This window comes from Enhydra lutris, unplaced genomic scaffold (assembly GCF_002288905.1).
Source record: "Enhydra lutris kenyoni isolate GAN:26980312 unplaced genomic scaffold, ASM228890v2 scaffoldscaffold63, whole genome shotgun sequence".
Lineage (NCBI taxonomy): Eukaryota > Metazoa > Chordata > Mammalia > Carnivora > Mustelidae > Enhydra > Enhydra lutris.
Genome location: NW_019154147.1, coordinates 7,888,205 through 7,960,293, shown reverse-complemented (window position 1 = coordinate 7,960,293; position 72,089 = coordinate 7,888,205). Strand labels below are relative to the sequence as shown.

Below are 72,089 nucleotides of genomic sequence, written 5' to 3'. Positions count from 1 at the left end.
CTCATCCCGTGTTGAACATCAGTTTATTCATACTGGAGAGAAGCCCTACGAATGCAGCGAATGTGGGAAAGCCTTTAGTCACAACTCTTCCCTAATTGTCCATCAGTTTATTCACACTGGAGAGAAACCCTATGAATGTAGCGAGTGTGGCAAGGTCTTTAGTCAGAGCTCACACCTCTATCAACATCAGAGAACTCACACTGGAGAGAAACCATACACCTGTAAGGACTGCGGGAAAGCCTTCAGTGATCGATCAGCCCTTATTCGACACCAGAGAACTCATACTGGAGAAAAACCCTACAAGTGCAGAGAATGCGGTAAAGCTTTCAGCCAGAGCTCGACGCTCATAAAACACACAAAAACCCACACTGGAGAGAAACCGTATGCCTGTAAAGACTGTGGGAAAGCCTTCAGCCAGAGTTCATCCCTAACGCAACATCAGAAGATTCACACTGGAGAAAAACCGTTTGATTGTCACGAGTGTGGGAAAGCCTTCAGCAGGAGTGCCCATCTTACTCAGCACCAGAGGATTCACACCGGAGAGAAACCCTGTGGGTGTAATGAATGTGGCAGAGCTTTCAGGTGTAGTTCAGCCCTCATTAGGCATCAGAAACTTCACAGTGGAGAATCACTCTTAATGTCTGGTCATTCAGACCCATCACTTTGTTAAATACCAAAGAATCCTACCTTCATGAGTTACTATAATTGTGATCCCCCCCTTTTTTTCTGAGGCCTAAGAATCCTTGCCTCCCATTTTCTCCTGCAAAGAATTAGCTTCCAGCATACCACAAATCCATGTGAAAAAGTACTGATCTGGAAGCTGGAATATCCCGAGAGCAACCATCAGTCTTTCTGCATGTGTATTTTCATCATGCCTGAAGATGACTGATGTCACCATGAAGTGATTTTTTTTCCTAACCCCAGGATTGGGCTATTCCAACGTGCAAAGGAATTCCAGTTCTTTAAACTTGAGCTCATTGCCCCTCTTTGTACTGCTTGGAATACCGCCCATGTCCAAGTTAAATAGACTCATGGTCGATCGTATATTTGAAAACCGCCTTTCTAGTAATCTTTGCCTTAATGTAAATCATTCCTCCTCCTAGCAGTACTGTCCTCACTAAAAGGGCTACTTTGAACTCTCCCTTCTCACTGACTTCCCTGTCCTTCTCTTCTGTTTAAAGTGTTAGCTGCAGCTGGAAGTTCAACAGGGCTTGAGTTTCAGAGCTGAAAAGCACAACTGAAGATAGAGGGGAAAAGGGATTTTTGTTCTGAAAACTGTAAGACAAAGTACTCTGAAGAAATGGTGAGATCTGGAAATAATTTTTGAAATATATGAAATTCTTAGTAACTTTTAGAAATTGGAGGCAAGAAAAAAAAGAGTCCTCCAAGGAAGGTTCTTGTTATTAGAATCAGAGCTCTTCAAATAATGATAGTTAATGTGTTAGGTATAGCAAGGTCCTTTCAAAAAAACTTTTTTTTCCTGGAGCCAGTTAGTTTGGGTTGCGGAGAAACATTTGACCTTCCTTCCTTCAGAGTCCTCATCTATGATAACCTGATTTAGAATGAATTTATATGGTTAAAACTAATTTATGTGTTAAAGCTGCTTGTGATTGACTTACTTGTGTTGAGTGGAGGGAAGATTAACATACATGTTTCATCTCAAATTCCTCCAAGAAGGATAGTTTTCCTCCAAGCTTGGATAGTTTTCAGTATTGTGATGAGTTCATTGTCTGGTGACCCCAGGCTTGATTTGAGGATTGCAGGAAGAGAACTTTGTTGATTAAAGTAGGGCTTTCTGCCTTTTCTGAGGAGACATTAATCCTTTTTTGTTTGTTTATTATTATTATTATTATTATTATTATTATTATTATTATTATTTTAATCAAGAGGTAGTTGTCACATCACTCTTTTCAGTTTGCGAGTCAGTCTTCTTTAGGACCCAACTTAAAGTGTCACCTTTTCTTGACCACCACAATTGCAAATAAATTCCTCCTCTGGAAAACTTCACAACTCATGAGATCTCTCATATAGGCCTATAAAACATTTTTAGTTCCATCTTAATATCTGGTTTTATTTCCAGCTTTAACAGTTTTCCCCATGAGGAAAGTAATTATCTTGTTAGATCTTTTATTGTTGACTTTAAACAAAATAATACTTACACACAGTTTGAAAAATTCATATAAGATGAGTTCAGTGAAAAGTCATCCCTGTAGTACCTTTGATATGCATCATATATTAGATGATTTCTGGATATGTTTTGCCAAAGTCATGCATACAAAATACAGTGGCTTGAGATAAACATCTTGGGGAAAATCATATCATTCTTACATTTTACTTAATAAGAATTCAACCATATGCACCAAGACACCCACCTCCAAAAAAGCCCAACAGATAAATTAGTGAAATTAGAAATACTGTAAAATTATATTTTACATAGAGATATAGCATTCTGTTGTTTACTTGTACATTTATACGTATGAACACATAGTAGTCTGTGTTATCAGAGTTACACACAAAGCTATGTTACTGCATTTTATGAGCAACACAGAGATTTATAAGGACAATATTGATAATACTCTATTTCCACCTTATAGGCTCACCACTGAAAGTGATTTTGTTTCTCCAAAGAATTGAGAGGCACAGCCAATACATTTACATTTATGTATTACTTTATTCCTCTCCATGAATGTTTCTACTCAATTGGCCAGAGTTGATTATATCAGAAGATATGCCGATTCATCCTAGTAGGAAGGTTGCTATGATACAGCATCATGGAGAACTGGGAAATATTCTATTTCATCTAGGTTAAAAAAAAAAAATCCATTTCCCCAAATAAACCCAGCCTTAGGTATCCATAGCATTGCCTCAGTTTGTAAGGCAGACCTCATTTAAATCTCTTCTTTAGTAAATGTAAGAAAGGAAAGCTACCTGGCTTTTCCCTTTATCCTAGAACTGCAACTCAAGAGGCAGGCATTGATATTCCATTCCTTTCCTTTTATAAGCATAAAGTAAGGCAGAATTCAGTGTATAATTTGTTTTTTCTTTGTATTTTAGTTCTTCCCAGACCCTTTCCAGAGGATTTCCATGACAGTAATAGCTAATATTGTAGTAAGGGTTTATTCCATGCTAGACACTGTTCAGGCACCTTTGTATGCGTCAACTCATTCATTTCTTCCAACAATGCCCTTAAATATCCCTATTTTGTAGAGGAGGCCACTAGGACTCAGAAAGGCAAAGTCCCTGGCTGACCTGGAAACAGTATGGGGCTGAGATTTAAACTCGGGGAGTCCGGCTCAAGAGTCCTTGTTCTTAACCTTTTTACTCTACTGCCTCTCTGCACATGTGTATATGTACGTGTGGCCGAGATAAGGATTGAGGAAGGCTACTGAGCGGGCCAGTCACCAGGGCGCAATGGAATCACTTGTTAGGGATGATAGAAGCATCAGGGACTGATGGGATTAGGGATGTCCGAACTTGGCTTTTCTCCCCATTGTACAATCTGGGAGCCTTCAGGAGGACAATATGCCAAGAGTAGATGCTTCTGTATTGACTTTTCTCCCCATTGTACAATCTGGGAGCCTTCAGGAGGACAATATGCCAAGAGTAGACGCTTCTGTATTGACTTCTGTATTGACTTATAGAGCTCGGAGTTAGAGCACTCTTCACATTAAGACACCATCCAAAAGGAGCCTTGTTGGATGGGACAGTATCGTTGGAATTTTTCCTGTGTAGGCTCCAAAGGAAAGAGTTCTGGATTAAGGGATGCCTCCTCTAATATAATCCAGGTTACAGTGCCTACTTGGGCAACTGCTATAAATGCAATAAGGTATTAAATAGCATATAGGAAAGAGTGATTTTCCTTGGACAGAACAGCCCAACTTTACTTACCAGTCCCTTTTGAGAGAGGCCAGTGTTTTTGACAACTTCTATGTGGTCCTTGAGATTCTTAACTGTGACAAGGCCCCGGGACTCTTAAGTGCAGAGAGGCTGATAGTCCCTCCTGAAGAAGGCTTTCTGAATCCTGCCCTCTCCCCCTCCTTTGCACTGGATGACTGACATAGTAATAAGCGCACATGAGAAGGGATTCAGAGGTTTCTCTGTGGAGGAAAATCAAGAGGTCAGAGTTTGAGGAAATTAGGAGAAGAAAGAGAAAATCCATGAGATTCGTTTCCTTTTATTTCTTGCCGTTTTAAGAGTATGGCATAGGATGGGGCACCTGGGTGGCTCAGTAAGTTAAGCCTCTGCCTTCCGCCAGGGTTATGATCTCAGGATCATGGGATCGAGCCCCACATTGGGCTCTCTGCTCAGCAAGAAGCCCGCTTCCCCCTCTCTCTCTGCCTGCTTCTCTGCCTGCCTCTCTGCCTACTTGTGATCTCTCTGTCAAATAAATATTTAAAAAAAAAAAAAAGAGTATGGCATAGGATTCCTGCGACACTTCAACATTATTCCTAGTCCAGTGATGTCATTGTTCCGTTTACCATGAGAGGAAAGGTCTCCAGCAGAGGAGAAGGCTTGTAAATCAAAGATGAGTTGGCGGGGGGCGGGTGGGGTGGTCCTTCCCTGCCAAGCTGGTCCGAGGAGAGGGCAGTCGCAGACCCTGTCCTTTGAGGGCTTGGTTCCCTCCCTCCTGGAGCGCGCCCTTGCCTTGCCCCTGGCGAAAAGCTCTTCGGTATGTTGGCTACAAGGTTGTCCATCTTCTCTGCCATTTTGGGAGGATATTTCTTCTTTGTATCCTCAGTTGCCGGTGGTTATTTCTCACTTTCATTTTAACTTTAAAAACAATTTTTTAAAACTTTTATTTCTAAAGGCCGATTATTTATTTTTGAGATCTCCCACCCAAGGTGGGGCTCAACCCCACAAGGACATCAAGAGCCCCTCGCTCTTCCGACAGGGCCAGCCCGGCGCCCTTATCCTTCACGTTTTAGAACGTGTCCTCTGGCTTCCTCTTTCAGGGAAGCTCACATTCACGTAGCTCACCGGCCTCTTGTTCCTGCTTCTGGAACCGGCCTTTCTCCTGTTCTTGCTCATCGATCAGGTGGGGCCGTGAAGAGCTTTCCCTCTTACGACAGCTCTACCTGCTTAAGATGATAAGGACAGAAATTAGCCCCCTTCCTCCTGCCTTTTTCGTCTCTTGGCGCAGATGCTCTTGGAGGTTGGGTTCACCGTTTGTGGGACCGGGAGAGACGCTCAGGAGTTGTCATGGAGACCAGACGCGGACGAGTCGCGTGGAGGCGGGGCGAGGAAACGCCGCAGCTGCTGATTGGCCAGGAAGCCACGCCGTTGCTCAGAGACCGAGAGATTTCGGTGTGCGCAGGCGCATTGCTTTCCGGGCCGAGAGGTGTGGCGTCGTTTGTCTTGGGGTGTAAGTTGGGCTCCCCGCGCGCTTCTGGTCGGTTGATCCCAGGGCGGAGCCACCTGTCTTCGTATACCGCCGGGCGGGACTGATTTCCCGCGCCGCCCGCGTCCTGGCTCCGCCGCCACGTCCCGAACCCTCCAGCGAGGCAGGCCGGGGGCGCTGCGGCTTCGCTAGGGGTCCATCCACCAGCTCACCGCGGTCGCTCCTGGAGAGGCTGCGCGGCCCGGCAGGTGCCGGCCTGGTGGCTCGCACCGCGGCGCAGCGACTCGGGCGCCAAGGACGGGCGGTGGCCTCGGGCCGTCCGCTGCTGTGGGGCGGCCGAGGCCCGCTGTGTCCACTGTGGGAGCCCGGAGAGCCACTGACCGTGGGTGCAGCGAGGAACCCGTTCCTCCTGGGGGGTGGGGGAGCAGGGAGCGCGGGGGCATGTTCCAGAGGGCGCAGGACCCCATCTGGAGCCTTTGGAGCCTGCACGGGAAGAAACTGCAGGCGAGATTGTCCGTAGCCAAGGCAGGCTCCCATTCGGATGGTGTCTTAAATCAATGTGAGGGAATTTCCAGCAAGGTGGGCTGGGTGCCATCCCGGTCTCCTCCTGTCTCCTTTTCCTGTTTCAGGACTCCTGTGTTGGTATGAAGAAGCCCTAATCTGGCCCAATTCCCCGCATGTGGATGCTCTTGTCCAACTTTTCTGTGGTGCTGAGTGCTAAGATTTTATTTCGTCCCTCTTCACCTCGGCATTGGACTTCTCAAAGAGTAGAGATGGGAACCCTATTTGTCCCCTCCCTCACTTGGGGGAGAAATATTCAGGCCGATTTTTAATGACAGTAAAAATATTATATAACAGGGTAAGAAACTGTTTCCAGGTATTTTTCGTGTGTAAAATATAAGTCAAATATTTTAGTCCTTAATATGAATTAATGTCTCTAAATTTTTATTTCAAACCTTCCCTCACAATCAAATTCCTCCTTGAAATACCTAACATGACTTATAAAACCGTTATGAATTTTCTAGTAGAAACACTGAAATAGACTTAAAGAATCAGGTTCCTTTTTTTTTTTTAAGATTTTATTTATATGACAGAGATCACACGTAGGCAGAGGGGCAGGCAGAGAGAGGGAGAGGAGGAAGCAGGTTCTCTGCTGAGCAGAGAGCCCAATACGGGGCTCCATCACAGAACCCTGGGATCATGACCGCAGCTGAAGGCAGAGGCTTTAACCCACTGAGGTACTCAGATGCCCCTAAAGAATCAGTTTCGAAAGGAAAAATGCTCACCAGGGAACTGCAAGACTAATCTATTAAATGTCTGACTTTACAAAACAATTTGCATTTGAGGAAGTAACCTTGCAAAGCTTTACAGAACAGTTTGTATTTGAGTAACAGTTAATTATTGTTTTAACAAAATGGCTCTTGGGGTCTTGGGTGGCTCAGTTGGTTAAGCAACAGACTTCCAGTTGGTTTCAGCTCAGGTCTTGATATGGATGGTGGGATCCAGCCCCATATATAGGAGTTTGTGCTCAGCGAGGGAGTCTGCGTGAGGAGTCTTTCCCTCTACCCCTCCCCACCTGTGCACATGCTCTTTCTCTCTCTCTAAAATAAATAACTCTTAAAAAAAAAAAAAAGGCCCTCATAATTTTTCTGTTTTTTTTTCCTGTGTGTGTGTGGTGAGGATCAGTCAATACAAGGACCCATGAATAACTTAGGGGTTTGGGTTTAAACACACAGTCTTAGCATAGGCTTCCCCCAATGCTGACTCAGACAAGAGTTTAGGAGGCAAGTAGTTAATCTGGAGGTGATCCTAAGAAGCATGGTGAGGGAATGGAGAAGTGAAACAGGAAGGAAAGCCAATAAAGGGCAGTTAATGAACAGGTGACCACTGAGGCTCACTGCCTCTGTGGACCGGACCCCCTGAGAGACTGCGTAGACGATGTCTCAGACTTGCCCAGGAAGGGTCCAGGAACCTGGGTGTTTATTCACTGACTTCCATTCCTCATTGGTTGAGGTTTGCTTTTGGAGTCTTAATTGGCACTTCTGTACATCTTTGCCATATAATTTTTTTTTTAAGATTTTATTTATTTATTTATTTATTTATTTATTTATTTAGAGAGCATGTTAAAGGTGGGAGGGCAGAGGCAAAGGGAGAGAATCCCAAGCAGATTCCCCGCTGAGTGTGGAGCCCGAGGTGGGCTCGATCTCACAACCCTGAGATCATGACCTGAGCTGAAATCAAGAGTCTGATACTTAACTGACTGAGCCACCCAGGTGCCCCCTGACTGGTTGTATCTTTAAGATGAAGTGCCAGAAGTGGAATTTCTTGGTCAAATTATACCCATATTTTAAAGGTTGTTTTTTTTTTAAAGATTTTATTTATTTATTTGACAGAGCAAGAGGGAGAGCAGGAACACAAGCAAGGGGAGTGGGAGAGGGAAATCAGACTTCTTGCCCTGATGTGGGGCTTGATCCCAGGACCCTGGGATCACAACCCAAGTTGAAGGCAGGCACTTAATGACTGAGCCATCCAGGTACCCCCAAATTATACCCATATTTTAAACAAATATTGTCAAGTTGCTCACCCAAAAGTCACCTACATACCTTCCCCCAGAGCTTGTGTTGCTCCCTTGGCCATGTGAACAGAAAACAGAAGAGCTGCTTGTGACCGGAGAATCGCAGTGGGTAGGCCGGGCAACTGTGAGGGTCGGGCTAGGCTGAGGGGAAGAGTTTTTCATCTCTTACTATTCACAGAGGACAGAAATGGCAAGCTAAGATAATATCAAAGATGATTTCCTTGTACCTTATTTAGATACTGAGGGACAAACTTCCTGATATTTTTTAGGAAAATAGTAAAGCAACCATTTAAAAAGGGGATTTTAAGCTAGGGAATCTCAAAATTTTTTATTTTTAATTGGAGGGTAGTTGACATATGAGTGTCAGGTATACAACATAGTGATGGGATGATTATACATGTTATGGAATGGTCACCATGATAAGGGTGGTTACCATTTATCATCATGTATTATAATACTATTGGCCATATTCCCAAAGCTGTACTTTTCACTTCTGTGACTTATTTATTTTATAACCAGAAGTAATTTTCTTTCCTATTTTGCCTATCCCTCTATCCCCCTACCTACCCTTTGGCAACTACCAGCTTGTTCTCAGTATCTCTGAGTCTTTTTATGTTTTTTTGTTTGTTTGTTTGTTTGTTTGTTTGTTTGTTTAAGACTCCACATATAAGCTGGGTAAACTTGATTTTACACGTTCTTCATTGGAGAGTACACCTTCTCTCATAGAGAGGCACGTGTGGAACTTGGGACACCCAGGGGTATGCTGGGAAATTCTCAACAACTAGCTTTTGGGAGGAAGATTGGGGGGAGTCCCGATTTGTAGTATTAGCCATTTTCTGCGGTGCAAGTAGTGCCATCATGGCTGATTTCAAGCTACCAACAGCACTGAGTCAGAAAAACATGCACAATGTTTACTAAGCATTTCAAATATTCTGAAATTTTCCCAAGTGTCTCCATAATCCATAGTCTCAAAGATCTTCTGTTTTCTAACTCCCAACTGATCCCAACTGAATTGTATATGTTTGCCATATAACTATCTTTTTTTTTTAAGATTTTATTTATCCTCTTAGCAGGACCACTTTTAAAGGATTCCAAGTGACATTAGCACCAGCATACATGTGAGTAGTGCCCCCCCCCACCTCCGGAGTTACGTAGAGCACAGGCTCAAAAGAGTAGAGAGATTTCTGCAGAATGTCTCTTCTCTGGAATGTCCATGTTTGAATAAGACTGTGAAAGCCTGAAACTAATATAACACTATGTTAACCATACTAGAATTTAAAATAAAATGACATTAGTCTTTTATTTAGTCCAAGTCAGTTAAGCCTCTGACTCTTGGTTTTGGCTCAGGTCATGATCTCAGGGTCATGAGGCTGAGTCCTACATCAGGCTCTGTGCTTAGTGCAAAGCCTGCTTACAATTCTCTCTCTCCCTCTCCTTCTACCTCCCACTCCTGCCAGCTCTCTCTTTCTTAAGAACCTAAAACCAAAAACCAAACCAAACCAAAGGCTTATGCTAGAAAGAAGCCATATAATGCAGTAAGTATGGAATGGCCTTCAGTAATCACGGAAACCTAATTTGATATAAAATAATCCATACTTGAAAGAAACCCTCCGAATATTTCAAAAGTGGAAGACCCTTGACCGTGACACACATCTTACTCCTCCAACACTCACACCAGAGAGAAGAATATGGATGCAACTACTGTGTCAAAGCCCCTGGTCTTAGCTCCCCCCTTACTCTTTATCGGACAATTCACACTAACAAGAAATCTTACAAATGCTGTGAATTTGAGGGGCCCTGTCATCACTGAGCTTTTATGCTAGCTCTGTGGATTCATCCTAGAGAGATCATATAAATACAACAAAACCTTCTGTTTTTGGTTAACCTTAATCAGCACCAGATAACTTACATATTACGCATACAATAAATATGAATATATTAATATAATGAAAATGAGAATACAATTCATATAGTATTGATATCAGATAATGCCCACTGGCAAAAACAACATAGCCCCAGAAATACAATAAATGTATCGGGAGGGCGCCTGGGTGGCTCAGTGGGTTAAAGCCTCTGCCTTCGGCTCAGGTCATGATCCCAGGGTCCTGGGATCGAACCCCGCATCGGGCTCTCTGCTCAGCGGGGAGCCTGCTTCCTCCTCTCTCTCTCTGCCTGCCTCACTACCTACTTGTGATCTCTGCCTGTCAAATAAATAAATAAAATCTTTAAAAAAAAATGTTTCGGGAAACTGTGGTTTAGAATTCTATGCTTATTCAGCAATTACAATTCTTTTTTTTTTTTTAAAGATTTTATTTATTTATTTGAGAGAGAGACAGCAAAAGCGAGGAGAAGGTTGAGGGAGAAGCAGACTCCCCATGGAGCTGGGAGCCCGATGTGGGACTCGATCCCGGGACCCCGGGATCATGACCCGAGCCGAAGGCAGTCGTCCAACCAACTGAGCCACCCAGGCGTCCCAGCAATTACAATTCTTATAGGACCCCCAGATCCTGCAATTAAAATAGATAAATAGATAAATAAAAAGACTCCAGTAACACTTGCTCAATTTTATACAGGATAATCCTTACTGGAGAAAATACTTATATTGCAATTGGCACAGCAAAGCCTATGGTGGATCATTTCCAGTCGTCTCTAATCATAGACTTTAGAACTGAAAGGGACCTTCAAATACCTAGTATTAACCTTCTGTTTCATAAATAAGTGATTGAGATCTGTTGAGATTAACTGTGATGCCCAAGGCCATGTTTGAGGTTTTTGTTTCTGTGGGTTTTGGGGGGGCAGGGGTAATCAATAGCAGAGGTTAATTTCCACAGACGTCCCCCCAGCCCACTTTCCACCCCCCAACCCCCACCCCCTCCACCCCCACCTGCCAAATACTTCTTGGTAACCTGTAGACTCTAAGGCAGTAATACTGTGAGTGCAATGGACATAGGGATGCTCCCAAACAGGGTAAATCAGTCAGCTGAGTGAGGGACAGGAGGCGACCGGCTTAGTGTTTTGTGGCACGTACTGACTGGGGCGCTGGGCTGAGGCCACACCGTAGGGGGCTGTGAATTCCTGCTCTAGGTCCGGGAGCAGGATGTGGGGCACCCGTGCTGGAATTTACTTGAGGCAGTTGGGGATTCACTGGATAAGAATGGCTTTTCTTTTTCTTTATTTTAAAAAAGATCTTATTTATTTATTTATTTGGCAGAGAGAGCACAGGCAGTGAGAAGGGGCAGAGGGAGAGGGAGAAGCAGACTCCCCACTCAGTAGGGAGCCCAAGGTCATGGACCCTGAGATCATAACCTGAGGCAAAGGCAGATGCCACCGGGGAGCCCAAGAATGGCTTTTCTTGCTACTGAATTTAAGCCTTAGAGTATTGAAAAGCTATGAAAAGAATTCTGTGTGGGCACAACCATGGATCAGAGATCGCTAGTTCAGCTGACATTAGAAACAGATCTCGTAAAGATACCTTATCTACTGTAATATTTTTAAAAAGATTTTATTTATTTATATGACAGAGAGAGAGAGATCACAAGTAGGCAGAGAGGCAGGCAGAGGGGGAGGAAGCAGGCTCCCTGCTCAGCAGAAATCCCGATGCAGGACATGATCCCAGGACCCTGAGACCATGACCTGAGCTGAAGGCAGAGGCTTAACCCACTGAGCCACCCAGGAGCCCCTACTGTAATATTTTTGTGAGTGAATGAATGAGCACATCTTGTATGTTTACTGTACATTCACAAGACTTCCATTCTCTTAGATCAGGGGTTCTCAACCAGAGTCAGTTGTGCCCCGTCCCCTTTGTGGGGGGAGAATTGCCAGCCTAGAAACCTCTTAAGTTGTCACAACTTAGGGAGAGGGTGTTACTGGCATCTAGAAGATAGAGGCAAGGGGTGCTACTAAGCACCCTACAACACACAGGACAGCCTCCCACCCACATTTATCTGGCCCCAAATGGCAAGAGCGCGGACATGGAGAAACCCTCAGATGCGCAATTTATCATGACTCTGTGCGACCACCAGATGGCAGTCATGACGCCTGCTGCCGAGCCGGTAACCGAGTTCACCAGGGGCAGAGTTGATTGGAGCAGTCTTTCTCCTTTCAACACAGACAGACACAAACTGTTTTTACATTACAAAAGTGAAAATAATTTCACAATAGGGTCAAATAATATACAAGTATATACGCTGGGGTCCCCGGGTGGCTCAGTCGGTAAGCGTCTGCCTTCTGCTCAGGTCACGATCTCAGGGTCCTGGGATCCAGCCTGGCATGGGGCTCCCTGCTCAGCTGGGAGTCTGCTTCTCCCTCTCCCGCTGCCTGTGTTCTCTCCCCTTCTCACTCTGTCAAATAAATAAATAAATAAATAAATAAATAAATAAATAAATAAATAAAAGTATATAAACTAAAAAAACTAAGTATATAAACTAAATATGAACTATAAATATAAACTATTATAAACTAAAAAGAGTTCTTCTGTTCCCCCTTCAATTCCTATCCTTTAGAACTGTTTGATGTGGACCTGGCCAGATTCCTGTGTACTTGTGTATGTACACACACATATAACTAGTCTCGTACTGTTGGTTTTGTTTCGCAACTCCTTTTAATTCTCAACGTTATACTGTGAACGTAAATAATTTAGAGCTACCTCATTTTGTTTTTTGAGATACCGCATTTTGTAAGTGGATACATAGTGTTCTGATATTACATGGACTAGAATTTATTCATATATATTCTTATGGATAGGCATTTGTGTTCATTCCAATTTTTTGCTGATGCAAGCAATTCTGTGGTCTTGCTGTTATTTCTGTAGGACAGGTTCCTGGAAATGTGAGAGCTGGGTCAGAGTGTAGGTACATTTAGAATCTTTTTTTTTTTAAGATTTTATTTATTTATTTGACAGACAGAGATTACAAGTAGGCAGAGAGGCAGGCAGAGAGAGAGGAGGAAGCAGGCTCCCCACTGAGCAGAGAGCCTGATACGGGACTCGATCCCAGGACGCTGAGATCATGACCTGAGCCGAAAGCAGAGGCTTTAACGCACTGAGCCACCCAGGCGCGCGGTACATTTAGAATCTTGACAAATTAGCAGTACTCATCTGTACTCTCATAGTGTAAGGGAATACCTATTTCCCCATACTCTTTCCTACATTGGATACGATCAATATTTTATCTTAATTTATATTTTATTATACTGCCATTCTTAGTGATTCATCATTTCGTATACTTATCTGTATTTTCATCTTAATCAGTCCATGAATTGCCCATTGAATCGCCCATTCATTTCCTTTTCTCATTATTATATTGAGCTGTTTTCTTTTTATGAGTTTGAAGTAGCTTTTTATTTTATTTTATTTTATTTATTTGACACACACAGAGAGAAATCACAAGTAGGCAGAGAGGCGGGCAGAGAGAGAGGAGGAAGCAGGCTCCCCACTGAGCAGAGAGCCTGATACGGGACTCGATCCCAGGACGCTGAGATCACGAACTGAGCCAAAGGCAGAGGCTTAACCCACTGAGCCACCCAGGCGCCCCTACTTTTCATGTTTGAGACAATTTCAAACTCACAAAGGCAGTGGAGAAAATAGGACAGAATTCTGGATACCTTTCATCAGACTTCTCTGAACATTAACACTTTCTATAACTACAGTACATTGACCAAAACCAGGAAATGAACATCAGTTCTTTGCTATTAACCAATCTGTAGAATTATCCGAGTGTTTCACCCAGCGTGCCAACCGGTGTCCTTTTTCTGGCCCCTAGTCCGATCCAGGATCACAGATGTTTCCCTGCCTCCTTAGTCTCCCCCAACCTGCATCCAAACGCTTAGTCTGTCTTTCATGAGCTTGGCGCTTTGGAAGCTCCTGGCTAGTTACCAGATGACTCCCTTTTAAGTCTGGCTTGGCCAGAACTGGGTAACCTGTTGTCCTGTCATTCTGTGGTACTGACCTGGTCTGTTAGCATGTTTTAGAACACTGTGTTTCCAAGGGCGCCTGGGTGGCTCAGAAGGTTAGGTGTCCGCCTTTGGCTGAAATCACGATCCCCAGGGGTCCTGGGATCCAGTCCCATACCAGGCTCCCTGCTCTTTGGGGAGCCTGCTTCTTCCTCTGCCTCTCCCTCTGTCTCTCATGAATAGATAAATAAAATCTTTAAAAAAAAATAAAATAAAACACCGTGTTTCCAATCAGGACATAACCAGTCCATATGCTTTCATCTCCCAGGAGAGGCAGGACTGCATATTTTTATGACTTTTGGCAAATTAATCTTTTTGGGACATGCCGTTGAATCCTGCTACTGCTTGTTTTCTGGGGGTGAGTGCTGGTTGGCTAAGTGCGGGACCTCCTTCTCCATGGAGCCCCAGGTTCCAAGGACCGTTTCCTGTTTTTGCCACGGCTCCTACTTTTTCTCAGGACCTTTCCACTTCCACATGGTTTCCTTTATGTTTCTTTCCTGCTTCCTGAAAGAAGCACATCTGTATTGTTATACACAGATCTAATGATACAAGAAACCAAACACGCTTTATTCCTGACATTAAGATAAAGATGAAATATATCATATTATAACCTATGTTCTTTGGCATTACGGAGGTCTTTGTTCACACCCGATATTAACTTTGTCTTTTTGGGGATTGTTACAAACTTTTTTTTTTTTTTAAGATTTTGTTTATTTATTTGACAGAGAGAGAGAGAGATCACAAGTAGGCAGAGAGAGAGGAAGGGAAGCAGGCTCCCCGCCTAGCAGAGAGCCCGATATGGGGCTCGATCCCAGGACCCTGGGATCATGACCTGAGCCGAAGGCAGAGGCTTTAACCCACTGAGCCACCCAGGTGCCCCTGTTACAAACTTTTATATAGAGTCCACTTGTTGGATCTGTAAAAGTCATGTGGCTCAAATTGCCAACTTGACTAGTGACCACTCTTGCTCCTTTAAGAGTTTAAAGGATTTTTTTTTAAAGGATTTTTTTTTTTAATTTGTCAGGGACAGAGGGAGAGAGAGCGAGCACAGGCAGACAGAGAGGCAGGCAGAGGCAGAGGGAGAAGCAGGCTCCCCACCGAGCAAGGAGCCCGATGTGGGACTCGATCCCAGGACCCTGGGATCATGACCTGAGCCGAAGGCAGCTGCTTAACCAACTGAGCCACGCAAGCGTCCCTAAAGGATATTTTTTAAAAAAAATATTTTCTTTATTTGACAGACAGAGATCACAGGTAGCCAGACCATCAGGCAGAGAGAGAGGAGGAAGCAAGCCCCCCGCCCAGCAGAGAGGGGGGGCTTGATCCCAGGACCCTGAGACTCTGACCTGAGCCAAAGGCAGAAGCTTAACCCACTGAGCCACCCAGGCGCCCCAAAATATTTTTAAAACACATTTTTTGGGGCACCTGGGTGACTCGGATGGTTAGGCGTCAGCCTTGGTCTCGGGTCATGATCTCCAGGTTCTGGGATGGAGCCTGCATCAGGCTCCCAGCTCAGCGGGGAGTCTGCTTCTCTTTATCCCTCTGCCTTTCACCCTGCTTGGCTCTCACTGTCTTTCTCTCTCTTAAATGAATAAAAACAAAAAAACAGGGGCACCTGGGTGGCTCAGTGGGTTAAGCCGCTGCCTTCGGCTCAGGTCATGATCCCAGGTCCTGGGTTCAAGCCCCGCATCGGGCTTTCTGCTCAGCAGGGAGCCTGCTTCCTCCTCTCTCTCTACCTGCCTCTCTGCCTGCTTGTGATTTCTCTCTGTCAAATAAATAAATAAAATCTTTAAAAAAAAAAAAAACAAAAAAACACATTTTTTAAGGTATTATTGACATACAACGTATCCTAGTTGTACGTGTACAAGATAATGATTTGACATACACCTATATTGTGAAATGAAGAGTTTGGTTAGCATCCATCACCTCACATAGTTACAAAAGTCTTTTTTTTTTTTTTTTTAGGATTTTATTATTTATTTGACAGGCAGAGATCACAAGTAGAGAGGCAGGCAGAGAGAGATAGGAGGAAGCAGACTCTCTGCTGAGCAGAGAGCCCGATGTGGGGCTCGATTGCAGGACCCCGGGATCATGACCCTAGCCGAAGGCAGAGGCTTTAACCCACTGAGCCAGCCATGCACCCCCTTCCCCCCGTTGTCATTTTTAAAGCGAAGTTCCCTTCTCAGACTTAGACGCAAGCATAGCTCACAGCCGTTTTTCTCAAAGTGCGATTTCCCCACCAGCCACGTCAGCACCATCCAGAAATTTCTTAGAAATGTAAATTCTGGGGCTCCCAGCCTGGATTTAGGAATCAGAAACTCTGGGGACCGGGTGTAGCAGTCTGGTTTATTAAGGCCTCAGGGCGATTCTGAAGCCCGCGCCAAGTGTGAGAACCACGGTTCGCATCTCTCTCTCCCTAACCGGCTCTGCTCGTCAACTGCCAGCAGCTGAGTTTCCAACTTTTCTGTGCTTGTCTGCGTCCTCCCCCTCGTGCGTCATAAAACACGTCGAGCCAATGCCCTTGTGTTCCACCTGCTGCTTTCAAAGTCAAAGGGCAATTTAAAAGCCTGGAAATTGAGGACTTCTCAGGAGCAGAAACTTTGCTCAGTTGACTTTGTAACGCCGCACGACGGAGAGATGATGATAAAATGTGAGTTTCCCCCGCTTTCCCTGGTAACAGTACTTGCATAATTCTTCACACATTGTAAGGTGCCATTCAGATGCGTCCCTTCACTTGACCCTGACTCTCACCCACGAGCTAGGCAGAAGTACGAGCTCCATTTTGCAGAAGGGGAGCAGGAAGGGAATTACCGAGGGGCGAGTCGCTGGCCGCAGCACAGCCTGATTTCACCCCACACCCTCCTACTCCAGCCACCAAGCCCTTTCCCCACTTCCTGCTGGCTGAGCCCGGCAGGTGGCCGTGGGTGCAGTCCTAGATCGGACAGCGGAACGGGGTAGGGTGAAGCAGCCCTACCCCCTGGGGCTCTCCAAACAGTGCGAGAGGGTGGTGGGAAAGGGAAGTAGAGACTGAGGCCATATGGGAAGACCGTTTAATCGGAATCTTGAAGAACACAGGGCAGAAAGGACAGCTAGGGGACTGGCACGACGTCTACAGGCTGCTGGGAGCCTGGATATCTGAGAAATCTCCAGGTGGACTTCTCAGCCCCAAAGCCTTCCTTTGAGAAATGTTTTCCTCTCCTGGGTCTCAACGCTGTTGAGACCTATTTGCCTGCCTTCCTCTTTGGGTATCAGTGGCGCTAGTTCCCCATCATTGGCTTATCCCCTCTGGTCACCTTGCAGGTAAGATGCCGTGTGTGTGTGTGTGTGTGTGTGTGTGTGTGTGTGTGTGTAGTGGTAGTGAGTGGAATGCAGAGGAAGTAGAAAGAAATTCTCTGCTCACCTAATTTCATCAATTAGTCCTCATAGGACAGCACTCTGCGCGGTGGGGATTATGTATCTTCTACAGATAAGAAAACGGGAGCTCAGGGAAGCACGAGTACCTCGTTCAAGGTCACACAGCTAGTAAGGAGCAGCAAAGGGGTTCCAGCCAGTCTCTCTGACTCCCAGGTTTGTGCTCCCCTACAGGGCCACTGCTGGCCCTCAGCATGGAATCAAGACTGAGCTGGGTGGGTAAAACCGCTTTGATGTATGTCAGCCTCACTGATTAATTTAGACCTTCAAAAACAAGCCACTTTAGGGGCACCTCTGTTAAGCATCTGGCTCTTGATTTCAGCTCAGTTCATGATCTCAGGGTTGTGAGATTGAGCCCCACATCGGGCTCCCTGCTGGGTGTGCAGCTGCTTAATATTTTCTCTCTCTCTCACCCTCTGCCTCTTCCCACCCTCCCAGCCCACCCTCTACCTCCCCCTCTAAAAACAAAGCAAAACGAAAAACACACAAGCTACTTTGAGTTTGTAGTGGTTCTGGAGCATTAGTAGTGTGTCTCCTGCGTAGAGACCCAAACCCTATGCGTGTGGGAACTCTTTCCTCCTGGCCACCCTCCCCAAGAGTTTATTTTATTTATTTTTAAAATATTTTATTTATTTATTTGACAGAGAGAGATCACAAGTAGGCAGCGAGGCAGGCAGAGAGAGGGGGGGAAGCAGGCTCCCCGCAGAGCAGAGAGCCCGAAGTGGGGCTCGATCCCAGCACCCTGGAATCATGACCTGAGCCAAAGGCAGAGGCTTAACCTACTGAGCCACCCAGGCGCCCCTCCCCAAGAGTTTAGATGCTAACCCACCTTCACCTTTTCTCCAGATACTATTTCAGGCAAAAGAGAACAACCTGTTAGAACTGATCTCCTTCCCAGCCCGATTCCTGTCCCCAACCCCAAACTTTGTGTGAGACTGCTTTTGCCACTGAGCCAGGTAATGATATCCAATACCTTTCTCTAACTGTGCCTGGTCTCCAGATGTGGGCACCAGAAATGCTCAGTTACCCCAAACATTTGGGTGTAATCTAGGGAAATCATTACAACAACAAGAGCAGTGACAACTGGTCTCACACATCTGATCCAATCCTAGAGGGAAGCTGTAATTTTTTTTAAATTTTATTTATTTATTTGACACACAGAGAGAGATCACAAGTAGGCAGAGAGAGAAGGGGAAGCAGGCTCCCTGCCGAGCAGAGAGCCCGATGTGGGGGTTAATCCCAGGGGCCATGACCTGAGCCTAAGGCAGAGGCTTAACCCTCTGAGCCACCCAGGTGACCCCAGGAAGAGAGAGAATGTTAAGCAGGCTCCCAAACAGAGCTTGATCTCATGACCCTGAGACCATGATCGGAGCCCAAACCACGAGTCAGACACTTAACTGACTGAGCCACCCAGGTGTCCCATGTGTCTGTCATCTTTAACCTCAGGTTCCCAAGTTTTGTCTTCATCTTTCTAGTGTTTTTTCTTCTTTTCTGTTCTATTTCACTCTCTAAAAATGCCCTGTACACATAAAGCTCTGTAATAAAGCAATTAGTTATTAAAATTGTGGAAATACCTTGAGATCAACTAGTGTAGATATAATGAATTTTAAAAATCACTCTCATGCTGTTCCACAGAATGGTTATATCACCATTTATTCAACCATTCCATTAATGGTCATTCACTTTGTCTCCACTTGGTTTTCTACTTTGCCTCTACAAACAATAGCTCAACAAAATTCCTTAATTGTATTTTTATGCATTGATGATGTTACTTCTGTGAGGGCAGATTCCCAACATGAGACTGCTAGGTCAAAGTATTTTTATTTTAAAAATTTATTTAAAAACTTATATATTGCTGAATTGCTGGTGGAAATATAAGTTGATATATAACCTTTTTGTAAAAGTAGATGGTTTCCCAAAACCCACTAGCAAAAGATCTCCTAATTTTTGCCAACTTCACAAAGTCAAAGTGACAGCTCATTGGTTGGGGTTTTTTTTGTTTTACATTGGTTGTTTTAATTCACATTTCCCTGAGTATTTCTTAGATTCATTAACATTTTCAGAGATTAATCGCCATTTACTCTTCTGTGACTAGCCATCTAGTCCAGATGGATTAAAGACTTTAATGTAAAAAAATAATCAAAATCTTAGAAACAAATTAGGGACAAAGGAGACCTTTTTAACTTTTTAAAAGAGTAAATTAACTATCTAAAAAGGAGAATATATAAATATCCTACTGTGAAAAATTAAAATGTTCTTTTACTATATAAAAAAGCATAAAGACAATCACTAGATTAAAAAAAATTTGCAACACACATGAAAAAAGATTAATATTTCAAACATATAAAGAGCACCTCCAGATTTGTAAGAAAGACAAACCAATACAAAAATAGGCGAAAAATATATAGGCAATTCACTGATGACGATTTGTTTAGTATGAAATCTGGATGAATACTTTCATTTGTCCATTATTTTTCTCTTGTGAATTTCCTTAGACCTTCTAATATTTAATATGACAGTATGCTTTAACACATTCTTATGTTTCTAAAGTATCTCTCTCTTTTTAAAAGACTTTATTTGAGAGAGAGCACAAGAAAGAGAGCAAGAGCAGGGGGAGGGGCAGAGGGAGAAGCAGACTCCCCACTGAGCATGGAGCCCGATGTGGGGCTCGATCCCCGGACCCCGGAATCATGACCTGAGTGAAGGTAGATGCTTAGCCAACTGAGCCACCCAGACACCCCCTCTAAAGTATCTCTTAAGTGTGTATTTTCTCTGGTGAATTGTCGATAAGAGACACAGTTTGATTTTTCTTGTAGTGTTGGCATCCGGATGAATGCTTTATTAATCTTTATATTAGCTGAGTTTCTCTTTGATGGATTCTTTGATGTACAGTAAGGCTGGAGCTACTCCTAAAGGCTTTCCCACATTCATTACATTTATAGGGTTTTTCTCCAGTATGCATCCTCAGATGTACAGTAAAGTCTGAGTTGGTTCTGAAGGCTTTTCCACATTCTTCACATTTATAGGGCCTTTCCCCAGTATGAATTCTCTGATGGAGAGTTAGTTGTGATAGAGTGATACAACCTTTTCCACATTCCTTACATGTATAGGGTTTTTCTCCAGTATGTGTTCGCCAATGCACTGTAAGGTATGAACCTCTCCTAAAGGCTTTTCCACAGACATCACATTTATAGGGTTTCTCTCCACTATGGATTTTCTGATGTTCTGTGACATGTACCATCTGGCTAAATGCTTTCCCACAGTCATTACACTTAAATGGTTTCTCTCCAGTATGTGTTCTTTGATGGGTATTAAAGCCTGAGTTACTTGTGAAAACCTTCCCACACTCATTACATTTATAGGGTTTTTCTCCAGTATGCCTTCTTTGATGTACAGTAAGTTGTGACGTATTAGTGAAAGCTTTCTCACATTCATTACACTTATACGGTTTTTCTCCAGTATGGGTCCTTTGATGTACAATAAGGTATGACTTAGTCCTGAACGATTTTTCACAATCACAGCATTTATAAGGTTTCACTCCAGTATGAATTTTCTGATGCTCTTTGAGATTTACCATTTTGGTAAATGCCCTCTCACAGTCAGTGCATTTATATGGTTTCTCCCCAGTATGAATCCTCTGATGTACAGTTAGGTGTGATTTTATTCTGAAAGATTCCCCACACTCATTACATAGGTAAGGTTTCTCTTCAGTATGAATTCGCTGATGTATAATTAGGGATGAAGAACGCATGAAGGCCTTTCCACATTCATTACATTTATAAGGTTTCTCTCCTGTATGCATTCTGTGGTGTACAGTAAGGCATGAATAATTAATGAATGCTTTCCCACATTCATTACATTTATAGGGTTTTTCTCCTGTATGAATTCTTAGATGTTCTGTGAAATTTGCTATACGATTGAATGCTTTCCCACATTGATTACATTCATAGGGTTTTTCCCCAGTATGAGTTCTTATATGTACAATAAGGCTTGAATTACTTCTGTAGGCTTTCCCACATTCATTACATCTAAAGGGTTTCTCTCCAGTATGAATTCTCTGATGGACATTAAAAATTGTGGTATTCTTGAACGATTTCCCACACTCATTGCATTTATATGGTTTCTCTTCAGTATGGGTCTTCTGATGTACACTAAGATATGACTTATTCCTAAAGGCTTTCCCACAATCATTACATTTGTAGGGTTTCTCTCTATTGTGAGTTTCTAGATGTCTTGCAAGTTTTGATTTATCACTGAAAGCTTTCCCACATTCACTACATTTATAGGGTTTCTCTCCAGTTTGAATTCTCTGGTGTTGATTAAGGCGAGCACACTGGCTAAAAGACTTTCCACAGACATTGCACTGATAAGGTTTCTCCTTAGTATGAATTCTCTGATGTACCATAAGTGATGAAGAAGCAATGAAGGCCTTTCCACATTCATTGCATTTATAGGGTTTTTCTCCTGTGTGAATTTTTTTATGTTGACTGAGATATGAAGGCTGGCTAAACATTTTCCCACATTCATTACATTCATAAGGTTTTTCTTTAGTGTGAGTTCTCTGATGTTGAATGAGTAGTGACCTATAACGAAAGGACTTTTCACATGTACTACATTTATAGGGTTTTTCTTTATTATTGTATCTTTCCCCTAAGGTAAGTTCTGAAGTAGGCCTTATGGCTTTGCCGCCTTCTGTATCCTTGAAGAGTTTCTTCCCCAGATGGGTATCTGTAACCAAATCTAAATTCTCAGTGAAATTCTCATGTGTTTGGCATTTGCTGTGGGGTTCTTCTGTGATAATGCCTGCTTCAGGAAAAAGAAGAGATCCAAATCTAAATCTTCTTTGACCAGAGGGAATTTTCTTGTGAGTAACTATTTTTTGATTCAAATGATTTTCCTGACTGTTTGGCAATTTTAATTTCCTTTCATTCCATTTAAATAATCCTCCCATTCTGGAGTTCCACAGACCATTCTCCATGAGTTTATCTATTACAGTCTCTTGTGATACATCTTCAGAAACATCCTCTGTTGATACAGCATTCTTGGTTGCAGGTTTGGTCTCCAACTCTGGGGGAAGAAAAAGATAAATCAAATGACTCCTATTTCTGAAGTAGGAAGATCTCAGTAAACAAGAAAATAAAAAGGAAACCTTAGCTGATAATTAATGTAAAGTTTTAACTGCTAGCAAATTGGCCTTGTTTTTAAGAAGAAAGACATGTTTGAAGGAGGCTAGCTGAGCCAAGAACCAAAGCAGCAAATTCACTTTTCCCCTACAAAAAAAATTCATTCATGGTAACCCTCCTAGAATCTAAGTATCTCAAATACTTCTCTTTTCATTCCCTTTATAATAAACTTTTTTTTCCCAGACCATTCTTCATAAGTTGTGATTACTTTTTTGATTCCCATTTACTCTACAAACCAGACATTGCTCCCAACTATACTTTCTATTTGTTCTCACTTGTTTGCTAGCTTTTTAAATGAGGGCTTTCTCAAGTTTCCGTGTCAGAGTAGCTTATTCAAATCTTTTTATGTAGTTTTTAATAAAACGTTAATGGAAAACAACACTTTGCTTTTTCAGAAAGTAGGCTGAACAGTAAATTAGTCAAAATTAATGTTTATAGTTATTAATATTTCAAACAGTGATAATAATTATCAAGGATAGTTTTGCAAACTTCTTATGTCTTAAGATCATGCCTAAAAGTCTGTCCAGGGGCGCCTGGGTGGCTCAGTGGGCTAAAGCCTCTGCCTTAGGCTCAAGTCATGATCCCAGAGTCCCGGGATGGAGCCCCGCATCGGGCTCTCTGCTCAGCAGGGAGCCTGCTTCCTCCTCTCTCTCTGCCTGCCTCTCTGCCTACTTGTGATCTCAGTCTGTCAAATAAATAAATAAATAATCTTTAAAAAAACAAAAAGAAAAGTCTGTCCAAAAAACTGGATAAAAACAACTTACACACTGAATTTTAAAGCCATGAAGCATTCCACTATCCACAAAAAGTTTTGATCTAATTTGTTTTTAAACATTTAGAAATAATTGCCTGAAAATTAATTAGAAATTTAAAAGAAGTATAAAAGTACAGAGCGCCTGAGTGGCTCAGTCAGTTGAGCATCTGACTCTTGATCTCAGCTTGGGATTTCTCAGGGTTGTGAATTCAAGCCCCACGCTGCATTCCATGTGGAGCCTACTTAAAAAATCAAAAAGTATAAAACTGTTCTAAAAGTAAACTATTGGGGAGCCTGGGTGGCACAGTTAGTTAAGTGTCCAGCTCTTTTTTTTTTTTTTTTTAAGATTTTATTTATTTATTTGACAGAGAGAGATCACAAGTAGATGGAGAGGCAGGGAGAGAGAGAGAGAGGGAAGCAGGCTCCCTGCTGAGCAGAGAGCCCAATGCAGGACTCGATCCCAGGACCCTGAGATCATGACCTGAGCCGAAGGCAGCAGCTTAATCCACTGAGCCACCCAGGTGCCCCAAGTGTCCAGCTCTTAATTTCAGCTCAGGTTATGATCTCAGAGTTGTGAAATCGAGCCCCGGGTTGGGCTCTGTGCTGTGTGGAGTTTCCTTCAGATTCTCTCTCCCTCTCCCACTTCTGCTTGTGTTCACTCTCAAATAAATCTTTAAAAAAAGGTAAAATATTGGGGCACGTGGATGGCTCAGTTGGTGAGTGTCCAACTCTTGGTTTTGGCTCAGGTCATGATCTCATGGGTTGTGAGATTGAGTCTTGCACCGGGCTCCACACTCAGCAGAGGGTCTGCCTGAGGATTCTCTCCCTCTGCCCCTCCCCCAACGTGTGCACGCATGCATGTTCGGTCTCTCTCATGTAAATAAATCCTTTTCAAAAAGAGTAAAATTTTAAATTGTATATACAAGCAAGTTTTAAGACGACCATCCCACAGTGTAACCTTTTTTTAAAAGACCAAGATTTGAGGGGCGCCTGGCTGGCTCAGTTGGTAGACCATGCAACTCTTGATCTCAGGGTTGTAAGTTTGAGCCCCATGTTGGGTGCAGAGATTACTTAAAAATAAAACCTTAAAAAAAAAAAAAAAGGACAAAGATTTGAATTCAAAGACACCAAAGAGGAGAACCCTAGAACCCAGTTCACTTAAATGTCTAATTCAATTAAGGTAACTGGGGATGGTTACAGCCTTTACCCTAGCAGCCCACCAAAGCAAACAATTCTCCATGGAAAAAGGTTACACAATCCAGAACCTCAAACTATTTTTACAGGTTCTCATATCAATGCTTGACAATGAAAAATAATAAACATATAAGAAGATAAAAGTCTCATTACAAAAAAGTCAAGAGAGGGGCACTTGGGTGGTGCAGCTGGTGAGTGTCCAACTCCTGGTTTCGGCTTGGAGGGTCGTGAGATCAAGCCCTGCACTGGGCTCTTTGCTGAGCCAAAGAGTCTGCTTAAGTTTCTCTCTCTCCCTCCCCACCCCCATTCTCTTTCTCTCTCAAATAAATATCTAAAAAAAAAGAGAGAGAGAGAGAGAAAAGAAAAAAGCTAAGAGAAAAAAACAAATACAAACAGAAAGGTATCCAGACAATTGAGGTTTCAGACATAAACTTAAAATAATCATGATTATACATTTAAGAAAATAAGACAAGACCCATAATTTCACCAAATAATTGGAAAGTTTAAAATAAGAATCAAGGGGCAGCTGGGTGGCTCAGTGGTTTAAGCCTCTGCCTTCGCCTCAGGTCATGATCTCAGGCTTCTGGAATCGAGCCCCGCATTGGGCTCTCTGCTCAGTGGGGAGCCTGCTTCCCTCTCTCTCTGCCTGCCTCTCTGCCTACTTATGATCTCTCTCTGTCAAATAAATACATTCTTTAAAAAAATAAAATAAAATAGGGGCGCCTGGGTGGCTCAGTGGGTTAAAGCCTCTGCCTTCGGCTCAGGTCATGATCTCAGGGTCCTGGGACCGAGCCCCGCATCGGGCTCTCTGCTCAGCGGGGAGCCTGCTTCCTCCTCTCTCTCTCTCTGCCTGCCTCTCTGCCTACTTGTGATCTCTCTCTGTCAAATAAATAAATAAAATCTTAAAATAAATAAATAAATAAATAAAATAAGAATCAACTGGCAATTCTAGAAATGGACAATAAGAACTCAAAGACTAAAAGCACAACAGATATGACACATGAGCGTGTTAACAAAATGGAAAATAGGTCAGTAGACAATATGCATATTGAAGTACAGAATGATGAAAAACTTGAAAAAATTATTTTAAAAAATTATAGAGACATATAGGATAGAGTGAAAAGGTTGATCACAGATGTCCCAGAAGACTAGAAAGGTAAGTGAGACAGAATGAGATGAAATCAAATTCAAAGACATTAACACCAAAACATTTTAAAAATATCAAGCCATAGATCTTAGAAGCCAAATGAATCCCATGTAGGAGAAATACAAAGGAAATATATTATGACAAATTAAAATTATATGAATTTCAAATTTCAGTGTCCATAAATAAGATTTTAGTGGAATATAACCACATTCTTTGGTTAACACTTTGTCTTTGGATGCTTTTGTGCTTTCAACTGCTAAATGGTGTAGTTGCAACAGAGCTATCATGTTCCCCAAATGCCTAAAATATCTACTGTCTTACCTTTTACAGAAAAGGTTTGCCGAGTCCTGAATTAAACAGATGGTTGACTTGTCGACAGGTATAAGACAGAAAAAAATGGAATGATACCTTCACAATGCTGAAAGAATTTAATACAAACCTAAAAGTCTAAACTTACCAAAAATATTATCCAAAAATGAAGATTAAATGAAGATAAAAAGAAAAATGGAGGGAATATGATACTGACAGGTGTGAATAAAATTAAATATTAGAGGGTATTCTTTAAGCAGAAGAAAAATAATCCCAGGTAGAAGTTTAGAAATGAGGAAAAATAAAAAGAGAAAGTATAGGCAAAAATATAGGTAAATCTAAATGAATACTGACTGCATAGAACATAGTCTTATGAGATTTGACATATAAATAGGATTAAAATACATAATTTGAACAACATAGAAATTAGGTTAAGTAAGTTATTCTAAGATCCCTGTGTTGTTTGGTGAGAGAGAAAGTCTAATCTAAGAGAGAAAATCTAAGATGAATCATTGATGCATGCTTTAATCTCGAAGTTAACCACCACACAAATAATTCTAGAAATTTATAATTACCAAGTGATTAGGGAGGAAATAGAAAAATAAAAGTTAGTAAACCTGAAGGCATAAATGGGGAAAAAGAGACTATAGAACAGGAAAGACACTTTCCCAGTCGGATGACAGATTTAAACACTATATAACTGTATTATGTAAATATAAACTAAATACTCCAAAAGATACGGACACTCCCTCAGGTTATTTAGAGGTAATTTTGTACCATCTGCCTTACAAACAAAATCTGGTTAAAACAAAAATCTAATATGCTACTTATAAGAGAAACAAAATACAAGGATATAGAAAAGATAACAGTGAAAGAATTAAAGTGAGGCACCATATACACAATAACCGAAAGAAAGATGCAATGGTGATGTGAGTATGAGGCAAAATAGACTTTAAGGCAAAAACCATTATGGAGATAGAGAAGACACTTCAGAAGAATAAAAGGTCCAATTTAACTGAAAGAACAGTTGTAACTTTGTATTTGCCTAATAACACAGCCATAAAATACACAAACCCAAAATTAAAGTAACTAAAATAAGAAACAGAGAAATCTACAGTCTTACGAGGAAACATTAAAAATCTCTCTCAGTACCCGACAGAAAAAGCTGACAATCCGTAAGTACATAGATTTTAGCAACATAAACAATTTGATATCGCTGGGGTGCCTGCGTGGCTCAGGCAGCCAAGCCTCTGACTCTCGGTGTCAGCTCAGGTCCTAATGTCAGGGTCGTGAGACTGATTAGGAGCCACACTTGGCGCAGAGTCTGCTTGAGATTCTTCCCACCTATTCCTCCCTCCGCCCTCTGCTTCTCCCCATTTGCGTGCTCCCTCAAATAAACAAATGAATAAAATTTAAAACAAAAACTTGTATCTAAAACTGCACTCAATACCTATAGACTACACATTTTCCAAGTGCACACAAACCGTTCTCAAAATTGTCCATGTGGTGAAGAAAATGTTAATAGGGGCGCCTGGGTGGCTCAGTGGGTTAAAGCCTCTGCCTTCGGCTCAGGTCATGATCCCAGGTTTTTGGGATCGAGCCCCGCATCGGGCTCTCCGCTCAGCAGGGAGCCTGCTTCCTCCTCTCTCTCTGCCTGCCTCTGCCTACTTGTGATCTCTCCCTCTGTCAAATAAATAAAATCTTAAAAAAAAAAAAAGAAAATGTTAATAAACTTGTAAAGACTCAATTCATACACAGCATCTCTGGCCACAGGAAAAATTAAGGTAGCAAGATTACTAGAAAATCCCCAGATGGTACAACATTAAGAAAAATACTTCTAAATAACTTGAAGGACTAAGACATCACAATGGAAATTATCAAATGCTTTGAATTCAGTAATTATGAAGTTGCTACTTTAAAAAAAGGTGTGATGTAGGGGTTTTTGCTTGTTGTTGATTTTTTTTTTTTTTTTGGTCTTTTACGGGGTGTGATGCAATCTATATAACCTTAAATAAGTTACAAAAAAAGAATGGCTGAAAATCAATGATATAAGTATCCAACTCAGAACTTAGAAAAGATCAGTCAGGGCGCCTGGGTGGCTCAGTGGGTTAAGCCTCTGCCTTCGGCTCAGGTCATGATCTCAGGGTCCTGGGATCGAGGCCCGCATCGGGCTCTCTGCTCAGCGGGGAGCCTGCTTTCTCCTCTCTCTATGCCTGCCTCTCTGCCTACTTGTGATCTCTCTCTCTGTTAAAAAAAAAAAAAAAAAAAAAGATTTAAAGAAAAGATCAGTCAATTAAATGCTAAAAAGGTTAAAAAGAATAAAGAGAAGAAAGTAATAATAACAGAGGTCAAACATACAAAAAAGATTCTTTAAAAGCCAAATAAGATTGATAAACCCTAGGCAAGACTGATTAAGATAAAAGAAAGAAAACAAACAAAAAATCAATGTCAGGAATGAAAAGGGAGATATCACTTCAGATCCATACCAACATTTAAGAGAGGATAGTATGCCAATAAATTTAAATTTTAGATAAAATGGATCCATTGCCAGATAAACATAACTTACTAAACTGAAACAAAAAGAAACAAGACATATCAATATTCCTGTAACTACAGAAGGAATAGAAGCTATAAACACCTTCCATAATAAAAGCATCAGGCCAACATGGCTTCCCTAATGAAATCAAAGTATCTTAAAATAGCTATCTTTCCCTCTCTCACAGCGCTTCCTATTCTCCTGACCATAAGCTGATGGTCTTGCTTCATATTTTACTTTCAATTCAGAATCTATTATAATAGAATGCCTTGATCTTCCTATCAAGGGTTGACCTATCATCTGCACCTGCCTTCTCCATCCTTCCAAGTGCTCCAGCCAAAGAGGTGGCCTCTCTGGCTATCAATGGTAAATCCCTCCTTTTCCTTTCTTGAGTTTATGCCCTTTAACCTTCTCACACACTTTAGTTTTCGTTCTTCACTGAGTCCCATCCTGGTCTTGTAGCATCAATTTCTCCCTTTCCACTACGGCATTATTCTTATCAGCACTCAAATATGCCATAAAAAGTCCCATCCAAATATAAGACAAAAGAGTTTTGTTCTTCATTCCGTACTTTCCTGTAGCTACTGCCCCATTTCTCTTTCCCTCTTCATGGTGGTGGGGGGTATCTTCTCTAAAGAGTCATCTAAACTATCTCTAATGTCTACTTTTCATTCATTCTTTTAAAAGTACATAATATTTTCCTTTTTAAAATTATTTTTATTTTCTTAAAGATTTTATTTAATTGTCAGAGAGAGAGGGAGAGAGTGCACCAGCAGAGGGAGAAGCAGCAGAAGGAGAAGCAGGCTTCCTGCTGCACAAGGAGCCCAATGTGGGACTGGATCCCAGGATCCTGGAATCATGACCTAAGCCGAAGGCAGATGCTTAAAAATATATATAATATTTCCAACACTCAGTGTTAATGAAAAGGACTGAAGATGACACAAACAAATGGAAAGGTATTCCATGCTTATGGACTACAAGAACCAGTCCTGTTAAAATGTCCATACTACCCAAAGGAATATACATATTCAATGTAATTCCTATCAAAATACCAACAACATATTGCATAGAATTAGAACAAATAATCCCAAAATGTGTATGGAACCAGAGAAGACCCCACATAGCCAAAGCAATCTTAAGAAAAAAAAAAAAAAGAATAAGGGCTCCTGGATGGCTCATTCTGTTAAGCATCCACCTCTTGATTTTGGCTCAGGTTATGATCACCAACCTCTTTCAAAAAAAAAAAAAAAAAAAAAAGAGAAAAGAACAAAGCTGGGGGTTTCAGTCTCAGATTTCATGATACATTATAATGTGGCAGTGATCAAAACAGTATAATACTGGCACAAAAAGAGACATAGATCAATGGAACAGGATAGAACAGAGAGTCCAGAAATAAACCCATATTTATATGGTCAATTAATAACAAAGGACGCAAGAATATACAATGGGGAAAAGAAGGTGTCTTAAACAAACAGTGCTGGGAAAACTGGACAGCTACATGCAAAAGAGTGATACTGGACCACTTTCTTACACCATGCAGAAAAATAAACTCAAAATGGTTTAAACACCTAGTGTGAAGAGCTCAAACCATAAAATTCCTAGAAGAGAACATTGGCAGTGATTTCTTTGACACTGGGCAAAGAAACATTTTTCTAGATATATCTCCTCAGGCAAGGAAATCAGAGGTAAAATTAAACTATTGGGATCACACAAAACTAAAAAACGTTATGCATAGTGAAGGAAATCACCAACAAAACAAGAAGACAACCTACTGAATGGGAGAAGATAATTGTAAATGATATATCTGATAAGGGCTTAATATCCAAAATAAAGAACTTAACTCAATACCCAAAAAACAAATGATTCAATTGAAAAAGGGGAGAAGGGAGGAAAAGACATTTTTCTGAAGAAATACAGAACGGCTGATGGAAACATGGTAAGATGCTCAACATCACTACACATCAGGAAAATGCAAACTAAAACCACAATGAGATATCACCTCACACCTCACACTACACACAGCCAGAAAGGCTGAAATAAAAAACACAACAAATAAAAAAATGTTGGTGAGGATGTGAAGAAAAAGGAACCCTCAAAAAAAAAAAAAAAAAAAACCGCATTCACCACTGGTGGGAATGTAAATTGAGCAGCCACTGTGGGAAACAGTAGGTAGGTTCCTCAAAAACTTTAAAACAATTATCATATGATCCAGTCATTCCACTACTGCGTACGTACCCAAATAAAACAAAAACACTAATTTGAAAAGATATATGTACCCCTATGTTTACTGTAGCATTTTTTACAATAGTCAAGCTATGGAAGCCACCCAAGTGCCAACTGACAGACAAATGGATAAAGGAGATGTGGTGTGTACATACAATGGAATATTACTTGGCCATGATAAAGAATGAAATCTTGCCATTTGCAACAACATAGATGGACCTAGAGGGTATTATGCTAAGTGAAATAAGTCAATCAGAGTTTAATACAGGAAACAAAACAATGAACGATGAAAAAAAGAGATTAAAGAGAAACCTAGACTCTCGAATACAGAGAACAAACTGGTGGTCACCAGAGGGGAGGCAGATGGGGGATGGGTGAAATAGGTGAAGGGGATTAAGAGCACATTTATCTTAATGAGCACCAAGTGATGAATAGAATTATTGAATCATTACATTGTATACCTGAAACTCACATAAAACTATGTTAATGATACTTGAATAAAAAATCTATAATATTGATACATGAAAAGAATATGCATAACACCTACTGAGTTACCAATGGCATCACAATAAAATTCTCAAGTGAACTAGAATCCATTTCTTGGATTCCATCCCTACTATCAACTTAACCCAAGTTATCATCACTGCCTAGACTATCATAACAACCTCATTACCTGGTTTAATGTCCTCAAGCTCAATTTCCACACACAGAGTTATTTCCTAAAAATCCTTGATTAAAGTCATCAATGCCTTCACACTCACTTTGAATAAAATCCAAATGGTTACCATCACCTACAAAGCTCTGAGTAGGCAGGCGGTTGTCTACTCAGTCTCCCGCTTACTTAGGCTTCAGTCATAGCAGCCTCCTTTTCATTTTGAGAACACATTTCATTCTTTTACTTTTTTTTTTTAAGATTTTATTTGACAGAGAGACACAGCAAGAGGGGGAACACAGGCAGAAGGAGTGGGAGAGGCAGAAGCAGGCTTCTTGCTGAGCAGGGAGCCTGATATGGGGCTTGATCCCAGGACCCTGGGATCATGACCTGAGCCGAAGGCAGAGGCCCAACAACTGAGCCATCCAGGTGCCCCTCATTCTTTTCTCTGTCCAGTCCTTTGCCTGGAATGCTTCTGTTTTCCTCTTCCCTTGGCTGGTTGCTTCTGAATCTTCAAGGCAGATGTCGCCCCTCAGAAGCCTTCCTTGACCATTTGGAGGAGGCACCCTCGTCCCCATCCCAGTCACTCTTTTATATCCCCCAATTTATCTCATAACTGAAGATTGTTATAACCATTATTTAGCTTCTTTTTATTTCTATACTTGTTAATTTCTCAAAATTTAATATTCATGATGGCAGGGACCTGGTCCATCTTACTCACTGCTCTAGAACTAGTACCTAACCCACTAGGCAGAATACAGATATCCAATAAATATTCATTAAATACATAAATAAATACTGTATTTTGACATTCCACTGGTTCCTTGTTTGTATTCTCAATTAGCAAAGAACCTGGAGGAGAAGAGGAGCGTGCCCCAGAATTGCAGCAGGCTTACAGGGGAAGAAAGTGAAATAATGAGTAAGTAGGTCTGGCTTAAGCGGAACCAGTGGGGACCCTTAGGAAAGCGTTTTCAGGAAAATTAATGAAGAGATGTCAGAAAATGGTTAAACAAATGAGAAAAATGTAAAGTTAGAGTTAACTTAAGAGACAGAACCGAAAGGGGTGCTTCCTGCATGTCTGAACGAAGGACTAATTACGAAGATCATGTCCTCCAGAAAGTAAAGTAGGATGGGAATCAAAAGTAGAGAGGAGCAGCAACAGGACAGGGAAAAGGAGAGAGCGAGCAAGGGAGGGAGAGACTCCCTTCTTCAGAGATCGTTTTGAGCAAGGATACTGCCCAAATTATTTCAGAGGTTCTGCTCCATCCATAACCTATGAACTTGAAAGAAATCCAGTCCTCCTGGTTCTTATGCACTCACCTGGGTAGGGGGTTCTTGCAATTTCTCTCACTACCACCCATGGTCCTTTTCCAGCCTCCAAATGAGATATCATGTCTGGTTTGGAAACTGCGAGCCCTGTTCAGAGAAAAATGAATACGACTTGACTGTGTCTATGAGTAAGAACTACTGCCAAATTTAGTCTCAGCTCTTAATCTTCAGTGCAGAGTGGTTATTATGCAAAGTTCCAGAGATGCACTGCCCAATGCAGTTGTCAAAGCCACAGGTGGCTATTTAAATTTAAATTAGTTAAAACTATATAAAATTTAAAATTCAGTTATTCCATTGGACTAGCCAGATTTCAAGTTCTCAGCAGCCCCTAGTGGCTAGTGCCTGTCATACTGGACAGCACAGACACAGAACATTCTATTGCACGGTGGTGTTACAGATGATTACAAAGGAGCCCAACACTATGATCCTAGGTTTTCTGGGATTATAGATCACGGGAATAATCTGAGTTTAGAAAGAAAATGAACACATCTGTTCCTTTCTTTCTGGAGGTACTGATAACTCCCATTTATAAAAATAATCAGAAAAAACTTCAGTCTTAAATCTGGGGAGCTGTCAACAATCTCCAAGATGCCAATGAAATATGTATTTCTTACCCTACAATGGGTGGGCCACTTAATTAAGAGCAAGGGATAGCATGATCCCAACAATATCCCCCTAATATAAGATTTTAATGCCTAAACTCTAACCCCAGGTCAGTTCAGTACTTTAGAGGCTCTGTATCTTCAGCACACCTGATCAAGTGGGTAGGTACGGGAACCGGAAGTTATTCTTACCCAGGGAGACAAGATTCCTATAATTCTCTAGCATCACATCCTTGTGTAGTTTCCTCTGTGAAGGGTCCATCAACCTCCACTCTTCTAACGTGAAGTCTATAGCCACATCTTTAAACGTCACGGGATCCTAAAATAAATACACTGTGATCACCCAGGCACTATACAGTGAGACCTGTTGGGCAGAATGATACATGTAAAACTGGAGGAATACTCCAGAAATCAGAATCACCAAATGACCACTGAAGTCAACCAGTTCAACCCTCAGAGGCTGAGGGAATCTTTCCAGCGATAAGAACTTAAAAACACAAGAGGAAGCCCATTCGATTTCCTGAGTTTGACTTGAAGCAGATTTTCCTTTCAGACTACTTAAAATCTGGCTTGCTCTAATTTTGAAATATTGGTCTTAATGTATTATCTGTAGTCAACAGCAGGGTTTCCTCCTTCCCTAGAAAGTCCTAACATCGGATAACAGCTAGTAGTTTCTACCCAAATCATCCTTTCTCCGTCAAAATCCTGACTTATCTATACTATCTGCTCTTCCTTAGTTCCAAATCTACAGAATATGACTTAAAAATACAGTTTATCATTCAGATTGTAGTTACAGAATATTGTAAGCTCTGTTTTGAGCAAGAAAAAATAAGAAATCATGGGCACTCTGGAGAACTTCTTTGGTCAGGATATGAATTACATATGTGCTTGTATTAAAAAATGAAAGAATGAGCCATAAAATTTTTTTAGTGGTTACCTGTTAGAAGAAGGGAATAGAGAGAGTGCAGAGGACTGGGATTAGAAGCTAGACTCTTTTGAATATTTCTTGTTTGTAGATCATGTAAACATATTATGAAAAAAATTAAAATTTTAGTCATCCCACAAAATTAAAAGGAAAATGAAACCAGTTTGAAGCACAGACAATATTTCATCAAAGATGAAATATTTTAAGTGACTTTAAAACAACAATTTTCTGTATATCCTTTGTGAAATACACCTCAAGAAGAAAAAGAACAGCAAAAAGCAATAACTATGTTTTCAATAAATAATCATACTGTTGGTGGTAGTGAAGAAAATGCTATTTTGTAACTGCTGTGTGCATAGTGTTTGCTAAAGCAAAGTGGTATATTGACACCACTGAGAACCAAATTTGGCATGACAGAAAGAAGACAGAATGTGATATTGGTGAGATGATGCAGTAACTCCATAGATCCAAATTTGAATTGGAAGTATCAGTATAAACTCATGGCTTATTTTAGTTTTAAGGAAGAAAATAAAATATATCTCCTAGTTTCATTCATGGAAAAGGCCTAAAAATAAAAACAATAACTAATAAGGTAACATGATGCAAGCTAGAATGTGGCCTAAGTATTACTTATCACTAAAAGGAACAAAGGCCTGGAACATTCTGTGATACCAAAGGCAAGGCAGCTATCAAAGACTACTAAGAGCATATCTAAGATTCAGGAGAAACTTGAAGAAGCTCCCACTACTTAATAATAATGGGATAGTTGGAACATCAGTGAGGATAATAAATACAATGGGTTTCAAAACCACATTTAAATTCATGATTCCAGGGGCGCCTGGGTGGCTCAGTGGGTTAAAGCCTCTGCCTTCGGCTCAGGTCATTATCCCAGAGTCCTGGGATCGAACCCTGCGTCGGGCCCTCTGCTCAGCGGGGAGCCTGCTTCCTCCTCTCTCTCTGCCTGCCTCTCTGCCTACCTGTGATCTCTGTCTGTCAAATAAATAAATAAAATCTTTTAAAAAAATTATGAAAATGGTACCTCATGAAATAGAAATTCTGTAGTTGAAAAAATATAGTAACTGAAATAAAAATTTCACTAGAGAGTTTCCCTGAAAGGAAGGAGCAAATTGAGCAGCAGTAGAGTGTGAATGTTTGCGTCTCCTTCTCCGTCCCCACTTTCATGTGTCAAAATCATAATGCCCAGTGGATGACATTAGGAAGTCTGGCCTTTGGGAGATACTTAAGTCATGAAGGTGGAATCCTCATGAATGGAAGTGATGCCTTAGTAAAGTAGCTCCAGACAGATCCCTAGCTCCTTCTGCCACGTGAGAAGACAGTGAGAAGTCTGTGACCCAGAAGACAGCCTTCATCTGAACATGCTGCCGCACTGATATCAGACATCCAGCCTATAAGCCACCCAGTCTTTTGTCTGTGAAGCCCAAACAGACTAAAATAAGCAGGCAAAGAAAAGAGAGAGAGAGAGAGAATTGGTAACTTGAACAAAGATAAAATGACATTATTTAGACTGAAAACAGAGCAAAAAAGAATGAAAAAAGTGAACAGAACTTCAGAGACTTGTGGAACAATGAGCATACCAATGTATGCATGATGGGAGTCCCTGAAGGAGAGGGGGAAAAGAGGCAGAAAAAATATTCAAATAAATAATGGTTGGGGCACCCGGATGGCTCAGTCGGTTGAGCATCTGCCTTCTGCTCAGATTGTGATCCCAGGGTCCTGGGACAGAGCCCTGCGTTGGGCTTCCTGCTCAGTGGGGAGCCTGCTTCTCCCTCTCCCTCTGCCCCCTCTCATACTCTCTCGTGGTAAAAAAAAAAAAAAAAATTCCCCAAATTTGGTGAACATTAATCTGCACATACAAGAAGTTCAAAGAACACTAAGTAGGATAAAATCAGAGACCCAAGCCTACATATTATAGTCAAACTGATGAAAAGGCAGAGAATCTTTTTTTTTTTTTTTTAAGATTTTATTTATTTATTTGACAGAGATCAGAAGTAGAAAGGGAGGCAGGCAGGGAGAGAGGGGGAAGCAGGCACATACAAGAAGCTCAATGAACACTAAGTAGGATAAAATCAGAGACCCAGGGGCACCTGGGTGGCTCAGTGGGTTAAAGCCTCTGCCTTCGGCTCAGGTCATGGTCTCAGGGTCCTGGGATGGAGCCCCGCATCAGGCTCTCTGCTCGGCGGGGAGCCTGCTTCCTCCTCTCTCACTGCCTGCCTCTCTGCCTACTTGTGATCTCTCTCTCTCTCTCTGTCAAATAAATAATTAGATGTCTTAAAAAAAAAAAATCAGAGACCCATGCCTACATATGTCATATTCAAACTAATGAAAAGATAAGGAGAGAATCTTGAAAGAAGCAAAACAGAAGAGACTCCTTATGTGCAAGGGATCTTCAGTAAAGATGTCAGTTGATTTCTAACCAGAAATCAGTGAAAGTAGAAGGCTGTGTTACAACATTCAGAATGCTGGAAGAAAAAAAGTCAACAAAGAACTCTACAGCCAGCAAAATTATCCTTCAAAAATGATATATAAAAAATGAGAGAATTCACTGCTAACACAACTGGCCTGCACTAAATTCATTTCAAGTAAAATGACACCAGACAGTAACACAAGTCCACATAAAGAAATAATAAACACCAGTAAACATAACTCTACAGACAAAAATATAAACATATTTTCATTTGTAAATTTTTCATTTCTTATTTTCTGTTATTTTTTATTTTTCAAAGATTTATTTATCTGTGGGGCACCTGGGTGGCTCAATGGGTTAAGCCTCTGTCTTTGGCTCAGGTCATGGTCTCAGGGTCCTGGGATAGAGTCCCATATCCTGCTCTCTGCTCAGCAGGGAGTCTACTTCCCCCCACCCTGCCTGCCTCTCTGCCTACTTGCAATCTCTCTCTCTCTGTCAAATAAATAAATAAAATCTTTTAAAAAATTGTTATTAGAAGCAAAGAAAGGTATTTTGTAATGATAAACTGGTTAATTTATTAGTAAGACATAAAAATTTAAACATTTATTCCCTTAAAGGAATCTCAAAAAACAAGAAACAAAATTCATAGAATTGAAGAAACAAAGACATAATCCAACAATAGACTTCAATGTCCCATTTTCAGTAACAGTACAAGGCAGAAGATCAACAAGGAAACAGACGACTTGAACAGACATCTGTAGAACACGGAGGCATCCAATTATAGCAGAACATATATTCTTCTCAAGTGTACGTAGAATATTCTACAAGACTGACCATATGTTAGGACACAAAGCAACTCTCAAAATTTTAAAAGACTGAGGGGCGCCTGGGTGGCTCAGCGGGTTAAAGCCTCTGCCTTCGGCTCAGGTCATGATCCCAGGGTCCTGGGATGGAGCCCCACATCAGGCTCTCTGCTCAGCAGGGAGCCTGCTTCCCTTCCTCTCTCTGCCTGCTTCTCTGCCTGCCTGTGATCTCTGTCAAATAAATAAATAAAATCTTTTAAAAAAAAATTTTTTTTAAAGACTGAAATCGTACAAAGTATCACTTCTGATTACAATGAAATGAAACTACAAATCAACAAGAAGAAAACTAGAAAATTCAAAATCACGTAAATTAAATAACTTTTTTTTTCTTTAAAGATTCCATTTACTTATTTGACAGAGAGAGAGAGATCACAAGTAGGCAGAGAGGCAGGCAGAGAGAGAGGGGGAAGCAGGCTCCCCACTGAGCAGAGCCCGATGCGGGGCTCAATCCCAGGACCCTGAGATCATGACCTGAGCCGAAGGCAGAGGCTCAACCCACTGAGCCACCCAGGCGCCCCAGAATTAAATAACTCTTAAAAAGCTAATGAGTCAAAGAAAAAATCACAAGGGAATTTAGAAAATACTTTGAGAAAAATGAAAATGAATTACTTTCTATCAAAACTTGTGGGAGACAGTGAAAGAAGTGCATAGTTGGAAATGTATAGCTGTGAATGCCTACATTAAAAAAAGAAAGATATCAAATCAACACTCTAAACTCTTACCTTATGGAACTAGGTACTATGCAGACCTGTACTCTAAAATGCTGATGAAAGAAACTGAAGACAAAACAAAGAAATAGAAAGATATTCCATGTTCATGGATTGTAAGAACAAACATTGTTAAAATGTCTATATTACCCAAAGCAATGTACAGATTAAACGCAACCCCTATCAAAATACCAAGAGCATTTTTAACAGAACTAGAACAAACAATTCTAAAATTTGTATGGAACCACAAAAAACCCCAAATAGCCAAAGAAATCTTGAAAAAGAAAAGTGAAACAAGGTATCACAATTCCAGACTTCAAGTTATGTTACAAAGCTGTAGTAACCAAAGCAGTATAGGACTGGCACAAATACAGACACATGGATCAACGGAACAGAATACAAAACCTAGATATAAAACCATAATTACATGGTCAACTAATCTTCGACAAAAGAAGAAAGAATATACAATGGAAAAAAGACAGTGTCCTCAGCAAAGGGGGTTGGGAAAACTGGACAGCTACCTGCATATGAATGAAACTGGATGACTTTCCTACACCATACAGAAAAAATAAACTCAAAATGTATTAAAGGCCTAAAAGACCTGAAACCATAAAAATCCTAGAAGACCACACAGGTGGTCATTTCTCTGACAACAGCCATACCAAATTTTAAGATATGTCTCCTGAGGCAAGGGAAAGAAAAGCAAAAATAAACTACTGGGACTACATCAAAACAAAAAGCTTCTGCACAGAGAAGGAAAGAACAAACAATCCAAAAACAATGTATTGAATGGGAGAAGATATTTGCAAATGACATATCTGGTAAAGCACTAGTATTCAAAATATATAGAGAACTGATACAACTCAACAAAAACACAAATAATCCAGTCAAAAAATGGACAAGAGGGGCACCTGGGTGGCTCAGTAGGTTAAAGCCTCTGCCTTCGGCTCGGGTCATGATCCCAGGATCCTGGGATCGAGCCCCACATCAGGCTCTCTGAGAGCCTGCTTCCCCACTTCTCACTCTTATGCCTCTCTGCCTACCTGTGATAAATAAATAAATAAATAAATAAAATATTTTAAATAAATAAATAAATAAAATCTTTTAAAATAAAAAAAAATGGACAAGAAGACTTTAACAGACATTTCTCTAAAGAAGACATTTGGCCAAAAGACACATAAAAAGATGCTCAACATCACTCATTAGGGAAACGCAAATCAAAACTAAAATGAGATACCACCTCACACCTGTTAGAACAGCTAAAATCAAAAATCCAAAAAGAACTGTTGGCGAAGTTGTGAAGAAAAGGAACACTCATGCACTGTTGGTGGGAATGCATCCTGGTGCAACCACTGTGGAAAACAGTATCGAGCTTCCTCAAAAAGTTAAAAATAGAACTACCCTATGATCCAGGAATTGTATTTCTGGTTATTTATCTAAAAATATGAAAATACTAATTTGGAAAGATATATGAACCCCTATGATTACTGCAGCATTATTTACGATAGGCAAATTATACCATCGATAGATGAATGGATAAAGAAGATGTGATATACATGTGTGTATACATAATGGAATATTATTCATCCACCAAAAATGATACCTTACCACTTACAACAACATAGATGGATCTAGAGAGTATAATCCTAAGCAAAATAAGTCAGAGAAGGACAAATATTATATGATTTCATTCATATGTGGAATTTAAGAAACAAAACAAATAATTAAAGGAAAAAAAGAGAGAGAGAGACAAACCAAGAAACAGATATTTAACTATAGAGAACAAACTGATGGTTACCAGGGTTGAGCTGGGTGGGGAGATGAAGGAAATCAGTGATGGGGATTAAGAGTATACTTATCAGGATAAACACTGAGTAATGTACAGAACTGTTGAATTACTATATTGTACACCTGAAACTAATACAACACTGTATATAACTATACTGGGATTAAAATTAAAATGTAATACAAAATAAATTTATACCTTAAGGAACTAGAAAAGGAACTAATTTTTTTTAAATCAGAAAAAAATAATGAATATTAAAATGGAGATAAACAAGATAGAGAATAAAAAAAGAGAGAGAGAAAATCAACAAATACAGAAGTTGGTTCTTTGAAAAGATTACAAATCTATAGCTAGACGAAGAGAGAAGACTCGAACTGCTAAACTCAGGAATGAAAAAGGAGACACTACTACTGACCTTACAGAAATAAAAAGGATTATAAGAGAATACTAGGAACAACTCTATGCCAACAAATTAGAAAACCTAGGTAATATGGGCAGATTCCTAGAAGGACACAAACTACCAAAACTGACTCAAGATGACATAGAAAAAATATGAATAAGTCTATAATAATTAAACTTCCCACAATAAAAGCCCAGGTTCAAGTGGCTTCCCTGAATTCCAACAAACATTTCAAGAAGAATTAATACCAATCTTACACTAACTCTTCCAAAAAACTGAAGGAAATAATCCTCAACTCATTCTATGAGGTCAGTGTTAATAAAACAAGACAGATGTAAAATTTAAGGAAGAACCAGGCAGAATTAATTCAGTCTGATTCAGTTTGAATCCTGCAACAAAGAAAACACAATAAATGTCACAGCCAAATGCGATTTACCCCAGGAATACAAAATTCATTTAATATCTTAAAATCAACCAACATAACACATCATATTAGCAGAAAAAAAAACAAAACCCACACAATTATCTTAACAGACTCAAAAAATTATGTGACAAAACCCAACAAACCAGAAATAGAAGCAAGCTTCATCAATGCGATAAAGACCGAATCTAACATCATACTTAATGGTGAATGGCCATATGCGTTCCCCCTGGGATTACAAATCTCACAAAGATGTCCTCTCTCCTCACTTCTATTCAACACTGTACTGTAAGTTTTAGCAAGAAAAAGTAGAGAAGAAAAAGAAATAGAAGGTATCCAGACTCAAAAGGAAAAAGTAAATTTCTATTTGGAAATGACATAATCTCTACTTACAGATTATATTATCTTGCATACAGAAAACCCTAAGGAGTCCACACTCGTGCACATGAACATACAAATAAAAACCCTTTTACAATGAAAAAAACTAGTTCAGCAAGGTTCAAGACACGAGATCAATATACATTAAGTCAACTGTTTCTATACCATCGAACATTTCAAATAAGAAATTAAGAGGGACGCCTGGGTGGCTCAGTTGGTTAAGCGGCTGCCTTCGGCAAGGGTCATGATCCCAGCGTCCTGGGATCGAGTCCCACATTGGGCTCCCTGCTGAGCAGGGAGCCTGCTTCTCCCTCTGCCTCTGCCTGCCACTCTGTCTGCCTGTGCTCACGCTCTCTGACAAATAAATAAATAAAATCTTAAAAAAAAAAAAAAAAAAATTAAGAGGGCGCCTGGGTGGCTCAGTGGTTAAAGCCTCTGCCTTCGGCTCAGGTCACGATCTCAGGGTCCTGGGATCGAGTCCCGCATCGGGCTCTCTGCTCAGTGGGGAGCCTGCCTCCTCCTGTCTCTCTCTGCCTGCCTCTCTGCCTACTTGAGATCTGTCTGTCAAATTAAAAAAAAAAAAAAAAAATCTTAAAAAAAAATGTTAAAAAAAAAAAGAAAGAAATTAAGAAAAAAATCCATTTAAAATAACAAAAAGAATAAAACACTTAGGAATGAATTTAACAAAAGATGTGCAAGGCTCATACATTAAAAATGACAAAATATCACTAAAAGAGACTGAAGGTCACTTAAATAAATGAGAGGACATTCCATATTCTTCTTACTAGAACGTAGTATTAACACAGGAATGTTTCCCAAATTGATCAACACTTTCAACACAAGCCCTAAGAAAAGTCTATCTGCCTTTTTTGGAGCTATAGAAATGTTAAAAAGTATCATTGAAATACTGGTTCTACTCAAATTAAAATTAAAACTAGGGGCACCTGGGTGGCTCAGTCAGTTAAATGTCTAACTCCTGATCTCAGGGTTTTGAGTTCAAGCCCCAAATTGGGCTCCATGGTAGGCGTGGAGCCTACTTAAAAAAAAATATTAAACAAAACTAAGCTCAGTACTTATAAATAGGATGCAGAATTTAAGAAAGAGCCAGACAGGGGGCCGTCTGGATGGCTCAGTGGGTTAAAGCCTCTGCTTTCGGCTCAGGTCATGATTCCAGGGTCCTGGGATCAAGCCCCACATTGGGCTCTCTGCCCAGCAGGGAGCCTGCTTTCCTTCCTCTCTCTGCCTGCCTTTTCTGCCTACTTGTGATCTCTGTCCGTCAAATAAATTAAAAAAAAAAAAAAAAGAAAGAAAGAAAGAAAGAGTGAGCCAGACAGAATTAACCTTCTCCCAAGGACTCCCCGTCAGAACAAAAATAAACCACATGAATTACTGATCATGTCAAAAATAATGGTATTTTCCGACAGTTCATGGTTCAAAGTCTGAAACTATTAATATTTTCACCTTAAAAAATTTTAAGTCTAAACTGTCATATGTTAAAGGAAAAATTTAAGAAGGATTGGCCCAGTATTAAATTTCAAAAAGACTATATAAAAATTATGTGTAAGAGTCTCAGAATATATCTTTTTTTTTTTTAAAGATTTTATTTCTTTGACAGAGAGAGATCACAAGTAGACAGAGAGGCAGGCAGAGAGAGAGGGAGGGAAGCAGGCTCCCTGCTGAGCAGAGAGCCCAACGCGGGACTCGATCCCAGGACCCTGAGATCATGACCCGAGCCGAAGGCAGCAGCTTAACCCACTGAGCCACCCAGGCGCCCCTAAGAGTCTCAGAATATATCTTGTCACAGAAGCAAAAAGAAAAGCCCGTTTCACATAAAATATTCTTGGAATAAAACCAAATTCCAAAGTGTAATTTTAAAAACTTAAAAACATAATTCTGGGGAAAAAAAAGGATCTTAACTTCAACATACTTTTTAAACCATAATTATCTATAAGAGAGGAAGTAAGAATATAAATGGGGAAAAGACAGTCTCTTCAACAAATGGGTGTTGGGAAAACATGACAGCTACATGTAAAAGAATGAAACTGGACCACCTTCTTAAACCCCACACAAAAATAAAGTAACAATGAATTAAGGACCTGAAACCATAAAACACCTAAAAGAAAACAAAGGCAGTAAACTCTTGGACACTGGCCTTAGCAACAGTTTCCTGGATCTGCCTCCTCAGGCAAGGGAAACAAAAGCAAAAGTAAACAACTGGGACTATATCAAACTTAAAAGCTTTTGCACAGGGACGCCTGGGTGGCTCAGTTGGTTGGGCAGCTGCCTTTGGCTCAGGTCATGATCCCAGCGTCCTGGGATCGAGTCCCACATCGGGCTCCTTGCTCTGCAGGGAGCCTGCTTCTCCCTCTGCCTCTGCCTGCCATTCTGTCTGCCTGTGCTCGCTCTCCCTCTCTCTCTCTGATAAATAAATAAAATCTTAAAAAAAAAAAAAAAAAGCTTTTGCACAGCAGAAGAAATCACCAACACAAAAATGGAAGAAGGTATTTGCAAATGATGTATCTGATAAGGGGTTAATATCCAAAATACAAAAAATGCATACAACTCAACAAATCCCCAAGTAACCCAATTAAAATTGGGCAGGGGACCTGAACAGATATTTTTCCTAAGAGGACATACATATAGACGGCCAACAGACACATGAAAGGATGCTTAACATCATTAATTACCAAAGAAATGCAAATCAAAACCATGATGAGAAAATACAGCTGTCATAATGGCTAAAATAAAAAAGACAAGAAATAACAAGAATTGGCAAGGGTGTGGAGAAAAGGGGCCACTTTGGCACTGTTGGCGGGGACACAAGTAGGTGCAGCAGCTATGGAAAACAGTATGGAGGTTCCTCAAAAAATTAAAAATAGAATGACCATATATGATCCAGTAATTCCACTGCTACTTACCTGAAGAAAATGAAAACACTAATTCAAAAAGACATATGCACCCTTATGATTATGGTAGCATTATTTCCAATAGCTAAGATACAGAAGCAATCCAAGTGTCTACCAAAAGATAAATGGATAAAGATGTGAGATATGTATACGATTCAGCCATAAAAAGGAAAAAAAATTTTGTCATTTGTCGTAACACTGATGGACCTAGAGGGTATTATGCTAAGTGAAATAAATCAAAGACAAACACCATATAACTACACTTACATGTGAAATCTAAAAAAAACAAAACAAAATGAACAAACAAAAGCCAGAAATAAACTCCAAAATAAAGAGAACAAACCGGTGGTTCCTAGGAGGGGAGGGTAAAGAGTGAAAGAGGTGAAAGGGATTAGGAGGTACAAACTTCCAGTTATAAAATAAATGAGTCACAGAGAAGAAAAGTACAGTATAGAGAGTACAGTTAATAATACTGTCACAATTCTTTATGGTAACAGATGGTAACTACAGCTTCTGTGGTGAGCACTGTGTAATGTACAGAATTGTCCAATCACTAGGCTAGACACCTGAAACTAATAAACTTTGTACATCAACTATACTTCAACAAAAAATTTAAAAAAAATTTGAACCCCACAATTCTAGAAGTATCAACAAAAGCCAAAGATTAATGTAAGTCATTAATCAGAGATCAGCTGCTTGACAAAGCTGGTTCAAAGTGGATACAAGAACAGGTGTCTACTGATAGCAGAAAAAAGAATGCCAGGATAAGACATGTCTAATATGACACTGAAAGGGTATACATTAATTTTTTGCCTTATTTCTTATTTCTAAGTTTTAAATAATTTTTCTTACATAATTCATAAATTTCTGACCGTTATTTTTTGAAAAAGTCAGGTGGATTCTGTACTCACAAATAAGAAAGTAAGCTTAAATGATAATGAAATAAAAAAATCTAAACTAATTTAAACACATCTTAAGAATGTTTCCACTCACATTGATGCATTCTTGTTTTTTTTTTTTTTTTATTTTTATTTATTTATTTGAGAGAGACAGAGTGTGAGAGACAGCAGGCGAGAGAGGCAGAGGGAGAAGGAGAAACACACTCCCAGCTGAGTGGGGAGCCAGAATCCAGGCTCGATTCCAACACCCTGGGATCGCCACCGAGGCAAAGGCAGACGCTTAACTGACGGTTCCACCCAGGAGCCCATTCTTGGTATCTTTAATGATACTGAGTCTCACAATGCAAATCAAGAATCAGAGAATGTCATAAGGGTACTTCATCAATTAGCAATGACAATGTGACCATCTGCCACATTAGGGCTGCCACCACTGACAGAAATGAAATCTGCCAAATGGATGGGACCAGCCCTGGGGTTACTACACCTATCAAGCAAGATGGTGTTCACTGTAAACTTGCAGTGAGCTAGGAACATTAAGAACCAGAGGCAGTAAAAGAGACCCTTCTCCGTCCCCTTACATACATGTTAAGTATTACCTTTACCAGCTCTGGCTCTTCTGGCTGAAGGTGAAGATCGTTATCTGCCTGGGAACCTTCAGGATTCTGAGAGGATACAGGATAAGATCGTTCAGTGACAGGCTGCCTATGACCTATAGCAGAGCCTCAACAAGCAACATCCGTCCACGGTGGATATGGCATATACAGGATAACCTCTTTTGTTGTTTTATTTAGGGCTGAAATTCATGTCCGGGAGTAACATCCAATTATAATTTTCTTTGACCTTGTTTAAGACAAGGACAAACATAAGACTGAGACAGATAGAGGGGTGCCTGGGTGGCTCAGTGGGTTAAGCCTCCGCCTTTGGCTTGGGTCATGATCTTGGGGTCTTGGGATCAAGCCCCACATTGAGCTCTGTGCTCCATGCGGAGCCTGCTTCCCAGCCCCCCGCCTGCCTCTCTGCCTACTTGTGACCTCTGTCTATCAAATAAATAAATAAAAGCTTAAAAAAAAAAAAGACTGAGACAGATAAAACCGCATAGTTTCTAAAGCAGGCTTCCAACAAAGAACCTATCACTACAAAAATAAACTTATATAAAGAGGCCTTCAGATGCCACACAATTTTCCCTTTAGATGTAGGGTTGAAATGTATTTCTCAGAAACAATCTCTCTCACTCAAGAAAAGTACTCAAAACCTGCCAACACTATGTATTTTTCACAGCTGAAAATCATTACAGTGTTGTGGGGGGGTCCAAGGGACCATCCCATTCAGGAAGTATTTCAGGGACTTCTCACTATATTGTTTTCTTCCAAACCTTATAAACTGTATCCCCATGAGGGCCTGATTTTATAGATAAAATGATCTTTTATTGTATCTTTCCATTAGCACTTAACAATTTTAGGTTTTATGTGTGCCATTTTAAAAACTATGCGTAATATAACTATCTAAAGTCCACTGCGAAAAAATGTTATCTGTCTCCTCTTCCAAGTTCGTATCTAAAAAATATAAATATTTAGCTTCCAGAAAATGTGAACCTCAACATCTGGTAATTAGGGATGGGTTTGACCATGTCAATACTAGACAAATGCTTTGGATCTACTGATCAAATGCAATATTTTGGTTTTTATTTATCTTTTCGCTCTCTTTTTCAAAAGAAGGCTCCATGTGGAGGACCTGAATGCAGGACCTGAACCGAAGACCCTAAGATCAAGATCTGAGCTGAGATCAAGAGTCACACACTCAGGGCACCTGAGTGGCTCAGTTGGTTAAGTGTCTGCCTTCAGCTCAGGTCGTGAATCCAGGGTCCTGGGATCAAGTCCTGCATCGGGCTCCCTGCTCAGTTGGAAGCCTGCTTCCCCCCTACCTCTGACTGCAGCTCCCCCTGCCTGTGCTTTCTCCCTCTCTCTGTCAAATAAATAAATAAAATCTTACCCAAAAAAAAAAAAAAAAAAAAATCAGATGTTCAACCAACTGAAGCACCCAGGCGCCCCTCATTTATCTTTCAAGGATATGTTTTAAGGACTATTTTCACTGTACATCCCAACTACAAAGAATAAAAGATCACTACTGCAGGTTACTGCAGATTATTACTAGAACAAATTATATTTGTTGGTATCATCTTTCTTCGGGATCTCCTATTTCAGAAAGTCATGCTAAAATATAGCTATTATCACATTAACACCTATCTCAAACACATTCACACACAAATACGTATGTATAATTAAAAGTCTTCAGGGAAACATTAAAAGATTCAGCTTTAATATCTAATTCCCAGGCTTCTTTTTCATAACTTTCCCACTGGAATCACTAGCTCACTGCACTGTTCTCTGCCACAGAGCCTTGCCCTTGAACTCCCTTCTCACCTAAAGTACCTTCACAAACACTTTAAGGCAATTTAAATCATTGATTGAATCATTGTCTGGGGACCACCTTAAGTCTCACTGCCCTCATGAGCTTTTTCATAGACCAATTTTGCCCATACTCATGTCCCATTTCTTTTCTTTCTTTTTTTCTTTCTTTTAAGATTTTATTTATTTATTTATCTGTCAGAGAGAGGGAGAGAGAGAGTGAGCACAAGCAGGCAGAGGGGGAGAGAGAAGCAGGCTCCTGCTGAGCAAGGAGCCCGATGCAGGACTCAATCCCAGGACCTTGGGATCACGACCCGAGCCAAAGGCACGGGTCTCACTGTGCCATCCAGGGGTCTCCATTTCTTTTCTTTCATAGCAATCATCTCTTTATCATATGGCTAAGCAACTATCATTCACCTAAATAAATTATGTAACTATTTCTTTTGTATGCCTTACTCAATGAGACTGTAAGTTTACTACAGCCAAGCACTTCTTAAACATTTTCTTTCTCTCCGTGATCTATTAAGCTCGATCACTTCTTAATGGGTAGAAAAGAGGAGATCACTGAGAGTGGGCACAAGGGGAATGGTCCCTCTCAATTAAGAGGGTGTGTGGGTGTGTCTGTGTGTGTACATATTTTTCCAAAATTTCCTAAACAAAATTTCCAATTTAAAATAGTCCATTCTTCTATCCCATAAATAACTGAAATTTCCCAGGAACTATACAAACTGAACATCAAAAGTAAATTTCCTAGGCTCTCTATCAAAACTAGCAAAAGTATTTTTTGAAAGCTCATGTGCCTTGATAATTGGTTCAATATGTATAATGAATCTTTTTTTTTTTTTTTTTTTTTTCCAAGATTTTATTTATTTGACAGACAGAGATCACAAGTAGGCAGAGAGGCAGGCAGAGAGAGAGGAGGAAGCAGGCTCCCTGCTGAGCAGAGAGCCCGATGCGGGGCTCGATCCCAGGACCCTGAGATCATGACCTGAGCCGAAGGCAGAGGCTTTAACCCACTGAGCCACCCAGGCGCCCCTAATGAATCTTTTTAGAGAGTCCAAGCTTTACTATGATGAACCCAATTTCCATGGGTGAAACAATTTGATTCAGTTACCAGAAGGGATGTGGGTAAGGTAGAGAAGTCACAGACTTCAGGAAAAACCGACATGCTCTCAACCCAAGAGGCAGGTCAGGACCCGAAGAAACCCCAACTTACCAGTGGTCCAACTGAAAAAACCACAGCAGCCATAATTTCTTCCTCTGTGTTCCCCTCTCTGGCTAGAGTGGAGTCCTGCAGAGGCATACCCAAGAAAGAGAAATAAGCCATGAAAACCCATCCTGCCTCGGAAATCGCAGACTTACCCAGCTGGAATCCTGACATTACAAGAAAGCAATGACTTCCCTAAAGAACACAAGATTAGCCCTCCAAAATCAGTGAGAAAAAATGATCCTTGATCCCGGAGATCTTGTCATTTTAATGCCACTAAATGTAGTCATGGCTAGCAGGCCAGACATTCTACAAGGTTCTTTTAATTTGAACTTCACATCAATCCAATGGGAATTATATTTCCATTCCACTGATCAGGAAAATGAAGCTTAGAGAAATAATACTATTTATCCAAGGCAATTCATGACCCCAAGTCAGTCTAATTCCAATGCTCACAACTTTTCCATTAAATCAATCAGCTACGTGATATGGAAGAAAACAATTTAATCTTTCTTTGCCACAATCACCTATTCATCTAAAAATGAAACATTCAGGGCACCTGGGTAGCTCAGTGGGTTAAGCCTCTGCCTTCAGCTCAGGTCATGATCTCGGGGTCCTGGGGTCGATCCCTGCATCGGGATCTCTGCTCAGCAGGGAGCCTGCTTCTCTCTCTCTGCCTGCTTGTGATCTCCGTCTGTCAAATAAATAAATAAAATCTTTTAAAAAAATAAAAATAAATAAAAATGAAACATTCTAAGAATCTCTTCTTCCTATCTTTCATGTGATGATCAATTTGCTAACATTTGCAGAGATTTCAGCTACAACTTCCAAACTCAAAGAAGCCCTGATATGCTTCTCTCAATCTCAAATTCAAACAGATCTTTATCTAGTCATTCTGTATCAGGCAAACCCAAATAAGAAGGAAGCAGGGGGGAAAAAAAAAGAATATGACCCAACTAATGCTGAGTTTGGTTGCAAAACTAGAGTCTGCAAACTCTTACAAAAATGTTTGTAAACATTCTCTTAATTAAAGGGCAAACTTTCAGGATGATGCTGCAAGCCATATAAAAGGGCAGTGGTGCAATAAGAATATAGCTTCCCGGATTTTGTGAAATTCTTTTTAATGACAGTTTCCTAGGAAGTTTGACGCTCTCACCATGCAGGAGGGCTTGTGGGGCCCAAGGGAATCTATGCAGGATCATGCTGAATCTGTCCCTGCTTTACGTACTTGATTTGCCTCCATTAAGAATTCATATCCAAGACCTTTGTATTCAAAAGCCTAGTCCAAAGAACAGCAGAATAAATATTACTGGAGAGCTTGTGAAAATGTAAAAAAATTTTTTTAAAAGATTTTTATTTATTTATTTGACAGAGAGAAATCACAAGTAGGCAGAGAGGCAGGCACAGAGAGAGGAGGAAGCAGGCTCCCCGCTGAGCAGAAAGCCCGATGCGGGGCTTGAACCCAGGACCTGGGATCATGACCTGAGCCGAAGGCAGCGGCTTAACCCACTGAGCCACCCAGGCGCCCCGAAAATGCAAAATTTGAGGTCCAACTCCAGAACATATTGAATCAAGAATCAGCTTTGTAATAAGATCCTTAACTGATCCTTAAACATCAAAGTTTAAGACAATATGGATCTAATAAAGATCATGCCAACAAATGGACAACCTAGAAGAAATGAGTAAATTCCTAAAACATACAATCGACCAAGACTGAATCATGAAGAAAGAGAAAATCTGACAGACTGAATACTAGTAAGGAGATTGAATCAATAATAATAAGTCTCGCAAAAAACAAAGTCCAGGACTAGGTAGTTTCATTGGTGAATTCCACCAAATATTTAAGATGAATTAGTACCAATCCTTCTCAAACTCTTCCAAAGAACACAAAGGAAGGAATACTTTCAAACTCATTTTATGAGGCCAGCATTACCGTGAAACCAAAACCAGGCAAAGACACCAGAAGAAAAGAAAATTAGATGTCAATAACCCTCTTGAATATAGATGCAAAATTCCTCGACAAAATACTAGCAAACTGAATTCAACAATACATCAAAAGAATCATACACAATGACCAGGTGGGATTTATTCCAGGGATCCAAGAATAGTTCAACATCTGCAAGTCAATCAATGTGATGTACACCACATTAACAAAATGAAGAATAAAAATGATACGATCATCTCAAGAGATGCAGAAAAAGCGTTTGGCAAAATTCAGCATCCATTTATGATAAAAAGTCTCAATAAAGGCCATATATGACAAGACCACAGCTAACATACTCAGTGGTGAAATGATAAAGCTTCTCATCATTGCCCATTCTCATCATTTATATTCAGCATAATATTGGAAGTCCTCGCCACAGCAATTTGGCAAGAAAAAGAAATCAAAACTATAGAGATTGGAAAAGAACCGTTACTATTTGCAGATGACATAATATTATATTAGAGAAACCCCTAAAGACTCTGCCAAAAAACTGTTAGGATAAACAAAAACGGTTAGAATACAAATCAACTTACAAAAATCAGTTGCGTTTCTATACACTAATAATAAACTGTAAGAAAGAGAAATTAAGAAAATAATCTCACTTAGAATTGCATCAAAAAGAATAAAATACCTAGGGATAAATTTAACCAAGGGGCTGAAAGACCTGTACATTGAAACCAGAAGACATTAAATGGAAAGACATTCTGTGTTCAAGGATTAGAAGAACCAATATTGTTAAAATGTCCATACTACCCAAAACAATTTATAGGTTTAATACAATCCCTATAAAGTACCAACAACATTTTTCACAAAACTAGAACAAATCATACTAAAATTTCCTCAAAAAATTAAAAATAGTACTACATTTTCCAGCAATTCCACTTCCGGGCATTTATCTGATAGATACAAAAACCCTACCTCAAAAAGATATCCACACTCATATGTTCACTGTAGCATTAGTTACAATAGTCAAGAAATGGAAGTGTTTGTTGACAGATGAATAGATAATATAATACCTTCAGAGGAATATTATTCAGCCATAAAAAAGAAGGAAATCTTGCCATTTGTGAAAACGTGGATGGACCATGAGGGCATTATGCTAGGTGAAACAAGTCAGACAGATGTAGACAACTATCACCTCGCTGCTATGTGGAATCTAAAATAAAAAACAAAACAACCGCCTATTGCAAACTTGAACTCACAGATACAGAGAACAGACTGCCAGAGATGATTGCCAGAGGCGGGGGTGAGCAGTGGATGAGATGGGCAAAGGTGGCCAAAAGCTATAAACTTCTAGTTATAAAATAAGTAAGTCCTGGAGATATAATGTACAGAATGGTGACTACAGTTAATAATATTGTATTATATATTTTAAGTTGATAAGGGTAAATCCTAAAAATTCTCATCACAAGAAAAAAACCTTTAACTACGTGTGATGGTGGATGTTAACTAGATTTGTAACGATCACTTTGTTATCTATAGCTATAATGATTATTTTATACACCTGAAACTAAGATAATATTTATGTCAATTATATTTCAATTAAAAAATGAAGTGCTAAGTACCTCTATAGATGAAAAAAGAAAGCAAGCTCTCATTATAAACACACATACATACACTAAAATAAATCATCAAGCCAGGGGGTGGGGAGGTGGGGGGCACATGGGTGGCTCAGTTGGTTAAGTGTCCAACTCTTGATTTTGGCTCAGGTCATGATCTCAGGGTCATGGGACTGAGCCCCATGTGGGGCTCCATGCTCAGTGAGGAGTCTGCTTGAGCTTCTCTCTCTTCCTCTCCTTCTGTCCCTCCCCCTGCTCTCATTGCTCTCTCTCTAGAATAAAATAAATAAAACCTTACATAAAAACTGAACATATGAGGTTCTCTAACCATGATGTAGTAGAATTACAAATTAAGTTTGGAGATGGGGGAGAAAAACCCAATCACCAGGAAATTAAAATTGATCCTCCTGAGTATTTATTAAGTCAAAGAAAGAACTTTATTTGCCAGTGAAATAGAAAATGAGAGAATTATAGGTTAAAACCTCATGGGTTGCCAAAACTTTCACAAAGATAAAATTTATATCCCTAAATACAGGCAACTGATATATTTTTTTAAAGATTTTATTTATTTATTTGACAGACAGAGATCACAAGTAGGCAGAGAGGTAGGCAGAGAGAGAGAGAGAGGGGAAAGCAGGCTCCCCGCCAAGCAGAGAGCCCAATGTGTGGCTCGATCCCAGGACCCGGGGATCACGACCCGAGCTGAAGGAAGAGGCTCTAAGCTACTGAGCCACCCAGGCGCCCCATGGGCAACTGGTATTTTTAAAAAGAATAAAATTATTAAACATTCAACTATGTAAGAGAAATAATTAACAAGCAAACCATAAAGAAAAAATAATAAAGAAACTAGTAAAACAAAACAGTTGACAAAGGCAGGAGCAGATTCTCTAAATAATGAAATACATATGCCACTGGCCAAAGAAAAATACCAGTAAATCAAAAATAGAAACAAGAAAGGGGCTATAACATATAAATCATCTTAAAACCATATGCCAATAAAAATAAAATTTCCCAAAGAACAATTTTTGCTTAAAATTTTTCTAAGACTGACTCAAATGGCAGGAAACTTATGCAGGCCAAAGTAGCAGAAAGTGCTAGTTGCCTTCCAACATCCAGTCTCCCCTTTTATACCGACAAACGCCTGAAATCTCAGCAGGACACGAGGCCACCCAGGTAGAGACATTTCCCAGCCACCACATAGGCAGGTGTGCCCATGTGACTAAATTATAGCAAATGGGATTTAAACAAGAGAGCTGACGTCGTATCTTTAAAGGGAGCTGCTTGGCCTCCAATTCCTCATTTCCCCTTCCAAAGGCCTGGAATGCAACGGGCTGAAAGTGTGCCAGCTTCTGCCATAGGAAAGACAACACACCCAGGAGGTGCTGAAGTGAAAAGGTGAATGGAAACTGGGTATCCAGATGACCTTATGGATGAGAGCTACCTACCCCTATCACTTCAGGCCACCTAACAGCTCAGACTTCCATATGAGAAAGAAACAGGCTTTCTTGTTCAAAACACACAGACTCTGTTAAAGCTGAGAAATTAATTTCCTAGTTAGTACAATGAGTGGCCCTGAAAGAAAAATGGCAAGTTCTCAGGTAAGCAGGGGAGAGTTGGGTTTTAATTAAATCAAGAAAACATGTGAGGGGGGGCGCCTGGGTTGCTCAGTGGGTTAAGCCTCTGCCTTCGGCTCAGGTCATGATCTCAGGGTCCTGGAACCGAGTCCCACATCGGGCTCTCTGCTCAGCAGGGATCCTGCTTCCCCCCACTCTCTCTGCCTGCCTCTCTGCCTACTTGTGATCGCTGTCAAATAAATAAATAAAATCTTTAAAAAAAAAAAAAAATGACCTGAAGAGTGCGTGGGTGGTTCAATGGGTTGAGCATCTGCTTTCAGCTCTGGTGGAGTCCTGGATCCTGGGATCAATCCCGGAACTGGGCTCCCTGCTCAGCCCAGAGACTGCTTCTCTCTGTCCTTCTGCCCCTCCCCCATTTGTGCTCTCTCTCAAATAAATAAAATCTTAAAAAAAAAAAAAAAAAAAAAAGAATGACATGAGTCATCATTGCTTTTTAAATTTGTAAGGATTAATAAACTCCCCCTTAGCAATATGCCATATAGATAATGCTAGCTAAATATGGTTAATACTAAACTGTGCCATAAACTGTGCCATCTTTTAAAGTTTTATCATCAGACTAACCAATGCTACCTAAAATTCAATAAATTCAGCCTGATCTCAGTTATGTAAAAATAACGCAGAGAGACAAAGATAGCATGTGAATAAGCCAAAACTCCACTGTGACCTGAGCGCTGGGCCGGGGGTGTTTACCTTCTTTCTGTTTGTCTTCACTTTCCATGTAGACAAGAAGGAGGAGTTTGTTGTAGGTTCTAACTTCGGTTTGGCTACTGTGGAGACACGCCCACAAGCAAACCACCTGAGCTCAAGGCAAATCATCTGAGCAGTTGCTCCTTTCACCTCTGACATCACACAGAAGATATCAGGCCGATACTTCAATCACCAGTCATAATTTCCTAGATATTTTCTCTGGATATTGCGACTTCACCCAAGTCCTGTCTACCCAAGCACTGCGGAAGTTATCAGGGACTTGAGAAATTTCTCTCGCTGTGGCTCCCAAGCCAGCTTTGTTATTTTAGAATAACGAAGGGGACCATATTCTCCGTGAGAACTTCAGCGCCTTGGACCAGTGCAGCATTTCCCAGCCAAAGCAATGATGCCATTACCACGTCAGGGAGAGACAACGGACTTAAAAGTGATGATGTGAAATGCCATAAAATGAGGCAGGGAAAAACTGCCCCGGGCACAGAAGGACAGGAGTTCGTCCGCCTGTCAGGTCACCAGATGTGAAACCGGTCCGTCCCCGCCGCTTCAGAAGCCGGCAGGAAGACTCCTTCCTCCCCCCTCGCCCCCTTCCCCAAAGAGCGCATCTGGCGTCCCCCGCCTCCCTCCGTCAAAGGCGCGGGACTGGGAAGAGGCGGACCGCCCCGGTCGAACCACGAAAGCCGTGGCCCCGCGCCCGAGCCGAGAACACCGACGGCTCCCGAGCCAGGCCAGCGGGAGACCGAGCCGAAAGCCAGGCAGGAGGCCCAGCCCCAGTCGCCTCTCGGGTGGGCGTGTCGCCTCAGGGACAGGGACTCCGGAGGGACCGGCCACGACCCGGACACCGCCGGGAGCCAAGCGCCAAGGGAGGGGCAGCGGAAAATCGGGGCCTGGCGCCGGGGGCAATGAGTACCTGGCTGCCGAACTGAGAACAACTGCTGGCACTCGCAGAGCAGGACGAGAACGCTTCCATCAATGGCGCCAGCTTGGTGGGGCCGGCCTCCAAGCAAGCCAGTGCGCCTGCGCAATCGTGCTCCCGAACTACAGAGCCCAGAATCCTCAGCGCGGAGCGGTGTTTTTTTTGTTTGTTTGTTTTTTGTTTTTTTGGCCCCCCATTTTTCTTCTTTTTCTTCTACTCTTTTGTCTGCGTTTAAGAGGAAATTGGATGTGTTTATCGACAGTTTGGGTGACCTAAAAATCTATTCAGATTGAACAAACTTGTATTGAGAGGCTATAACCATGTGTCAAGCATTAACACGAGCAAGGCAAAAGATGACACCACCTCTTGACTCTGAACATTTCAGGGTGACTAAAGAAATAAAGTCAATGATAGAAGATACAGGCCTTTTGTAAATTAGCTAAAACTTCGGATGCCAGTAGAGTTGGTAAGTGCGTGTGCGCAATTTCCCTTGTCTTTCTTGAATGAAAAATCGGTAATGCTTTCGTTATAATTTCTGGGTTTTTGATCTAGAACTTCCTCAGTTCATCCAAATTAAAAATAATTAATATTTATATTAATTTATAGTTATATCTTATTATTCATATCGATTTTTATTATATTATTATATATTATATATGATAAAGCATGCATTCCTTTGCCTCAGTTCCATGGTTTAATGCCCAAAGGTCTAATTTTCCATAGTGAAACAGGCTCCATAAAGTCTCAAGGGCAGCTTCCCTCAGTGAAACCATTTCCTCCCTAGCCCAGTCCTACTCTGTGTACCTTGGATTGTATGCTGCTGTGATTGTGTATGGGGCCCACACAGGGTGAGCATATGGGGAGCATATGACATATGGGGATCTGCAGGGAAATAGCTCAGTGAAGCTGAACGTTGTAAAACTGGGTTCTTGGAATCTCAAAAAGCCAGTGGATACCTTTGGAGAAAATATGACATGTGACACTTGAACTATGAAAGGAAAAAATGTAAGTGGGAAATCAAACTATTGGAGATAACAAGTATATCTGAAATGAAAAAAGAAAAAAACCCAGTAGATTAAGAGCTGATTAGACACTACAAAAGGAAAGAATCATGAATTGTAACTGTCCAAAATGAAACACAGGGAAAAAAAATAGAGCATCAGTGAGTTATGGAACAACATGAAGTAGCCTAACTGTGTGTAATTAGAATGGTAGAAGGAGGGGAGAGAGATAAGGAGTAGAAAAATACTTGAAGAAATGACTAAATACTGTCAAAATTTGATGAAAATTAAAAATCCACAGATCCAAGCAGCTCAGTGAAATTCAAAGAAAACACATGAAGAAAATCACACCAAGGCACAGCATAATCAAATTGCTACAAACCAGTAATAAAGGAAAATCTTAGAAAAACAAAGGTATGTGTTTACTGGGTTCAAAGATAATTACTTTTCAAGGGGGGGAAAAAAGCAAAGCAAGCCAGAGGACAATGGAGTGCTTTTAAAGTATGGGAAGGGGGGGCGCCTGGATGGCTCAGCAGGTTAAACCTCTGCCTTCAGCTCGGGTCATGATCTCAGGGTCCTGGGATCGAGCCCTACATCAGGCTCTCTGCTCAGTGGAGAGCCTGCTTCTCCCTCTCTCTGCCTGCCTCTCTGCCTACTTGTGACCTCTCTCTCTGTCAAATAAATAAATAAAAATATTAAAAAATAAATAAAGTACCGAAAGAGGGGAAAAACCTGTCAGCCCAGAAATTTATACCCATCAAATTATTCTCATAAATGAAGGTAAACTGATAGTGAGATGAGATGGAATAGGAACACTTCTCTCTGTATCTCCCATTAATTACAGCTAAAAACCCTTGATACTATATATAAAACAAATTAAGACTCTGAAAGTTGGACAGGAGGCAGGCCAGCTAGGGATCTTGCAACCTGAGGAAAGACACAGTGGTAGGTTTTCTACATTTTTATTTTACATCCTATATCCTGACCTGGGTGCTGGAGAAGCTGGCAATCCAATATTCCAATGGTTGCAGATACCAAAAAAGAAAAAGAGAAAAAGCTCCAAGGAAAGCTTGTGGCTCTTCAGCTAATGGACCAAGAAAAGGGCAGCCTAGAGTGGCAAAAAACCTTTAAGAAAATAACCACTCTGCTTCAGCCAAACGCCACAGAAAAAACTGTGGTCCTACTTCATCCCCAACAACAAAGACTGAAATGGGGTGCCCTTCTGTCCTTGCAGGGATAGTGTCAGAGCAGGCAGTATGGGCAGCTGCAACCTTCATTCCCACCCAGCTAGTAGTATTGAGCCTCCCTACACACAATGTCAGTGACCGCTACATGGAAGTTGTAAGAGATGCCTCTCTCCTCCTAGACAAGGTGTCGTTAATGGTGATGGTTTAGTGAGGAGCCTGAAATTCTACCCCTGTGCAGCAGGAACAAGAAATTCCCCTCCTCAGAGCTGTCAATAGAAGCTGAATTTCTTGGACTTGAATTCCCACCAAATAATAATAGTATAGTGGTTAACATCCTTCTCCCATCAGAGTGGTGTCAGGGGAGACCTGCTAAAACACAAATTTGACAAAAATTTAGTCTCTAAATTTGACCAAAGACAAAAATCTTCATATGCAAGATGCCAAGAAAATGCCAACTGCTGTCTAAGACAGATCATAATCAAATTCCTGAGATCTAAAGATGAAGAATCCTGGAAGCAACAAGAGAAAAAGGACACTGTACAAGTAATGGAAAAACAATTCAAATGACAGTAGACTTCTCATCAGAAATCGTGGGGGCCAGAAGGAGCTGAAACAACATTTTTCAAGAAAGAAAGTAATTGTAAACCCAGAATCTGAGTTTAGTCAGTGACAATGAAGCAAACATTCTTCCCATCATGTTTCTACCCTTGTACTGCAATTTAAAGGTACATGGAAACAAGAAAATACATTGTTTGATATAACATGCTAAGATTCTTCCTGAAGATGAGCCAAAAACTATTTGATGATAACACGCAATAATTTAAAGCAGAGAAACTGGAAGAGAAGCTAGAAGTGAAAGAATAAGAAGCAGCGTGGGTTAAAAATAGATGATCTAGGGGAAAAGTAAAGTTCTCCAGTATGTAGTATATAGTTAAGCATGTGCCTTCTGATTGCAATGGTGACAGATGGTCTTTATTTCAAGTTGTGCAGATGCTAAGATAGTTCATGAAAGAGGTTTGCCAAGCACAGAAGGGTCAGAAGCGTCAGAAGCGTTGTCCTCTCTTGGACCCTGGATGTCAGAGCGAGCTCAGAATATGCATAGCCTAGAAAACCTTGGTGCTCCCTGCAGACATGCTGAGCTGGTTTCCCAGATGAGCATTAGCTTTTCATGGTGGAATGTGTCAGGTAGTGGGGATACCTTTTTTTCTGGATTCTATAGAAAATACATACTTGGGTGCCTGGTTGGCTCAGTGGGTTAAGCCTCTGCCTTCAGCTCAGGTTATGATCTCAGGGTCCTGGGATCGAGTCCCACATTGATCGGGCTCTCTGCTCTGCAGGGAGCCGGCTTCCTCCTCTCTCTCTCTCTCTCTCTGCTTGCCTCTCTGCCCACTTGTGATCTCTCTGTGTCAAATAAATAAAATCTTAAAAAAAAAAAATCCCTTGTATGTATTTGATATGCATTCTCTGCAGATGAAGTCTGACCACTGAATAAATCCAAAGGGTAAGAAATGAGGTGTCTAACGGCTAATGTGTATGAGAGGAGTGGTTGCACAAGTGGCTTGCACTTGCGGAGCTCCTTAAGGCAAAGTGTGCATACCATGAACATGTGAGAGATGGCAATGGGGTCATCTCAGAGATGAGAGGTAGAGTACATGGGCTTTTAGCAGAAGCAGCTGAAGTTACTACCAGCTTCCTAAGAACTGAGGAAGACATAAGCAATTAGTGCTCAGATGCATGAGCACATATTAGAATTCCAGAAAGATGAGAAGATTCCAGAAAGATGGAAAGATTGCTTAAGAACCCATGGAGGGGCACCTCGGTGGCTCAGTCATCAAGCATCTGGCTTCGGCTCAGGTCTTATCCTGGGATCAAGCCTGTGTCCGGGCTCTGTGTTCCCTCTCTCATTGCTCTGTCTCTATTAAAAAACAAAACAAAACAAAACAAAAACACACAAAAAAACAAAAAACAAACCCATGGAAGTGTTGAGTCACTTTTACACCTCTACAAAGTCCAAAAAGCACAAGACCAAGCTACAACAGCACCAGCCAAGGGCTTTTCTTAATTATATGGAACCAGCCATTTTAATTTCTACGTTGTGACTACATTTTACAAATACAATCACAAAATCTCTTTTCCCCCAAATGTTATGGGATCCTTTCCCCCAAATTGTGATGGACAGGATTCAAGATGACTCTATTACCATCCCTCTCACGTGTGACCCTCATTTGGTTCATATTCATGTGATGTGATGCAGGCTTTGCCTGAATTTTCAGCCAAAGGAAAAACCAGCCATCTATGAAATTTCATGTGAAAGTGACACATAAAAATAAAGTTGCTCCCTCCTCCTTCTCCTGATTTCTGTTTAACACCCTGGTTACACTTCACACCACAAAGGGGAAATATATTTATGATGTAATGTTGTGAAAACATCTGCATAGTGAGATGTTTTTACGTTCATTTACTCTTTTTTAGTAACCATTACACCCAATGTGGGGCTCAAACTCATGACCCCAAGATCAAGAGTCACATGCTCTTCTGAGAGAGCCAGGCACCCCCTCATCTGTGTAATAAGATAAAAACTACAAAATAGGTACATAAAAATAAAGCCTAGAATAAACATATTATACTACTTATTTCTGGGTGGCAAGATTTAGGTTGTTTACTTAACATTTTTCTCTATTTTTACCCTTATTACAATGTTATTTTTACAATAAAACATATGGCTATTTTATTTTTAGGAAAGACTTGAGGGGTGCCTGGGTGGCTCAGTTGTTAGGAGTCTTCCTTCAGCTCAGGTCATGATTCCAGGGTCTTGGCATCAAGCCCCACATGTGGCTCCCTCCTTGGATGGGGGGCTGGTTCTCCCTCTCCCACTCCCCCTGCTTGTGCTCCCTCTCTCGCTGTCTCTCTCTGTCATATAAATAAATAAAATCTTTTAAAAAAAAAAAGACTTGAAATAAATAAGCAAAAATTATGAAATGATCATTAGGATGGATGGGTTATAGGGAATGTTTTCTTTTTTCTATACTTCCTTAGTATCTAGCAATATAATTACATAGGTTTTATAAGATAAAAATAATTTTGGGGGCACCTGGGTGGCTCAGTGGGTTAAAGCCTCTGCCTTTGGCTCAGGTCATGGTCCCAGGGTCCTGGGATCGAGCCCCACATCGGGCTCCCTGCTCAGCGGGGAAACTGCTTCCTCCTCTCTATCTCTGCCTGCCTCTCTGTCTACTTGTAATCTGTCAAACAAACAAATAAATAAACTTTAAAAAAAAGATAATAATTTTTAAAATTTTGCATATCTTTCTGTGCTAGATTACACATGTTACTGATTTTTCTACCAAAGTTTTTATTTTACTAATTAACATAATTCTTTAAGAGACTGATGAACTAGGGACTTTTGTTTTCTCAATTTTGAAGTTGAATACTTACTTCCACAATTCACTCTCCTACGTTTGTTGTGCTATACAATTGATTTCCAAGATGTTTTCCAAGGTATTCGGTGAAAACTGAAAGAATGATATTTGGGAAAAAAAATCCATGTCAATTATGGTTCATTTATTAACTCTAAATTTTCTGGTAAGTCACAAAACTTGATATATAATTAATTTCCCATGTTTGTTATAGTTGTAAGTTTTCACTCTCCAGAATTTTTTTGATGAATGAGTTGTAAATAATTGCTGAAGATTTTCCTTCCTGTAGTCATTAAACATATACAATGTATTTCAGCATGCGTTCTCTGACATTATATGGCCTCTTGTATTCCTTATAGCCATACTGTTTGCTGTGTTCTCTGATGTACGCTAAGGCTCGAGTTACATCTGAAAGTTTGTCCACATTCACTTATGAAGTTTTTCTCTAGTATGTACTCTGTAATGTACAGTAAAGTCAGAATTACTCCTGACGGTGTTCCCACATTCCTTCCATGCACAGGGCTTCTTCGTGATATGAGCTCTCCAAAGAAGGGTAAGTCGTGATACACTGATAAAACTTTCCGGATATTCCTTCTCTCTAGTATGTGTTCTCAGATGCACAGCAAGGTTAAGAGCCTTTACTGAAGGCCTTTCTACATTCATCACTTTTATGGGGTTTCTCCCCAGTTTGAATTCTCTGATGTTCTACACCATGTATCATCTGGCCGAATGCACTTTCCATAGTCATTACATGTCAGTGGTTTCTCTCCTGTATGTATTCTTTTTTTTTCTTTTAAGATTTTATTTATTTATTTGTTTGACAGACAGAGATCACAAGGAGGCAGAGAGGCAGGCAGAGAGAGAGGAAGGGAAGCAGGCTCCCTGCTGAGCAAAGAGCCCGATGCGGGGCTCAATCCCAGGACCCTGACATCGATCCCAGGATCCTGAGTTCATGACCTGAGCCAAGAGCAGAAGCTTAACCCACTGAGCCACCCAGGTAGGTGCTCCTGTTTGTATTCTTTGATGGGCACTGAGGCCGCATTACTGGGTGAAGACTTTTTCACACTGATTACATTTGAAAGGTTTTTCGCCAGTAGGAGAGAATTTATGCAGACTGAGCTATGACATGTTAGCAAAAAATTTCCCACATTCATTAATGTTTTTTCTTCATTATGGGTCTTTTGATGTACAATTACTCATCAAAGATTTCCCACACTAGGTACATTGAGATGGCTTGAATCCAATGCGAATTTTCTCACGCTCTGTGAGACTTACCATTTGAGTGAATACTTCCACACATTCAGCACATTGGTATGGTTTCTCCACAGTACGGATTCTGTGGTGAACAGTTAGGTGTGATTTTAGCCTGAATGGTTCCTTGCATTCATTACTCCCATAAGGTTTCTCATTTGTATGAATTCACTGACAAACAGGAAGAGATGAGGAACACGAGGCCTTTCCACATTCACTGCATGTGCACAGTGTCCCACCTCTGAAGGGTCACAAGAGTTGCTACATTTCCTCACAGATCCCAGAGAGGGGCATCTGTGGTCCTTGCTGCCAGGGGTCTTAACACTGTCACTATTTTCCCAGAGGCCATCAATAACCACAAAGCAGATTAGCTCCGGATACCAGAACACACATACAAGAAAGAGAAGGAAATGTTTGTTGAGTGCCTTCCTTGTTCCATGGAACTCTACTAAGATTTACCTGTATCACTACATCTAATGTTTATTTCATCCCCATACAGAAGCTATAATTTTGCACATTTTCTTTTTTTTTTAATTTTTAAAAAAGATTTTATTTATTTATTTGACAGAGAGAGATCACAAGTAGGCAGAGAGGCAGGCAGAGGGAGAGGGGGAAGCAGGCTCCCCGCTGAGCAAAGAGTCCAATGCGGGGCTCGATCCCAGGATCCTGAGATCATGACCTGAGCCGAAGGCAGTGGCTTAACCCACTGAGCCACCCAGGCACCCCCATTTTCTTTCTTAAAAAAAGATTTTTATTTATTTGGGAGAGAGCTCATGAGCAGAGGGAGAGGCAGAGGGAAAGGGAGAAACATACTGAGCTGAGAGTTTGGTATGGGGCTGGATCCCAGGATTCTGAGATCATGACCTGAGCTGAAGGCAGATGCTTAACTGACTAAGCCACTCATGTGCCCTTAATTTTGCAGATTTTCAAGAAAAGGAAACTGAGACCAACAGAGATAATGTCCCCAATCTCTGGAAATAACATAACATAACATAACATATAACTACAAAAGATACTTTTATTTTATTTTATTTATTTGACAGGAAGAGAGAGATCACAAGTAGGTAGAGAGGCAGGCAGAGGGGGAGGGGGACGCAGGATCCCCGCACCAGTAGGTTGGTTCAGTAATAAATATGTGAGACCTTTTGAGTGAAAAAAAAAAAAAAAGGCATTAAAACCTTGAAAACTTAAAAATTTGATGCGGGGCTTGATTCCAGGACACTGAGATCACGACCTGAACCGAAGGCAGAGGCTTAACCCACTGAGCCACCCAGGCACCCCCAAAAGATACTTTTATATATTATTTATTAACATATATAATTGATATACAACTCACTATATGAAGATCATATATTTCACCTTTTTTTAAATTTTCCCTAACATTTAGTGGAGAAACAAGTTCTTTCTCTTGGGGAAGCATATAAAGAATCAATTTATTAAGTACTTAGGCAATTTTAGCTTCACACAGAAAACATGGCTTAATTTAATCTCTTAAACAGTTTGTATAACATAATGTTTATCTGTAATCTGAATTAGATGTGTTTGAACTAGCTCATAAAACTATGTGTCATCCTTCCCATTTCTAATGTTTGTAATTTACTAAGGTTTGGGGGGACTAAATATGTAATAAATTTTGTGTGTGTTCCATGAATACTCAAAAACCAAGATATATATTTAAATTTATAGGTTTGGCCTTATTAATATGTTATTTAAGCTCTCTACAAACCTATTTTAAGAATCTAGCTCATGGGGGCCACCTGGGTGGCTCAGTCCTTAAGCATCTGCTTTCAGCTCAGGTCATGATCCCAGGGACCTGGGATAGAGCCCCTCATCAGGCTCTCCGATCAACAGGGAGCCTGCTTCCCCCCACCCCCTGCCGCCAACCCCGCCTGCCTCTGCCTACTTGTGATCTGTCAAATAAATAAATAAAATCTAACAACAACAACAAAAAGAAATACATTTTGTAAGGTTATAGCTGCCATAGGTAGAGATTGCTCTGATGGATCTGAGCAAAGTAAACTGAAAACCTTCTGGAAAGGATTCACCATTCTAGATGCCATTAAGAACATTTGTGATTCACAGAAGAGATCAAAAAGAGATCAACATGAACAGGAGTTTGGAAGAAATTGATTCCAATCATATGGATGACTACTTCAATAGAGGAAGTTAGTGAAGAAGTGGTAGAATTGGTAAGAGATCTAGAATTAGAAGTGGAACCCAAACATGGGACTGAATTATTGCAATCTCATGATAAAACTTTTATTTTTATTTTTTTTTAGCAAGAGCCAGAGTGAGAACGGGGGGGGGGGGGGCACTGCAGAGGGAGAGGGAGTGGGGAGAGGGAGAGAAAGAGAATCTTTTTCTTTTTTTTTTTTTAAGTTTTTATTTTAATTCCACTTAGTTAACCTATAGAGTAATATTAAATTTAGTGTGCAATGTAGTAATACTTCCATACAACATCCAGTGCTCATCACCCGTTCACCCCTTAATCTCCATCACCTATTTAACCTATCCCCCACCCACCTCCAATAAATAAATAACCAAAACTGTGTTATTTAAGTTAAGACTTTTCTTGGTTGGGGCGCCTGGGTGACTCAGTGGGTTAAGCCCCTGCCTTCGGCTCAGGTCATGATCCCAGGGTCCTGGGATCGAGCCCCACATTGGGCTCTGTGCTCCGCAGGGAGCCTGCTTCCTCCTCTCTCTCTCTCTGCCTATCTGCTTACTTGTGATCTCTGCCTCTCAAATAAATAAATAAAATCTTTAAAAAAAAAGATTTTTCTTGGTTTGTCTCTGTTTCTTTTTCTTCTGTTTGCTGATTTATTTTGTTTCTTAAATTTCATATATGAGTGAAGTAGTAAGTTATTTGTCTTTCTCTGACTAACCTATTTTGCTTGGAATGATACTCTCTGGCCCATGCAGTCTTCTTCGCAAATAGTAAATTTCATTCTTTTTTATAGCTAGGAAATATTCCATTGCATATTTATACCAAATCATTTTTTTCCCTCACATGTAGCATTAGGGTTTGGTTTAGGGCCAGAATAAGGATTGTGGTTAGTGTTAAGGCTAAGGTGATGGTATGTGCTTAATATCCTCCAGTTCGGAGACCTCTCCAGAGGGATGAGATTAGGGCTGATGTTATGGTTTGGTTTAGGGTTAGGGGTTAGTTGTTAGGAGTTAGGGTTATTGTTTGGGTTAGGAATAGGTATTCACCTGGAATAATACTCTCTACCTACAGCCATGCCACTGCAAATTCCAAGATTTCATTCTTCTTTCTCGCTAATATTCCATCATTTATATATAACAAATGTTCATTTTTTTCCTCAGCTCTTGGATTAGGGTTCATTTTAAGGTTTGAATAAGGGTTAGGCTTGGGTTTAGGGTAAGGCCAGGGTGAGGGTGTTTGCTTACTATCCTTCAGATCAGAATCCTCTCCTGAGGGATAAGTTTCATGTCAGGGTTATGCTGGGGTTAGGGTTAGGGGCTTATGGTTAGTGTTTTGGTGTTAAGGTTAGAATATGGGTTAGGATGAGGTTTACAGATAGGGTTAGGGTTGGGGTGAGAGTTTGTTTCTCATATCCTGCAGTTCAGAGACTACTCCAGAGGTTAGGAATAGGGTTAGAGTTAGGGTTAGAGGTAGAGTTAAGTGTCACTAGTTAGCAGTATTGTTAGTTTTAGGGTCAGGGTTAGGGTTAAGGTTATGTTTTGTGCTCCCCAACCTGCAGTTCAGAGATCTCTCCATCAAGCAAAACCTCTGACTTCTGTTTTGGTGAGAATAAACATGGCACCCATCCATCAGTCTCAGGTAAAGGTGGTTTTGTGCCCTAAACAATCTTTAAATGGATATTCATTTTTTCCTTCTGTTGATTTTCTTTAAGATTTTCTTTAAATTCCAGTGAGTTAACATACTGTGGAGTATTAGTTTCAGGTATACAATTTAGCAATGCAACACTTACATAAAAGACTCTGTGCACATAACAAGTATGCTCCTTAATCCCCATCACCTATTTACCCCATCCCCCTACACACAAACCCTCTGTAACCATGATGTTTTGTCTATAGTTAACAGCTATTTCTTGGTTTTCCTCTTTTTTCCCCTATGATTAATGTTTTGTTTTCTTAACGTCATAAATGAGTGAAATCATATGGTATTTATCTTTCTGTGACTGACTTATTTTGCTTAGTATAATACTCTTTAACTCCATCCACATTGTTAAAAATGGTAAAATTTCATTGTTCTATGGCTGAATAATATTCATTTCATTTCTTTTGATGGCTGCATAGTATTCCATTGTGTATATATACCACTTCTTCTTTATCCATTCATCTGTTGATGGACATCTAGGTTCTTTCTATAGTTTGGCTATTGTAGACATTGCTGCTATAAACATTCGGGTGCACGTGCCCCTTCGGATCACTACGTTTGTATCTTTAGGGTAAATACCCAGCAGTGCAATTGCTGGGTCATAGGGTAGTTCTATTTTCAACATTTTGAGGAACCTCCATGCTGTTTTCCAGAGTGGTTGCACCAGCTTGCATTCCCACCAACAGTGTAGGAGGGTTCCCCTTTCTCCGTATCCTCGCCAGCATCTGTCATTTCCTGACTTGTTAATTTTAGCCATTCTGACTGGTGTGAGGTGATATCTCATTGTGGTTTTGATTTGTATTTCCCTGATGCTGAGTGATTTGGAGCACTTTTTCATGAGTCTGTTGGCCATCTGGATGTCTTCTTTGCAGAAATGTCCGTTCATGTCTTCTGCCCATTTCTTGATTGGATTATTTGTTCTTTGGGTGTTGAGTTTGCTAAGTTCTTTATAGATTTTGGACACTAGCCCTTTATCTGATATGTTGTTTGCAAATATCTTCTCCCATTCTGTCAGCTGTCTTTTGGTTTTGTTAACTGTTTCCTTTGCTGTGCAAAAGCTTTTAATCTTGATGAAATACCAATAGCTCATTTTTGCCCTTGCTTCCCTTGCCTTTGGCGATGTTCCTAGGAAGATGTTGCTGCGACTGAGGTCAAAGAGGTTTCTGCCTGTGTTCTCCTCAAGCATTTTGATGGATTCCTTTCTCACATTGAGGTCCTTCATCCATTTTGAGTCTATTTTCGTGTGTGGTGTAAGGAAATGGTCCAATTTCATTTTTCTGCATGTGGCCGTCCAATTTTCCCAACATCATTTATTGAAGAGGCTGTCTTTTTTCCATTGGACATTCTTTCCTGCTTTGTCGAAGATTAGTTGACCATAGAGTTGAGGGTCTATTTCTGGGCTCTCTATTCTGTTCCATTGATCTATGTGTCTGTTTTTGTGCCAGTACCATGCTGTCTTGATGATGACAGCTTTGTAATAGAGCTTGAAGTCCGGAATTGTGATGCCACCAACTTTGGCTTTCTTTTTCAATATTCCTTTGGCTATTCGAGGCCTTTTCTGGTTCCATATAAATTTTAGGATTATTTGTTCCATTTCTTTGAAAAAAATGGATGGTATTTTGATAGGAATTGCATTAAATGTGTAGATTGCCTTAGGTAGCATAGACATTTTCACAATATTTATTCTTCCAATCCAGGAGCATGGAACATTTTTCCATTTCTTTGTGTCTTCCTCAATTTCTTTCATGAGTACTTTATAGTTTTCTGAATATAGATTCTTAGCCTCTTTGGTTAGGTTTATTCCTAGGTATCTTATAGTTTTGGGTGCAATTGTAAATGGGATTGACTCCTTAATTTCTCTTTCTTCTGTCTTGTTGTTGGTGTAGAGAAATGGAACTGATTTCTGTGCATTGATTTTATATCCTGACACTTTACTGAATTCCTGTACAAGTTCTAGCAGTTTTGGAGTGGAGTCTTTTGGGTTTTCCACATATAGTATCATATTATCTGCGAAGAGTGATATGGTAGTTTGACTTCTTCTTTGCCGATTTGGATGCCTTTAATTTCCTTTTGTTGTCTGATTGCTGAGGCTAGGACTTCTAGTACTATGTTGAATAGCAGTGGTGATAACAGACATCCCTGCCGTGTTCCTGACCTTAGCGGAAAAGCTTTCAGTTTTTCTCCATTGAGAATGATATTTGTGGTGGGTTTTCATAGATGGCTTTGATAATATTGAGGTATGTGCCCTCTATCCCTACACTTTGAAGAGTTTTGATCAGGAAGGGATGCCGTACTTTGTCAAATGCTTTTTCAGCATCTATGGAGAGTATCATATGGTTCTTGTTCTTTCTTTTATTAATGTGTTGTATCGCATTGATTGATTTGCGGATGTCGAACCAACCTTGCAGCTCTGGAATAAATCCCACTTGGTCGTGGTGAATAATCCTTTTAATGTACTGTTGAATCCTATTGGCTAGTATTTTGGTGAGAATTTTTGCATCTGTGTTCATCAAGGATATTGGTCTGTAGTTCTCTTTTTTGATGGGATCCTTGTCTGGTTTTGGGATCAAGGTGATGCTGGCCTCATAAAATGAGTTTGGAAGTTTTCCTTCCATTTCTATTTTTTGGAACAGTTTCAGGAGAATAGGAATTAGTTCTTCTTTAAATGTTTGGTAGAATTCCCCCGGGAAGCCATCTGGCCCTGGGCTTTTGTTTGTTTGGAGATTTTTGATGACTGTTTTCAATCTCCTTACTGGTTATGGGTCTGTTCAGGCTTTCTATTTCTTCCTGGTTCAGTTGTGGTAGTTTATATGTCTCTAGGAATGCATCCATTTCTTCCAGATTGTCAAATTTGTTGGCGTAGAGTTGCTCATAGTATGTTCTTATAATTGTCTGTATTTCTTTGGTGTTCGTTGTGATCTCTCCTCTTTCATTCATGATTTTATTTATTTGGGTCCTTTCTCTTTTCTTTTTGATAAGTCTGGCCAGGGGTTTATCGATCTTATTAATTCTTTCAAAGAACCAGCTCCTAGTTTCATTGATTTGTTCTATTGTTTTTTTGGTTTCTATTTCATTGATTTCTGCTCTGATCTTTATGATTTCTCTTCTCCTGCTGGGTTTAGGGTTTCTTTCTTGTTCTTTCTCCAGCTCCTTTAGGTGTAGGGTTAGGTTGTGTACTTGAGACCTTTCTTGTTTCTTGAGAAAGGCTTGTACCGCTATATATTTTCCTCTCAGGACTGCCTTTGTTGTGTCCCACAGATTCTGAACCATTGTGTTTTCATTATCATTTGTTTCCATGAATTTTTTCAATTCTTCTTTAATTTCCTGGTTGACCCATTCATTCTTTAGAAGGATGCTGTTTAGTCTCCATGTATTTGGGTTCTTTCCAAATTTCCTGTTGTGATTGAGTTCTAGCTTCAGAACATTATGGTCTGAAAATATGCAGGGAATGATTCCAATCTTTTGATACCGGTTGAGACCTGATTTAGGACCGAGGATGTGATCTATTCTGGAGAATGTTCCATGTGCACTAGAGAAGAATGTGTATTCTGTTGCTTTGGGATGAAATGTTCTGAATATATCTGTGATGTTCATCTGGTCCAGTGTGTCATTTAAGTCCTTTATTTCCTTGTTGATCTTTTGCTTGGATGATCTGTCCATTTCAGTGAGGGGAGTGTTAAAGTCCCCTACTATTATTGTATTATTGTTGATGTGTTTCTTTGATTTTGTTATTAATTGGTTTATATAGTTGGCTGCTCCCATGTTAGGGGCATAGATATTTAAAATTGTTAGATCTTCTTGTTGGAGAGATCCTTTGAGTATGATATAGTGTCCTTCCTCATCTCTTATTATAGTCTTTGGCTTAAAATCTAATTAATCTAAGGATTGCCACTCCTGCTTTCTTCTGATGTCCGTTAGCATGGTAAATTGTTTTCCACCCCCTCACTTTAAATCTGGAGGTGTCTTCGGGTTTAAAATGAGTTTCTTGCAGGCAACATATAGATGGGTTTTGTTTTTTTATCCATTCTGATACCCTGTGTCTTTTGATTGGGGCACTTAGCCCATTAACATTCAGGGTAACTATTGAGAGATAGGAATTTAGTGCCATTGTATTGCCTGTAAGGTGACTATTACTGTATATTGTCTCTGTTCCTTTCTGATCTACTACTTTTAGGCTCTCTCTTTGCTTAGAGGACCCCTTTCAATATTTCCTGTAGAGCTGGTTTGGTGTTTGCAAATTCTTTCAGTTTTTGTTTGTCCTGGAAGCTTTTTAATCTCTCCTTCTATTTTCAATGATAGCCTAGCTGGATATAGTATTCTTGGCTGCATGTTTTTCTCATTTAGTGCTCTGAATATATCATGCCAGCTCTTTCTGGCCTGCCAGGTCTCTGTGGATAAGTCTGCTGCCAATCTAATATTTTTACCATTGTATGTTACAGACTTCTTTTCCCAGGCTGCTTTCAGGATTTTCTCTTTGTCACTAAGACTTGTAAATTTTACTATTAGGTGACGGGATGTGGACCTATTCTTATTGATTTTGAGGGGGGTTCTCTGAACCTCCTGGATTTTGATGCTTGTTCCCTTTGCCATATTGGGGAAATTTTCTCCAATAATTCTCTCCAATATACCTTCTGCTCCCCTCTCTCTTTCTTCTTCTTCTGGAATCCCAATTATTCTAATGTTGTTTCGTCCTATGGTGTCACTTATCTCTCAAATTCTGCCCTCGTGGTCCAGTAGCTGTTTGTCCCTCTTTTGCTCAGCTTCTTTATTCTCTGTCATTTGGTCTTCTATATCGCTAATTCTTTCTTCTGCCTCATTTATCCTAGCAGTCAGAGCCTCCATTTTTGTTTGCACCTCATTAATAGCTTTTTTTATTTCAACTTGGTTAGATTTCAGTTCTTTTGTTTCTCCAGAAAGGGCTTTTATATCTCCCGAGAGGGTTTCTCTAATATCTTCCATGCCTTTTTCGAGCCCAGCTAGAACCTTGAGAATCGTCATTCTGAACTCTACATCTGACATATTACCAATGTCTGTATTGATTAGGTCCCTAGCCTTCTGTACTGCCTCTTGTTGGTTTTTTTGTGTGTGTGTGGTGAATTTTTCCATCTTGTCATTTTGTCCAGATAAGAGTATATGAAGGAGCAAGTCAAATACTAAAAGGGTGGCAAAGACCCCAGGAAAATATGCTTTAACCAAATCAGAAGAGATCCCAAATTGTGAGGGGGGAGAAAGGGGACAAAAAGTGGTTCAGAAAGGAAACAATTAAAAAAAGAAAACAAATAGAGAAAAAATATAAAAAATTATATATATATAAAACTAGTTTTAAAATGTTAAAAAAAGAAAAGGGTAAAAGTTAAAAAATTAGAAGAAGAGAGAAAAAAATTGAAAAAGAAAAAAAATTAAATTAACTGCAAGACTAAAGAATCATGGGGAGAAAGCCATGAGTTCAGTGCTTTGCTTTCTCCTCCTCTGGAATTCTGCTGCTCTCCTTGGTATTGAAACTGCACTCCTTGGTAGGTGAACTTGGTCCTGGCTGGATTTCTTGTTGATCTTCTGGGGGAGAGGCCTGTTGTAGTGATTCTCAAGTGTCTTTGCCCCAGGTGGAATTGCACCGCCCTTACCAGGGGCCGGGCTGAGTAATCCGCTCGGGTTTGCTTTCGGGAGCTTTTGTTACCTGAGCACTTTCCATAGAGTTCCAGAGGACAGGAATGAAAATGGTTTCCGTCCAGGAGGAGCCTAGAGTTCGGGGCCCCACTCCTCAGTGCGCCCTCAGAGAATAGCGCCCATTTACTCCCGTCTCCCTGGCCTCCGGCTGCGCTCCGAGCTGACCGAGCCTGCGACCGGTTCAAGGTAACCCAGAGCTGTGAGCTCACTCCTCGGCTCTGTCTCTGTAGCCGGCTTCCCCGTTCTAATACCTGCAAGCTCTGCGACACTCAGACACCCCTGATCCTTCTGTGACCCTGTGGGACCTGAGGCCACGCTGACCCCACATGGGCTTCACCCCGTTTTAGCCTGGAGCGATGTCCCTCAGCGGAACAGACTTTTAAAAGTCCTGCTTT

At 40.5% G+C, this 72,089-nt stretch overlaps 2 protein-coding genes across 2 annotated transcripts in view; one reads left to right on the top strand and one right to left on the bottom strand.

Moving 5' to 3' along the window:
• LOC111158761 (zinc finger protein 184-like) overlaps window positions 1-1,276 on the top strand; it is an 11,749-nt gene extending 10,473 nt beyond the window's left edge. Inside the window, exon 5 of the mRNA XM_022521014.1 lies at window positions 1-1,276. This exon is cut by the window's left edge and continues 982 nt beyond it. Coding sequence (XP_022376722.1) covers window positions 1-670 — 670 coding nt within the window. The 3' untranslated portion in view covers window positions 671-1,276.
• Window positions 1,277-19,979: 18,703 nt separating this feature from the next.
• LOC111158760 (zinc finger protein 624) lies at window positions 19,980-48,617 on the bottom strand. The gene is made up of 5 exons (XM_022521013.1): window positions 48,531-48,617; window positions 45,506-45,571; window positions 33,392-33,518; window positions 32,589-32,684; window positions 19,980-22,337 (listed from the first exon to the last, which is right to left on the bottom strand). Exons 1-5 carry the CDS (start codon window positions 48,615-48,617, stop codon window positions 20,119-20,121), a joined length of 2,595 nt encoding a protein of 864 aa, XP_022376721.1. The 3' UTR covers window positions 19,980-20,118.
• Window positions 48,618-72,089: the final 23,472 nt, after the last annotated feature.

What these genes read in the sequence shown, in the direction of transcription:
- LOC111158760 (XM_022521013.1), bottom strand. Translation starts at nt 48,617, where the DNA reads ATGCCTCTGCAGGACTCCACTCTAGCCAGAGAGGGGAACACAGAGGAA. An exon ending in TTTTTTCAGTTGGACCACTG is followed by an intron (nt 45,572 to 48,530) that starts GTAAGTTGGGGT and finishes GTATCCTCTCAG; the next exon opens with AATCCTGAAGGTTCCCAGGC. An exon ending in TAGGAATCTTGTCTCCCTGG is followed by an intron (nt 32,685 to 33,391) that starts GTAAGAATAACT and finishes TTCTCTGAACAG; the next exon opens with GGCTCGCAGTTTCCAAACCA.